Here is a 51,136-nt window from a genome sequence, read left to right as displayed (position 1 = left end):
GACCTTTCCTGCGGCTCTGGTTGAGGCTTTAAAAATTAATTACTCGCTCGCTTTCGTGGATTTTTCACATATTTTCACACAGTTTTTGTCGCATTTCCGAATATTAAGTATAGATCAAATAACTCAATGATTATTTTAATTTTGTTTCAGTAATCGAAAATAGTCACGAAAAATCTGGCGATCATCTCAACCCGTTACTTACTGCACCTTGTATCCTCCACGATTACAACCCGCTCTGACTGGGCTATGATCTTACTTATCACCGCTTGTAATTTAATCTTACCTGTATCAAAGTGACGGAAACTGAGATAGAGATATTTATTAAAATGAACTTGAGTTTCTCGTGCTATTCTATGGTGTTCGTGTTATTTTAGTATTAGATAGATAAACCTCGAAAATCTACGATAGTGTGAATCCTGAATGTTGATTTAAAATAGAGATTAAATAAATTGACAATAAAGGCATTTCTAGGCCTTTGTGCCCAATAAAAGGTCAGGCGCTAATTAAAACTAATTCCTACAAGTTTTAACGTTTTTTTTAAACAAAACAACACCCCAATACGTACTTAGTAATGCTCAATTTTGTTTACGGAATTTGCAAATTCAGCACTTCACTTAATGATTTTCATTATGTCATATTACTGCCCAAATGCTTCAAAATTTTACAATTGTAATCATTTGCGATGATAATAGGCGCAACAATTATTAAACATATTTTATTATTCGATTCGTTATTCGAATATTTTGCCGTAATATGTTGTTACGATGATTTGGTATTTTATATACGTGCTCAAGTTTTGTTGCTATTTTTACTTGCGTTTTTTTGTGTGCGGCTCTTCACAACTTTGAAATTTGGCTCTGGGACTGAAGAATGATGATCTAATTACTCTTAATGATTTTCATTATGTTGTGACGAATGTGCATTGTGTAACTATGGAATATAATGTATTTAACCCTTTCATTTTAATAGTGTGTTCCATCTCACAAAACAGGGCAATTTTATTGTTGCAACAATGATTACTTGTACTACCTTTCTGGTATCAACCAATTTGATGACGTATCGTTCCGGCTTGCCGAGAGAGCTGCATTATATCTTGTTTTGATTCACTCCTGATTTACTTTGTTTAATGTAACTTCTAATTTTACTGCGTTAAGTGTTACTGTGTTAAGAGTTAAGTGTGCTTTAATTTTATCTGATTTATTACTGATTACTTGTGCTGCCTTTCTCGTATCGACCAATTTGATGACGTATCGTTCCGGCTTGCCGAGCGAGCTGCATTATATCTTGTTTTGATTCACTCCTGATTTACTGTGTTTAATGTAACTTCTAATTTTACTGCGTTAAGTGTTACTGTGTTAAGAGTTAAGTGTGCTTTAATTTTATCTGTATTCGGAATTTTGAATGGTGCATCATTCAATAATATACAACAACGATTGGCATCAACACTGTGTGCTTATTATCGTCTGAAGGAGTCCAGATTGGAGTCACATTCCATAACGCGTGTCAAAACAATAACGCGGGAATCGAACTTAAATATATAGGGTTTATAGTCTTTATCCCTAAGACTCATCTCAGTCATCAGTCTCCCTATAATGCCACGCCTTAATTATTACTGCCCAAATGCTTCAAAATTTAACAATTGTAATCATTTGCAATGATAATTGGCGCAACAATTATTAAACTAGTCAGTGTGCATTGCTACAACGATATTCACGATTGAGCATTTCGCACCTTAACCCAAAGACAACGACATTTCAAATTTTTCGCTTTTTTTCTGGTAGCGAGCGCCGTGGGGAAATCTCGCACAATTCACGATTGAGACGTACGAGTTCTGTGTACAAGCGGCGCAGATCACGTGATACCGGATATTCGAATAGTTAAATGCCATTCAATATTTTATTATTCGATTCGTTATTCGAATATTTTGCCGTAATATGTTGTTACGATGATTTGGTATTTTATATCATGCTCAAGTTTTTTTTCTATTTATACTTTCGTTTTTTGTGTGCGGCTATTCACAACTTTGAAGTTTAGCTCTGCGACTAAAGAAGTTTGAGAACTACTGGTGTAGACTATGTAAATCATCTTTGACAGTAACTTAGTGGGACGTTATGGACATATGCTATATTTTGTATAGCTTTGCTTCTTCTTGAAATGAAATGTTTCATTAAAATTTGTATTGTTTTTACATATACAATAAAATGTAATAGAAAATATGATTAAACGTGGAGGTCGGGGCGCCAATTTTATAGTTTGCCCCGGGCGCAATATATCCTGGCTACGCCCCTGTCCGGGATATCCCCGATTTGAGCTGTATAATCCAGGGATTTTTCAGGATTAAGTAATAGATTAAAACAACTCGCATGACAATAAAATTACGTATTTATTTCATCTAATATCGACGCAGAAATATTAGAGCATCTAGGGCAGTGTTTCCCGACCAGTGTCCACGGTCTCAAATAAGTTCAGTTACTAACGCACCTTGAGTCGGTAAAGATTTTCGCAGATGAGAAAATAGTCCGCGATCAAAAAAGGGGGGAAATGCTGATCTAAGGTGCATCATTCATACCGTAAATATATACTACTACATTCATACGACTTCTTATTTTGTTTGCGAAAATCAAAGAGCAGAAAACGTTATTTCTGCCTCGACTGACGTGGGTTTAATTGTTTTTAGGGCAGCGTACAACTTCCAGACGTAAGTTCAGACTTCAGATCGTTCCGATTGTAATTTTAGACTTTTTAGATTTTCTTTTTTCATAATAAATATTACCTAAAATGATATAATCTATCATTTGTGAGAATATCTATATGTGGATAACATAGCCTTAAAATCCCGGGATTTTTATCCCCGGGATTATCCTCCCCATACAGTGAACAAACAAACTCCTCAGGTTTATTTATTAATGCCTCGTTAACCTCAAAAGATCTTCATAGTTGAGAAAAAAAACTCAATGAATTTCGAGTCCTCCAACATCAGCTTGATGGGCAATTTTAAATGCAGAAAAATGCCAAAGTATTTCAATAGGAATAGCCCATCTAAGCTGCTTGCAGCTGTTATGATTCTCATATACCTTAACGATTTTCTTCAAGACTTCTTCTTCGATCCATTTTATTCTTACTGAAACACTGATCAAACATCAAGTATAATGTAGCCTATATAGTAGTATAGGTCTGCTGAATAGTCAAGAATCGTCATTGAATTAATAATTATAAACTTTCCATACAAGCATGAAAATATCGTCGTCATATCTTTGTAGGTCTAGCCTTCCTTCTGTGCTAGGAGTTACCGTACCGTACCTATTTAACCACGTTTTATGAGCTAGTGCTCAACTAAAATTGCCATTGGTAAGGATATACAAGTGTTTAATATCTTACTTAAACTTTTTAACACCTTCTTAGAATAACATAACTAATAATAACTGAAAATACGACGGAAAGACCACTGAACTCAACGCAAAAGCGAGCAGTCCATCTGAGATTCATCCGACCACGGGAAACCACCTACAGCTGATCAAATTTTAATTGTTAAGTCACGCATAAGTCTGCGTTCATTGGCCACTGTTACCGGAAAAGCAGAGAATATAAGACAGATATTAACACATATTTCTTGTAGTAAAAACGTCTTTTTTGTAAAACGTGCAACTTTTGGAAATGGGAACAAAGTAATATTTGTTACTAAATTTCTAAGGACCATTTTCAAAACCATTTTCAGATAGTTCCCTTATGTACGCTACGAAACTGAAAGATAAACGGCCTCGTCTCGCGGCCCATTATTAAATATTTTCTTGCATAAGTAAGTTATGCGTTCGATACAATAAAATATTTTATACAAGTTACACATTAAACTCATAAATCAAAAATAATATAAGTATCAAGTCATACGAGTATGTATACATAATCCAAATACATGCAAAAAACACAAGTACATACACACTAAGTTGGGATCAATAAGAAATTCCAAAGTCTTAGAACACGCTTGACTATAATAACATATTCATAAAATATTTACATTATATATATGTAAACTAATTGTCATTCGACAGTTTGGAATTAGGGAGTCATGGGAATATGTTTCTTTCTCACGGCAGATGGTAGGTTTGGAAAACAAGGTATTCAAAAAATCTCCATTTGATAAGCAGGTGCGGGATTTTTTATGTACAAAAATTTATTAAAAATCTTTGGGAATTGTGTATAACGTAGGCAGCGATTCCTTTCCCAAGAAAATACCAACTGTCTTTTTAATAAACCCATATAGCAGTATTTAAATTCAACATGTACCAGTGCGTGGTTGAATTATATAAAATATTAAAGTTAAACTCCCGTGACGCAATGGAATTTTACTAGAAAACCTTTTGTAAAATTAAGTACATACTGGGCCTGGGAAAACAATATTGCTGATCAAAATCGAATAAATTTCATGTCAGACATTTTCGGAAATCGTTTGCGGTCCAATCACAACTCAACATGTTTTTTTTTTCGTGAGAACATTTTGATATTCAGCGTTACGTGAATAACATTTTCTGTTACTCCATTATATTGCAATTTCAAAATTAAATAACATTTAACCTTTACGCTTGGCAATAAAACTTGACATAAAATGCCAAAAAACATTTGGACTTTGTCCTCGGATTTTGTCTTTGTCATATTATTCTGTTCGTTATTCGAGCTAATAAATTTAGCTTCATGAAAAATTCAATTTAAGCATATACGGTACTTATACACTGATATGTTATTTGTATAATAAAAAATACGTTGTTACAGTTCTTTTAACAATAATAAACGTCTATGATGTACCCTGCCTTATCGTTCCTATACGAATAGGCCTACACAAAATAATTTCAAAACATAATTAAATAAACATAATAAAAATAAACAAAACAATCCGAACTCATCAAAATCATTTGAAATACATTCAGTCCGTGTGGTAAGTAAAGTATCCAACTGGCAGCAATTATTCTAACCGGTAATATTAATATGTAAAATATACAAGTAATATAAAACAAAAAACAATAAAATTGTAACACATCATCACCGATGCGTCCGTATGTATGTAGGAGGAATCATTGCCTCCCAATCTTTTTTAAACAAAATATGAGATGTGGTACCGAAATGTTCGTGAAATGCCAATTTGCTGCGTTGTGTAGATCTTCCTTTGCTGTTTCGTTCAAACCCGCCCCCATCGTTGATATTACCTGAGCATATTCTTTCAAATGCAATCAATCAATCAATCATCATTTATTCGTCAACACAATCAATATAAATATATCACGGAAATATGGCAAGATATACAATAAGTAAAAAAAAAAGAACTTCATATGTGTGACAGGAGTCGCGAGGGACCACGAAAGGTCTTCGAGCAGCGACACCTACGATGCTGATTCAGCTTAATAAATAAATTTAGTTAACGCCTATGCTTCTAATCATTATTATTTACACAAAACATAAAAAACATGACATCAAACAATTGAATAATATGTGTATATAACAAATTTGAAAAACATGAAAACCACCAAATAGCTATTACAAACTTCTTTATATATATATATGAAGGAGAAAAAATCCAAATTCAAAGAGAAACCAATCATAATAAAAGTAGATGAAACTCTAATAAATGTACAATTAGGTTTTTAGACCGTGTACATAACATTGAGGTGTATATAACACCTCAATGGTACATAACGGCATAATCCCCTTTTAATTCTTATTAGATAAGCCTATTCGTTTTCCTGTCGAATTCTTTAAAGCGTCAATTACTAGTGGATTTATGGCTAATTCTGAAAGTGACATGGCCTTAACTGTTTGTACCTCATGTAAAAAGGTCCAGCTTTATTAAGAGTAAAGCCGTCGTTTGCAGCCGATCATTTTGCCGTTGTTTTAATTCCTTTTCTTTCATCATTTGCAGAAACAAGTGACGCTGTCTGCTAAAAGGCGATTCTGTTTCAGAAACTCAATGCATTTCCAAATATCGGTGATAATTTCGTTACCAGCAAGAAACCGCGCATTCAACTGCAATCTCTTTTGAATAAAATTTTAAGACGTTCCTGATAAACCATTGTCCACATGCGACGCTTTTATCCGCGTGAGCCGGTTTCACTCGGTAACTTTATCTGTTAGTTGTCTGCGACTTTTCTCAGTAATTGGTGTGGCAGTATGAGATGTACATTACACAAAAATTTAATTTGAATATTCCAATTTACCTGAATACTCCAATTCCCTGGATTATATGGAATATTATATCTGATGGAATTATCTTGATATTACTGGTATATATGTTTGTTCACTTACGGTACACAATATATCTTTATTTATATTGCATTTATTTATTATTTACATATTGAATAATCCACATTGTGGATCCATTTAAAAAAAAAAAAAAAAAAAAAAAAAAAAAAAAAATATTCCAATTTACTGGTCAAATATTTGGCAATATAAACTCCCTAATAAGTATAAAATAAAAGTTGGAAAATTTTACATAATGGCCTGGCCTAATACCTACAGGTGACAAATTAAAAAAAACGTTCTGATGCTGAAAATGGACAGGCAGTGGTGTAATATAAGGGAAATCAATTGTGACATATTTATTACTAATAATATTCCTAGTGAAGCGAATCATTAATCATTCAATGTGAAAAATATACCATATGGGAATTCAAGAATTGTGTCAAATATGATGATATATTCCAAATGCAATGTAACTTGCTGACTTCAGGACTTGGGGGCTATTTTTAAATGTAAACTCTTGTGTGTAATTATATTAAGGACTAATTTTGAAAGGCAAAGAGTTCTACTTGATGAAATTGTTGATGATTTACTATACCTGTATACTACAAAAATTGATAATGAGTTGAAAATAAAGAAATTTAGATTTTTTTTATTTCAGGCGGTTTGTTTAAGTTATTGTTTGTACCGTATATGGTAGACAGAGAAAAAGAAAATCCTAGTAGCATGATAGGTTTTCGAATTTTCTGTCTAATTTTTTGAAATCTTCTCTTTTCAGGTTTTTCCATGCTAATAAATAATAAAAAAATTATCTACATTTTAATATTATCAGACTCTGCTTATGATGTAATGTGGACAATGTTCAATACAAACAAATGGATATATGACAAATACTGGATTATCAACATTGGATTTCATACTGTCATACAGTCATATGTATAATTAATTGTGTATACTATACAACTGTCTTATTTTTATTTTGTAAGTAATTGCCATCTGTGCGAGTTTTATGTGCAAGAGTTATGCCAGTATGCGGGCAGTTACGTCTGTCAGTCTGTAGGTATGCTTTTTGAGACCCCAACCTTGTATTGTACTTCTGTACTTGTAATTCTGGTAATGTTTTACTTTGTTTAGTCATGTTAGTATGTCACAGTTCTCTGATTCCAAGAATAATCTCCATATTTGAAAACCTCAATTATAATGGTGAATACAAACCCCCCTTTAGTATACAGTCTGATAGATAGTAGATAGTTTATTTTTGAAAACTCCACAATACACACTGATTAAAAATGGAGATTTCTGGAGGGAAAGCAAAACCTTTAAATTTTTAAAAACAAGATGAGTATAATGTACCCGCTCACCAACATGCATTCCCCAATTGCCACAAATTGGTACTGCAATATAAAGCTATAAATAATTGCGCAATCTAATATATGTCACCTTTGGATTCCTCCTAAAAAAGTGATCCGATTCACCAAAGGGATAAAAAAATTATTGTTTCATTCCAGATTTTACTAATGTTAATCTTTACAACATTAATTCCGAAATAATATCAAAGCCAGAAATTGTGTGGGTGGCGGTCATTGTAATTATGGTGTTCTTTATTTTAACAAACTTTTATTTCTCTGAATACTTTAACAGAGACTATTTACATATTTAGTTTAATAGATGGGAAAGTGCCTTATTTTTTATATTGTTCATTTGGAGTTACTTTTATACCATGTTTCGAGATCAACAAATGTGGAATGTCCTGATTTGACAAATGTAGATTATGATCAAACTTATATCTCTCATGTTGAGAGCTTTAGCAGCCATGAAGGACTGAATTCTATGGTCATGAATGGTGATCATGGCTCGGTGTATCTGGGGGCATTTAACTCAATACATCACCTTGCAAAGAATTTGTCACATATAAGGACTTACTATTATGACTTCTATAAAGATGCTGTCAATATTAGGTTTCTGCTCATAGATGATGTTAACAATGTTCTCATTGCTTGTGGGGATATGCACAACGGATTGTGCTTTCGTCATGCTTTGGAAAATATAAGGCACAATGTTACCTTATTGAAGGATTTTGAAGAGACTTCAGCTTCGTATATTATGAGCATAAATGGATCGACTGTTGGTCTAGTTTCAAGTTATCAGAATCAAACAAGATTTTACATTGCTCGAACACTCGATGCAGGTTTTGATTATCAATATCAACAATCAATCTCAACTAAAGTTTGGGATCAAGATCTCACTGGTTTTAGGTTACTTTATAACCAAACTGCTGAATCAGAATTTGCAATACGATCAGAGTTATCAGTATCTGAAAAGTTTGTAAACACTTATGTTATAGATTATATATATGCTTTTCTCTATGATGGATTTTCATATTTTGTAACCAAACAACCTAGGAAGATTAACTCGAAAACAAACGAAATTCGACTTGTTCGTGTTTGCCAAAATGATGTCGGTTACTTCAGTTATATGGAGCTGACACTGATTTGCAAATCCGATAGTAGGAAATTCCGCAACCCAATAGATGGTTACTTAGCAAATGTTTCGACTGATTACATAGCTCGAAATAAAATGAGCAATTCTGATTCAAACACTGTCCTTTTCCTGCTCTGTGGATTGGATGACGATGGAAAATCAAATAAATATGCCGTATGTAAATATTCCATGAGCGAATTAAATGCAGCTTTTGATAAAGCGTTTGCTAAATGCAAGTCTGAGCGTGGCAATCGTGGACTGGAATTTTTTTCCAACGGCGAAGAAAATTACTGCGGAATAGGAGGAAATGGTACTATGGGTGATGTTTGTCCCAAGGTTCCGTCGGGTACTGACCATATCCATTCCCAGGAAAAATTTGTGGGGAAAAATATTTTATTAAATAGTAAAGGAGAAGATCTGTCAACACTTGTATCGGCGCCTTCTTCTTTAGCTGTACTGGTCTATGGCAGCAGTACAATATTAGCAATGAGTTTTTCATCTGGCGATATTGGTGTTTATCACATTGGTGCCTACTACAAGCTAGGTGTCCCAAACATCGTTGTTAAAATTACTGATAAACCTTTCACCAAGCATATGGAAGTACAAAAATCCGAAATATATGCAATGACATTTTCTTCTGTTTATAAAATATCGTTAAAAGATTTTTGTACTGTCATACCTACATGTAGACAGTGTGTTATGACAGATTTCTTAGGTTGTGGATATTGCAATGGCCGAAATTGCACAACAAAAGATGCATGTAACGAATTGAGAGGCAATTGGAGCAACAAAACATGTCCCCCTATCGTTACGTCAGTTACACCACATTCAGGACCTGTAGAGGGAGGAACAGATATCACCATATGTGGGCAAGCATTAGGGCACACTACTCGGCATCCACAAATTGTGTCAGTACGCAGTGTCTCTATGGGTAGTTTGGCAAGTTGCCTGACAACGAACAAGGAAAATTATAATAAATTGATATGCAAAACTAAAACAAGGTTAAATTCTACTGGAGATATTGGGAATATCACCACACCTATGTCCATGCATATTTTTGCTGCACTTCCACCATTTGAATCTGATTTTGATCATTTTGAAATAAATAAAACTCTTTCACTTGGAGCTTTCACTTTTAAGATGATTGAATTGTTTGGATTTCACCCCATCAAAGGTCCTAAAAGAGGAGGTACAAAAGTTACGATTTTTGGTAATAATCTTGACATTGGAAGCAAGGCGGATATATTGATTGGAAGCTCACAGTGTGCTATCATGTCTCGTAATTCATCTCAAATTCAATGCAAGACATCTTCTTATCAAGACAACACAGCAAGATCACTTGTTGGGGCACCATCAGTAAAAAGCGAAAATAAAGTGAAAGTTGTGATAGATAATGCAGTAAAATTTGCAGATGATCAATTTTCATATATGCCGAATCCAAATGTATCTGTTCCTAAAGTCCCATTCCGAAGCATAGCCAGGTGATCTTGTTTTATTGTGAAATTAAAACCTTGCGCTATAAGATACCCTGAACAGAACTTCTGCTCATCAAGCAGCAACAACTAGTTTTTAACCTTTTCGGTGGAACTAGCTCCAATTATAATTCTAGATTCTCTTTTTTTATGGATTGTATAAAATATAAATATATAGGCCTATGAAAGCAAACCTAATACAGAAAAATAAATTGATTTTCAGAGTATTGCTTTAGTTTAATCTTAGTGGCAAACCTAATAGGTATTTGATTATATTTACAGTATTTTGTATCTATCGTATCACATACTTAAATAAACAATGTCATTATTGACTAGTTAATGCTATTTGGCCAGTATAATTTAATAACTATGAATATTGTTTTTTCAGTGGAGGCATTCAGATTCGTATACCTGGGTCTAATCTGAATTCAGTTGCAAGTCCTTATGTCACAATAACAATGAGAAGATTGTCTAAAAATGTTGACTGTAGCGTGGTGAAAGATCCAAACAAAGAAGTGGAATATTTGGCATTTTTCACACCACCATTTACTCTAGTGACGGAGAATTATAGAGAAGGTTTGTTAGGATATTATCATGTTTATTTCCATAATTTATTGTAATTTTTTTCTTCAAATTTTACTGTATCATGTATGAAATGGTCTAATTTGTATGCAGGGAGGGAGTACAAGAAATGTTTTCACTATTTTGACTGAAAACCAGTAACTCTGTCTGTGGCTTTGACCAACTTTATATAGTTTTTGTGAACCTGATTATTAATATGTTTTTCTTGGCTGAAATTTTCATTCAAATACTTTGGTTAATATTGCTTCTGACTTTCGTTAGATACCACCTTATAAAGCAACTATCTATTTGTAATATTTTCAAATAAAACTTTTTTAAAATTACAACATTCACCTTTTTGTCTTACTTGACTGGACATTGTTAAAGTGAAAAATCTTTGATATTTCATCAGGTATGTTAACAATCACACTTGATGAGCAAGTTCTGGAAACACCTGGTATTCATGTATATCCTGATCCAGTTTTTGATGAATTTGTATATTCAGAATCAAAAGAAGTGTTTACCATAGACATCAAGGGTAAGCTTGAATATCACCTTATTATTTTCGTTTCCTAACATCTTTTTAATTTTTTAGTATTTCACCTTGGTTATACTTCAGTAGAGGAGATGGCGTTCATCATGTAATTTTATTTATATGGATTGTTTTCATTGTACACAAAAATTTTAGTTATATACCCTGCTACTCCAATTTTAGCAAAATGAATATTGAGACCACGCTTGATTATTAAAGCCAGGCATCAAATTTCAAAACTTGTGGGATTGATAAAAAGGTCATGAATTCTGACCTACTACCTCAATGTCAATACCTACTGAATAAGTAAATCAGTTTTGCCTAGCAACAGGCAATACGGTACAATTCAAGTTAATACCATTAGGTATACTATACAGCTACGTGGCTGAATAAATAAGAAAATGCCACTGATCTAGAATATCGAAAAATCAGTCGACTGATTAAAATAGAGTAAAATTTAGTAATACAGAAAATATTAAAAAATATGATAAAATTGATAATACCTGATGTGATTGCATATTCTTGCACAAAAGATAGAATTCTGGCTAGTGATGCTGGGTCTCGCTTTCACAATTGATCGACATTTTGTTTCAACATAACTTTGACTGTGACCCCCACTAAGTTCTTTCGCGACCCACTGGTTGTTTGGGACCTGCAATTAATAAAAGAGCCCTGGAATGAAGTTCGTTTTATTATCTATCAAAATAAAATCTAGTTTCGTTAGCCATAATGCCAGTTTATGACCAGACACAATCATTAGTCTTTTTTGGTGTTTGGTCAAAGTCCTTCAATTTTGATATAAATGCAACACACCCTACGTGACAAGACAGAAGTCAAGTGCTTACAATATTGACATTGTCAAACAATCCCTAGAGACATTGTCAAAATGGGCATACAAACGTGGTGGCAGAATCAGTTGTACATTTTGACATTTTATTTGAGATCTTTGATCGGTAATCATGAATTTCTAAGCGAAAAAGAATTTTTCTACATCAGGAAGGTTTTACAAGATTCGATTATAGCTATTTTGAATTTTATGACCATGCATTGGAAATGGTTATCTGGTTAGCTATTACCACACCCTGGTTGGCTATTACCACAACCAACCTTTACTGGTGTCTGATCAAAAATGTACAGTCTTTAATATGATTATGCCATCTCATCAGCTTTCTCCTAAAGATATGTAAGAAAAATCATATCTGAAAAAAATCACTCTGTTTTGTGTACTGAACTACCTACTATAATATGGATACAAAATAGTTGTATTTTTCTCAGAATATGAAATTCATTTATTACATTGTTTTCCAGGGCAAGATCTTGACAATGGCTGTCAAACATATGTTGAAGATTCTAATTTGAAGTGCGATTACCAGATATATATCGGCGATTTAATCTGCCCAGATTTATCAGTCAATGATGAAGCACTGGTTTGTAAAGGTATTATGATCCTTCATAAAAATACCGTAGTATACGAAACAGTTTTACATATTTAATCACAGAAAGCAGTTACTTTTTTATGGTTAACGTTGAATACTGAATGATTCATTATGCAGTCTTCTTGTGGCACAAAAAATAAAATTGTTCCTGTGGATGCATGTTTCTTGCAATGAAATAAAATAACCCTTTTTTTAAAAAATAAAATTGAACTAGCATCTGAAGCTTTTTCATTTTCAACTTCAAAATATCCCCTACATTGAATGCTCTCACTGCTCTGCTGGTCAACTGTTATAACCCTTAGTAGGTATAGGCAAAATTTAATATTTTCACTGAATCGAATAGTTCGAATATTTTTATTGAATAGGCCTATCGAATATTGGAATAGTTTTGATCAACAGCCACAGGCAGCTGTGGTCAATGTCTCATGCTCATTTAGAAATTGAAAGGATATCATATGAATTGAAAATAAATAAAACAAAAACACCATAACATAAATATCATTACTCAAATTTTACGTCTTTGTGTGATTGTGAAACGGACTGTGTGCAGTATGCAGTAACATGCATTGTTATTTTTTTTTATTCATGCAGCTAAAAGATCATACATTGCGAATAACACAGACAATAAAGTTTTTCCTGTTACTGTTTATATGGGAAACCTGAAGAAACAGGTCGGATTAATTGATATATCTCGTTCGAATACTGGAACAATTGTCGGTGTTATCTGTGGAGTAAGTATTAAACAGCTCTATATTTTGAATAAACATTTTTTACTTTTGATATAGTTTGATTGGGAGTTGATTTGATAATTTTACCCAATAGAATTATCAATGATACTAATCTATCTATAATATTATTTTAACTTGGACTCAGCTTTTACAATTTTCTGCTTCTGTACAGAAGAATATTGACTAAAGCAAAGAGCCTGTTTTGAATATTTGTTGATTGCGTTCAATTATTTACTACGGTAATTGGATTTGTAGAATTATAAATTTATTCCCCTTCACCTATCTGGGCATGACAGCTCAATTTTGTTATTATTAGTGGAGCTATGCTTTTTCATATTAGGTTGTGAAACTTAGAAAAGCGGCATTTTGAATGTGCTTCTAAAATAAGCTGAAATATTCATAATAATTTCATTGCTTTCTAATTTGAAACAATCACGCATATTAGTTTCTTAATAAATTTCATTCATCAGAGCCCCTGCCTTGAATAAATTGTTTTCCCCATGAGACTTCTATTGACGTCATACCAATACCTGTCTATTTTTGTCCGATAATTTTATATATTACATTTATAGCACCAGCATAGTGAAGTCAGTCTAATCATGATCACTTATATGGTCATTTCGATCACCTACTATAGTAATAACCTTGACAATTTGACTTCCTTAAAATTTTCTACATCTATGATGATTTGATGAGTGATGACACATCCTACATAAAGGAAATATTGTTATATAAAATCAGAAAATGACAATTTTTTGTCTCTGTTTCTGAATCCACTTTCCAGCTTGCACCCTCGGCCATGGTAGCTAACCAAACTTTTTTCTAAATCCCGCAACCTGACAACCAGACATATTATGTTGTCATGCCTAGATAAGTAAGGAGAAATAATTTCATCAGTCTTCAGAAATAGTTAAGGAACTAATTGACTACAGAGGCATTAAACAGATTACAGAATTATAAAACCATTGATTTAGAAGGGCTAAATTTATATGTAGCTTCTCTCACATTTAAATAAAACGTCAACTTCTATTTGTTTTCTCATAACCATTAATATATTGTATTTGTAGATATTTGCATATCAATTTGCAGAGAAATCGAATTTTGATTAATAGCAACTGAAATTTGTGTTAGAATAGTGTCAGGCTTATCCTTAACCAGTCTCTATGCTTTAGTAATTGTATCTTCAAAGAGAGCAAAAATATTACTTGATTTTAAATTAATGACTTTTATACGTATGTATGCATAGATATATTTGAAAGGTCTATTCGTGTGTGCCCTGTCACTGATATAGCTAAACCTACATGACCTAGAATAAAATATATTTGGACATTTTTACTGACATTGAAACTATGTTTCAGGTGCTGCTGACACTGCTGGTTATTGGGTGTGTTTTTTTCATCTGCAGATGTATCAAGAAGAAAAAGAAATTGGTTTCATCACCTGGCAATAATGGGAATAATCTTGGAGTACATTATACACATCACAACGAGTATGAATCACTTTTATTTTACCTGTTTTTTTGTTTGTTTGTAAGATTGACCAGTGAAGCATCAACCTATCATATATTGTATGTGGCAGCTTGAAGGCTTAACTTTTGTGAAATATTTTGTTTTATTATGTTCACAATCGCCCCTACAGATATGAATATTGCTTTATCGATCGACACATGCTGGTATCCCCATCTATATTAGGACTTTTAATAGTGATATAAACCATATTTCAGGTTTTGTCACTCCTGTGTACATTGCTTATATCATGTATATATCACCCTTTTTGTTGACAGATGAGTCAAAGTAAACTCTGTCTATATCGCGGCACACCCATTTCTTATACTAAAGGTTAATTTCTGCATATGTAACGCTGAAATTCTCTTTTATTTTACTGATTTTTTACAGCTGTCTCCTGATTTGCGCAATATTCAGATTTGTTTTTGTAATATATCTTAAGTACATATCATGGCTTTGTTTCTTTACACTGTCCTCATTATGATTATTAACAAATTTGCCTACAGACATGAAAATGAGCAACATGGTAATGAAGACAGAGTTCCACTCCTTAGTATTAGTTCAATAAGACAGAGATTACCATCGGATTTATTGAATGAAATCACACCTTTGCTTATTGAGTCATCTCAGCTTGAATATGACAAGGATAATATTATTGGTAAATTAATATTTTGATACCACAGAAAAGTACGGCTTAACTAAAGAATTCTGTGAATAAAAATACAATATTTGTACTGATACTAATATGATACTAGAATTACCGGTATAACCATTGTTGTTTAATAGTTTTCAGAGATGTTAATAATGTGTTTTATGGCTTTTTTTTCGATCAATTTTCTCGGATCTTAATTTTGTTGCATAACGAAGCAAATTGGTATTTTGGGAGATTATATACCTGCCTCTCGTATTTTGATTGATTATTGTAAACACTATTAGCCATTGTATTGGTGGTAGCAGGTCCAATATAATAATTTAAGAATGTTTTCAACAAAGATAAATAGTGACTTCTAGTAATAATTCATTGTGGTTTGCATTTTACAACACAGCAATTTCTTGAATCTGTCATTTTTTAATCCTTTTTTCATTCCATGTTGTAGGCAAAGGGAATTTTGGCATGGTTTTTCATGGAACTTATTATCCTGCTGATGGTGTCACTGATCGAGTGAGAGTTGCAATTAAAACAATGTCAAGAATTGAGGATTATCATTCTATTGAACTCTTTCTCAAGGAAGGTGAATAAAAATATTACCTTTACTGGTATATTGTTGGAAGTTTGATTTTTTAATTATTAATTTTTTCACGATACACCAAATTTTGTGATATTCAGTGCGGCATTAAATTTTTTTTGTTTTGTTATTTTTAAATATTGAATTATTATTATTCAGTCATTTTTTCTGTGATTAGAAAAACCTATTGTTTGATGAGTCTCGTGTAGAATTCATGAGCACTTAGTTTACAACATAGGTCGACTTTTTGGCGGGCCACAAATTATTTCCACTTGAAAAAACTTTTTGTTTTGTGTTGATAGAACGCTGTAACTTGCCATATCGTCCATATCGTATTTCTAATAGTAAATGTAATCAAGTTGATATAACAAAATGAGATTGTATAGAAATATATGTTTTTCATTACATCAAAGTTTTTATTTTTTCAGCCCTTTTGATGAAAGATTTTGAAGATGAACATGTTTTAACGTTGATTGGTGTTTTGCTGGAAGATTATTCCTCTCCATTCGTTGTCCTGCCATTCATGAAGCATGGGGATTTACTGATGTTTATTCGAAATCCTAGTAACAGGTTTGATTTATTGGGCTTAAGTTTCTTGATCTATATTTGTATTTTGTGAAATCGAAAATTTCCAATTCTACTCAATATTTTTGCTCTATTGTTCTTAATGAGCTTGTTAGCCGAAAAGTGGTTGAAGTTATAGACTTAACTATGATAGCTATAGCTGCCCTTCTCCTCACCCATGTTGTTATAAATTATGGTAGGCAATGCCAAACCGGAAAGATTTTAGTCATCCCGAAATAAAGTAGCTTAGCACCAGATGGTTGTAAATAGCCTTGATTGGAGCAATAGGCATATAAAGATCTGAAGAAATTTTTTTGAGAATATCTTTGCTTGATGAAATCGAAATTTTTGAAAAATCTATTCCGAATGATGAATTAGAAGCGGTAGAAGTTAATTAAATTTGACTTTAAATGAATTCCAGCAAATTTTTTTTCAACTTCATACTAATTATATAGATCGAGGGTGTGCAACCTGTAGCCCATGGGCCAAATGCGGCACATGCTGAAGTGCCAATTTTGAATGGTGCGCGGCCGGCGTAACGAGTTTCTAATTTAGTTTAATCTTTCATGTGCGAGTAATTCCAATCCCTTTTTGTTGCAAAGCCGCTGCCCTCCAATTTATTATCTATGCCTATGACAGTACAATGCCCCAACAGCTAGCTTGTGCGAAGTGAACTACGCATGTCATAAGATCAATAACTAAAACTTTTATGTCTGTAAAAATGTATGTTAAAAAAAGGTACAACCCGCGGTTTTACTCAATATTTTGCCCTTCTGTAACAATAGTTGCACACCCCTAATATAGACCATGACTGACCAAGGAAATATAAAACATCTCAGTTTTACTTTATTACTATGGGTAGTTGGGCTGCAAAGCTCAGTCATCCCAAGAAAGTTTTATCATTTTTTTTACTTCAGACCTACAATCAAAGATCTCATAGGATTTGGTTTGCAAGCATGTAAAGGAATGAAGTATTTAGCATTTAAACGATTTGTTCATCGTGATCTTGCTGCAAGGAACTGTATGCTGGATGAAGACTTTACTGTAAAGGTAATTCAGTTAATTTTTTTCTCAGTCTGTAAAAGTAGTTTTACTGTGAGTGGCGGTGACTTTGTGGTTGAAGCGCCAGACTTATCGTAACTATGATGACATCACGAGTTGATAATTACAGTTTCAAATCCCATGCTCACCACCTTACTCAGGGTGTAATAAATTGGGTATGAGATGCCAGACTGGAAATATACCGGATGAAACTGATCTTTCCAAACTAATAGCTCTTTACCTAACACCAATATGTTAATTAAACAGATAAGTTGGTCTTAATTTGTAACATTTTGACGTTGTACTTCTTTGTCTTTTCAATAGTAAGTAGTTACATAGAATTCTGAGGTACATTTTGGAACATATTTCCAGCTCTGTATCTCTTAAATAAAATTTTTTGAAGTTCTTTTTATAATTTCAAGTTTAAAAAAAAATGTATATTATCTCCTGCCCAAATATGAGGATACTATATAGTTTCCACTTTAATTGAAGTTATTTTTGCATGATTTTCAATTTTTGAAATCATGAGACCAACGAAGTAAAATCCTATTGATTGCTTTTCTCCTTTCACTTAATTATAGGATTACCTCGATTAAGTAAATCATATTGAGTATTAGGTCATTACATCATACAAAGCAAATAATGTAGGTGTTTATCATCAATGTTAATGACATGAATAAAAGAAATACCTCAGCTTGAACATGGCAAAAACACCATGCTGGAAGGCAAATTTGATCACACAAAATAAATCACTCATCAATTTCCACGTATAATATATGGAAAAAATATTTTCCATCTTTTTTTGCTCATTTGATTGGAGTTTGAAGAATTAATAGTAATTGCGACTGTTTTATAATATAATACTAGATGTGCTCGATGACTACTTCTCAAACTTTTGGTGTTATTGAGCCTGTGATGAGGTTGTCTATTATTTACGGAGCCTCAGAATAAATTTATAAAAATAAAAACAAGAAAATACATTGTTACTTAACGATTAATGTTTGTGAGTAAATTAAAATTTCTTTATTTAATGACTCGGATGTATTTGCTGCTTTATACTTAAAAATATCCAAATTGTAGCAACAAGGCGATGGTAATTGAACTATGGCATTATCTATCGGAACTCGTATGTAATGTCATAGTCAAATTGCCAACTTGCTGTTTCTGCGCTATCGTTGACAAATTTTATTAATGCCGTTATTGCCTCCTTGGACAGCATTAGTCAACTCAGTATTTTATTAGGTAAAGAATATATCGCAGAGCCCCTGGGCTTTTTTCACAGAGCCATGGGGCCTCATTTAGAGCACTTTGAGAACCTATGTACTAGGCCACTACTTCTGCGTGAAGTCATTTAACATTGTATATTGTTAACTCTTATTCAATATGCAGCATTATGACAAAATGGTGATCTTATTGAAAGGAGCCGCCTTCCATAATAGTGTGTCAACTAGGCACAAATCATAAAATTCAACTTCAGAGTTGAATACAGAGTCTTAGATTAAGTAAATAATTTTGAAATGTTTTTGCTTCTTTCCACTCTTTAAAAATATCTGACCCAATAACTGAATTTCTCTTTTTATGGTTCAATGTGCTGTTTTAGGTTGCAGACTTTGGTCTGGCACGAGACATCTATGAAAAAGAATATTACAAACCTCATGATAGAATTGGAAGAATGCCTGTGAAATGGATGGCACTAGAGAGCTTACAGCAACAGAAATTTAATACAAAAACTGATGTGTGGTCGTTTGGAATTCTGATGTGGGAATTGCTTACACGAGGTGTTACTCCTTACCCAGATGTCGATGCATTTGATGTGTGCGAGTAAGAAAATCTTTTTTATGTATTCCTAGTAAAATCAAATAAAATCACAGCATATCTATTTTACAGCCTATAAGTTTTATAAGTTACAGCCTATATAAGCTCATTGATTTTTCGTCTTAATTATCTTAAGCTATCTACTTGATGGTCGTCGATTAAAACAACCTGAATATTGTCCTCATGAACTATACAAAATCATGTTGCGATGTTGGGCTCCCAGTGCCAATGACAGACCAACATTTGAAGAACTTGTTGACTTGATAACTGTAATTCACATGAATGTCCATGGTGTGCACTATCCAGGTTAGAACTAATTTTATATTTTGTCTTAAACTTTCCATGAAAATTTTTTACCAGTAGAGTGAAATAGTTCACTAATTTGCCAGATTTAACATAATGAGTCTTGAACGTCTTGATGTCATTCCCCTTGAACTGCAGTCCAAAATTGAACTATAATCTCCAATAAGTTCTACTAAGATTGCCAACCAATTACTGACATACAAATGTAGAAATTTGAAAACATGTGTTGGGAAATGGGTAAAGGTGCCCAGAACATTTGAGACAGGGATGTTCATCTTTTGTCAGTGGGCCATATAACCAACTTCAGACATCTAGCTGGGCCACATGAAAAGAATCGCTCAGCCTTTCAGTAATAAAAGCACCAAGCAAAACGGTGAAAGAATTAACGCAGCAAGAAGAGCAAAAAACATTTTTTATTTTTCACCCATATGGGCGACTTTTTAAACGTAAACTATCGGATTAGGATTTTATGTTTGATGGGGCAAAAATCTGAGTGTTGACAACTTGACAATGACCACCTGTTAATAGACACAAAATAAAACTTCATACATAGCAATGACCATGGACTATGTGGACTATGGACTATGACATAGGACTATGTTACCTATATTCGATAATAATATGACTATATTTCCATAATATATTACAGGACTGGATATAACCTATGTTAATCTGGATCATCATCCATACCCATCCATGCTGAGAACCTCGGAAAGTGCAAGCACAGGAGACTCTGTATTTTCTCCAGGTTGTAATATATTTACTGAAGTTAAGTTATTCTTTTTCTAGTTTATATTTGCAATAACCGTCTTTTAATTGTTATTCCAGATTCTGGACTTCACAAGCCAATTTCAGCCATTACTGAAAAGGTAATAATATGTTTATATTGTGTTTGTATTTTTGTTAATAGCTCTAAGATTTGATAGAATTGGTAAATTGTATATGTGACTAGTAACTTGCATTCTTGTTTCTCTGTCAAATTCGCTCAAAAGGTCTTCAAAATGGGCATATTAAGCAGTGTGAGATTAAGGATCAATTAACTACTAGAACGGCTCATAATGACAGTCATGCCTGGCCATGCTGATGCCTTTCTGGACTTTGGGGTTATTTATAAAACTTGTATGTATGTATGTATGTTTATTCGTCTCGTAATAGTGATACATAAATAAATGAACAATTATTATTATTTAAGACGGGATGCATGTGCAAGACCGTGCTGGCCTAAAACACAAATGTGCGGCATGCTCCTCTTAACTTAACTTGGAACTTAATGAATACAAATATTGCAATTACGGTAGTATGCAATATAGTCAATATGCGAATGGTCCAATGTGTGTTGGTGTCTCAGTCTCTCTGTTAGTCAATAATTTGAATTTGTACTAATGCTGTAAAAATATATCAAATTACTCAACACGTGTGATGTGTTTTAATTTTTTCACTGACTACAGGATGAAGAAGGTTACCTTGTGCCATCAACATCTGAAACTCCAAGTTTCCTCACTGGTGGTACAACATCATCACATCTGAATGAATCCAAGGAACAAGCAATATCTGGCGTGTCTCAGAGTAGTCCTGGTGTTCTCAATAAATCACCCATGCACCATCAAGACAAACCTGCAGAAAATACTTACGTTGATCAATCGAAGGGAGCTTCAGCTAATCCTTCCGTTAGTGCTTTAAAGCAGTCTTCTTTCGTTGTCCCTGATTCCCCGGTAACCTCAAGGCCTCGTTTGAAAGAAAGTATGCCTCAAGAACCCATGTATGTCAACGAAACTGATAGTGAGTATTCAACAGTTTTTGGCTTAGTTTCAGATTAGATATCTGAATATTAGGATTCTCTCAAAGGAAACATGTTGAACTCATAGCTCTATAACAATTAACAATACTAGAACGAAACATGGGATTACATGACAAGAATAACTCGATGGTCATATTTAGTAGTGTATGTCACTACGTAAGCTACATTAACATGACATGCTCCACACAAATCTAATACATAATTTTCTTGAAACGCCAAAAATAACGCTAGTTGCAGTCGTCTAACGCCTGAAACATGAAAAAAGAGTAAGAGCTCATTCCTAAAATGGAATCAGTTGTTGGTAATAGGGGTGACTATGTTTCCTATCACTGGAACTCGAATATACGGTTTTCATAGCTTTCATGTGCTATAAGCAATATATGTAATGTTCAACCTTATTTACAACTCGTTTTTATAAAATTGGCGTTTACTGAATAATGAATTAGGGATTTCTCTAAGGCATTTGATGGGGAAAGCATTCTGGACAACATATTGATTTTTTTTGGGGTGAAATCGATGAGAATTATTGAGTTATTTTATGCTATCTAAAACGGAATCAAAGCATGAAAAATAACAATCATCACAAGGGGATCCAAAGCTAAACAATAACAGATTAAACATTCGGTTTTAATATACTCCAGGAAACATGCAAATTTTTTCCTTCTGTCATTTGTGGTCGGCTCTTTGTAGATGTGAAAAGGCTATAAATGAACGTTTCTTATAATGTTCATAGCTTTCTGAGATATCAGCATTTCTCCATCCTATAGTGTGATATAAAACAAATCAGCATAAGTTCCTTCCAGTTACAGATAGTCCATTCATTGGCCAGATAAAGATAGTCTTATTTACATTCGAAATGCTGACATACTATTTCGGTATACTCTTTACAATTTTTTTTCAATCTTAATAATGCTGAACATCGAAGGAGGACAGGCATAGTACCATACCGTTCGTGTATTCACAGTGAATGTATTGATGTAATACAAAGATTGTTTTACTTGCTCAATTTATTCCCTTCATTTACTATTTCCAGGTACTGAAGATATCTCAAAAAATCTGCCTTCAAATAGTTACTACAATGTCAATGATATGGAAGATGGTTTAATATCAAATCCTACATATGCAGAAGGTGGTGATCAGCTTTTCAAACCAAAAAATCGTAACAACGGAAATAATCGCGAATGAAATCTATGCTCAGACTTCTTATAAGTGAAATAGTTCATAGACAATGTGTCTTTGATGTATTTGTATACTATATCAATCATCTTAAGGGGCTCTGTACCGTCATCGAGGTAGTAATATAAGTTCATTTTATAAAGCAATATATATATATATCTATAATTTATCATGTAAATTCATCATTATGTATATGTTTACTAAAATGACACAAATTATTTGCACATGCCTCAAGTGCCTTGGCAATTTCACTACGTCCACATCCGAATCCAGCAGTAAAATGAAATTTTTCAACTTTTTTCTACTATGCCGGTACATGAAGATCATTTTCTAATTTCAGTATTCAACTTTTCGTAAAATATTACTGAAGTTATTTGATATATACAACTAATTTTTTTGTAGTTAAATAATTTATAAGTGTCCAAATAATGGTGCTTTTTTGTAGGTGTTTCATTTAATTTTTAAATGTCGAAGTGACTCTGCCATAGCAAAATAACTTTTCACTTTTAGCACACATTGGTGCAAAAATACACCTATGCATTTTTCGAGAGATTGCGAAAGGGCATTTTTTAATATGACAAAAACATCAATACATGGTAAATATAAACTCGGCAAATTGTTTTGTGATAATTTCGATATGTGGCTGCTGGTGAATCAGCAGTCAAGAGACCGAGTTAGACATGCTGCTGCAGTATAATGTAGGCCAGAACAATTTTCATACCTTGATGGTAGAAACCAAGCACAAAGGTATATTATTTCTCGTGATTGAGTATGCAGATGAGTATATGCTTTGTTTACAGTCTGGGAATAAATTTCTTGCTTTAATACATCCACACTTCAAAGTAAGTGCTGGTATATGCTGAGTGGTGCAGATTGGACTAGGTTATTGTGATCAGTTGGATATTGAAATCTCTTTAGCAAAAACACATCCACCAAAAATAGCAACAGTAATGTGGAAAAATAAACAATGCAGTTTTCTCATGAAACTATAACTAATCGTTGTTTCAATCCTGTAGAACGCAGCTAATTAATTGCTTATAAATAAAATAAGAATGTGTACGTTTTAGGCTATATTTTGTAACCTTGTCGCCAAAACAGTTGATGTTTGTACACAGCTTTACATAAATATAAACCTATATGAGACGGTCGATATTTATGGGATTACCTTACTGGTCCATATTGACTGAAAACTATTGTATGACACGATGCTAAATTATATCCACAATAGCACCACTTGGGCTGGGAATGGTTGTTCGGTTAACCGATTTTATATGGTTAACGGTTACGATTTTTTCGAACATTAACTGACATCTCTGGTACAAATCACCTTTATGATGTACAATTTTTTGCAAAAATGATTAGTTAATTGCAAATTAATCTCCCACGGAGTTTTATTCTAAATAATTTCACCAACTGTACACACCAAAAAAATGTAAAATATATTGCTAGTATATATTGCTGATTATGAAAATTTGGCAAGAAGTTTAGAATCAGTTTCCGGTCAGAATATATCGTTCGCGATTATATTGCAAGAGCGTCTATTCAATTTTGTCGTGTCGAATACACTATCTGATGGTACATTCCTATTGTATCGTACGGAACTGATAAAGCTAGTAGGTAACTCCTGATCGAAGTTGATGCTGTTTTTCTTTAAGCTATCTGAAAGTGAAAGTTGCACATTCATCACTAAAAGTTCTGTATAATAAATGACATTTAACTACGGAATCGGTTTTACTGTAATACTGCCATGGGTCCGAAGAATGCTGCTATTACAGTAGAGATGCGATGAGACTATCACGATCCGTGAACAATTTCGAGCGATACCAGGATAAGATCACGCGAAATTGCCTGGATTCTCAAGTGCATCACCGTAAGGAAATTCCACTCTATTTGAAATGGTGAGAAGGCATATCAGGTGCGAATTCTTTGGGAACAAACTATACTCTATCTTAAGACGATAAGAGATTGTTTATTGGACACGAAATGAACAAATAAAGGCCTACAGTGATACCTCGGTAGTCGAACATAATTCGTTCAGAATGGGTATTCGAGTACCGTGACTTTTTCCCCATAAGAAACAGAGCAATTACTTCAATCCGTTTCTATTTATTCCAAAATTGTGCACCTTGTGCCGTCTCGCTTTCGTGCTAGTCGTGAAGATTGCCTTTCCGGTTGTCTACTGTGACAGATTGCATACCCGTACCCTACTAGCTTTCGTGTTCCTATATTTGAGCACCGCTTTTTTGTTGAAGAAAAAATAGCGTACAGCCAAGGGAGCTGAAGTATCATATATGGACCAGACATAAGCAAAGTACGACACGCGGGACAAATCCGGCCCGTTGAGTAATTCATTCTGGCCTTCCTGATGCTGCCACAACCAAACTGAAATCAACTTTTGATGTTTCAGCTCAAGGAATTTGTTAAGATTGCGGTTAAATTTAGTTTTCGCACGAAGCATAGTGTTTTCCACCTTTTCTTTGTGACACTGTAAATATTGTTCATAGAATGTAACTATTTATCTCACACTTACATGGCCCGTCAGTCTAGATGGGCAAAATTTTGGCTCCTTGTTCAAAAACCTTGGTCACCCCTGCTATAAACCTAACATCCAAAAGATAGAAGTCCATTGTGTTGTTTTTATGAAAGCAACAAAGTGAACCGATAAGCTGATTTTGGACGTGACCTTTATAGTTTTTTATCTATTCCACTACTTTATATAGACTGATGGAGTCTGCACATGCATCGATGCAAGCAATTTACTTAACAGTACATCCAGCGGTGGGATTCAAAATTTTTGTCAGCCGGTTCCTTCACAAAAGTTATATTTTTTAGCCGGTTCTATTACAAACAGAACATTGACAGTAACCGGTAATGCTAATCGGTTCGCTGATCTCATTAAATTTCGTGAGACTGAGTACATCACAGGTCTGAATTGGTATTCAGAATTTTCCGAGGAGAATAACTAAACGACATAACTTCAATGATAATAGTCACTGGATAGTGACGCAGTATTACGCAGCCTCACGAACTGTTAACCATTTTAATCTGTTGGATATTGTACCACACAATGTCCATTGTTGATTTACTGCTCTAATGTCATCGGACGAGCTTGGTAATAATGTCTTGAAAACGAGTTGGTTTGCTGCTGATGACTCACTTCATTCTATCCAGCCCACAGTATCCGGCCTACTTCAACAATAGTTGGCTCGTGATGAGTATTACGTCCTTGTGAGCAAAGATTGCCAAGTAAAAGGTGTGAATAAGTATTAAGGTTTATAGGTATTAGGTAGCTTAATTTAATAGATTTCTCGCCATTTAAGCATTCGATTTGAATACTATGACGAGTGTTTCATATTGTAGTACGGTTTCCATTAGTTTCGTGAAGTATCTGAATCATGCATTTTGAAGCTGACGTATACTATTGCTGATGAGGTTGTTATTACGGTAGTTTGAGTGCAAGTGGGTATTCCGTGAAGTTATTGAAAATTCGGTTATCTTGAAGTATGCGCACAAAGATGTCGCACAACCTGAACCCTAACCCCGTACACAACCTGAGTTCAGGTTGTGCGCCATCTTGGTGCGCATACTTCAGGAGGTCCGAAAATTCTTTTCAAAGTACCCGGGCACTAAATAACAATTCTGATTGGACTCCTGTTCATAATATAGTTGCGTTGATTCCATATTTAAACTAGTAGTAAAGAAATTAGTTGGGCACTGCGCGAGAGACTTGTAAGTTTGCATGTGCCAAATGAGTTTTCTTTACAGTGTCATAATGGTATAAAAACTTCCCTAGAATACGTGAAAATAGACATTTAGGGATGCCAAAAATGTGTGCTGGATTACTATTCTAGTGCCGGCCATATTTGAGAAGCAATATATATATAAAAGATGTCGGAAATATTCAGAAAATAGGCGACGCAGTTGTAGTTCTAGAAGGCTCGGACCGAGTCATTATGAAGTAACATGCACTTCATATAGTTTGTTTATTAGCTCTAGGTTAAGTAGGAAATGGATTTATGAGACAAATATCGTGGCAGACTGCGTAGGCAGAAGCCGGTATTACTGGTGAAATATTACACACACACACAATTCAAAATAAATAAACAATTGCCGGCTACGTGAGCAGTCAGCGCAGTATTTATATATCTAATCATGTAAAGCCGTTCCTTTGGCCTCGGACCATATGGATATCGACTGAACGGTAAACGTATAGTATTGTATTTTGCTAATTGACTCATGCCATCCCTAAGTTCTTATATAGTGATTAAGACAGGATGACTAAAATCTTTAATGATCTACCTGCATCACATCATTTTGAGTCCAATACTTGTTGTTAGAAGGTTTTATATTGTTCTTGCCTCGAAACGACCTGATGTCTGAATAAGGTACTTTCGCTCAGGAAGGTATATTTTGGTGTATGATTTTACATAACTTCCTTTTATTCAATTTCAGGCCTTGTGTATTACTAATATTTAGTATCTTCGGATAACTTAGTGCTAATGAAATAAAACAGGTTCACTATAACAGAATAGCACTATTTTGCTTGTTAAAATTTAAGAAATTGTTAAATGCTATATAGGAAAATAAGGGAATTTTGGATATGACTGAGCAACGACACAAAGAATCTATACAAAAACTGGTTGAACATCCCGAAAATAACGCTTGTGCAGAATGTTTTAGGCCGAATCCAAGTTACGCTTCGACATCTCTGGGATTGTTTCTATGTCCGATTTGCGCTAAATTGCACCAAAAGTGCATTCCGGATCTCAGCGATGTAGTCTCTATTTTGAGTCACAGGCAAGTTTAAATATAACATTGACCACAAACATGAGAAATTAATCACGATTAACTGCTTAGTCTTACAATATACTACAAGCGATTCCGGCATTTGTTTTCCTAGATCGACAAATTGCAAAATTTCAGTATATTAAACATGGCCGATTAATTCATATTCTAATCTACTATATCAACGTATTCGATTATATATATATATAGTTGAATTAATACTTCAGCATTATTTTTCTATATATATACTACCTATAACTGGCTATAATATAAGCAATACAATATCATTTGCTCCAATCCATGGTTTGTAAGCATCTTAGGGTTAGACTATTTCACTCAGCGAAAGAATTTACTTCAAGATGATATTACTAAATTATCCGTCTGAAATTTACTACCAGATGCCACGTACTGAAAATCATAGTGGCATTTATTTTCGAAAAATTAGAAAAAATTAATATTTTTCAACCGAAATATATACATCTGACCACGTGAATGGTTAATTTAGGTTTCCAATAGTTGTCTTATTAAAGATATATATAGTTCAAATTATATTGAAACTTAACTTTCAACTCGTTCAGACGAAATACTTGTTTACGTTGTTTCCGAAACCTCCAACACGTTAGCATTGCCTTGATAATTCATGTATGATTGTATGGCATTGATTTGGGATCTCCTGAAGTATGCGCACCAAGATGGCGCACAACCTGAATTCAGGTTGTGTACCAGGTTAGGGTTCAAGTTATGCGACATCTTGGTGCGCATACTTCAGGAGTACCTTGATTTGGAATATATTAAAACGCAGCAACACTAACAATATTTTATATTATTATCATTCGTTATATAAATATTATGTTTTTTATTAACCAGGTGGACAAAAGAAGAAGTAGATTTCTTATACACGGAAGGAAACAAATCTGCCAATTCTAAGTATGAAAAATTGCTGCCAATATATTATCACAGACCTCGTCCGGATGATCCAGAGATTTTATTCGGTTTGTTGATTTGTTTCACTTGGGTCAGAAAATAAAATATTAAATAGTCTGTACTCATGATATTACATTTATTTTATACATTTTAATCTAGAGCAATGGATCATGGCGAAGTATGTGCGAGAGGAGTTTAAAGATTTCTCACAGCAAAGTGCGTACAACCAAGGAACAAAAACAGGAGCGCTTTTCAAACGACTGAAAGACCAGGAAAAGTGAGTCATTTTGTGTCAATAGTGAAATTGGGACAGTTAAAGATAAAGTCGACCTGAAAAGATGTTTAGCTCCTAAAAATTTATTAATCACTCTGACTTATTTAATATTAATGTTTACAGAAAAAAATTTTGATCCCAAAATTCTATACCTCTAAAATGTAATTTTCCTGAGAAAACTGGAGCAACATCAAATATTGAAATATAATCAGCTTGAAATCACGCGAACTGCTATTCCTATCAACATACCAACCGAATTAAATGATATCTGCTGTAAAAAGAGAATTATTTTGATCGAACTGGTAGTACTTACAATTTATCATTCAAATTTTCTATTTTGGAATTCTGATATGCGTATATTTTTCACAAGTATGTAACTATAAAGCAAAGTTATTTTGAGCAAAACCTTATCAGCCACTCTAGCAAATTAATTTATTTCATCACTGTATTTTAAATGAACAAATATTTATATAAGCTACAGGTAATTAATATAAATATTAACTCGTAAAATCGATTTCAGATTTCAACGGAGGAAGTTTATTCTCATTGAGCCAGAAGGAAAGCTTCAATATTTCATCAAATACAGCGATAAAAATCCTAAGGACAATATTCATATGAAAGTATGTTCAATATTTACAGCTATCCTATTCCTTACCATGACTTCCATTCTTTTCGGCAATAATGTTCACATTTTCAGTTTTGGGGTTTCATTCAATACAACTACCAGTAAATTCCCCGAAAACCTAATTAAAAACAGTGTCTGTGTTTTCTTTTTTATTTCAAGAATATGGTCAATGTTTATCTCGTTCCCGAAAAAGTTGGAAATGAGGGTGGAATGCAAATAACATATGAAAAAGATGGTGTTCGACGAAACATATACGTATTTGGAGAAGATATGAAAACCACAATGGGTATACGAATATACGCCAGTACCTACTTGGCGTTTTTTTAAAACTTCACCAGTTTTAGGTTTTAATTCATATAAGCTGTCGTATTGCTGCGAGTGAAAGTCGCGGTATAAGTAACGGTAAATAATAATACACGCTCAACGATTTCCCAGTTCATAAAATATCTATTTTTTTTTATTTGTACCACAACTAGATTATTTTTGTTTATATTACTAGACTGGTATCATGCAATTCGCGCATCAATGGCTCGACACAAGTATAAAGATTTTCCGGATAGTGACGTCAGACGTTATCTCAACACCACTATCATCATGGTGAGCTGATGTGATATAGACTGTTTATCCAACCATGACACGGAAGTCGTTTTACAGATAACAAAAATTCAAAGTCAAATTTTCAATGCTATTTTGCTACAGTATCAGGTCTCTGCTAGCTTCATTTCGCGTCTTAGATGTTTGGTATGTCACGCTTGTAGTGGATCTTGTTACACAAAATTAATATGAATACTGTCCATAAATTGTGTGATTATTTTCACAAGTAAACAAACATCTCGTATGTGAATATAAAATAATGTTGTTGATCGAAGCAAATTTAAAAATATAATACCATATTTGAATATTAGCATCCTATATTACATTCTTATCAAATTTTAAACATAGGAAGGGTGGATGAGCAAAACAGGACCAAAGAAGCACGAGAAGTTTAGAAGACGATGGTTCAGTTTAATTGGAACTGCTATTTGGTATTATGCTCAACCGCTTGATGCCCACCCACTTGGTTATATTGCTCTTGGATCGAAAACATTTGGATATTCAATCATGCGTGGGTTTCCCAAAGGCATAAGGGAAGAAGGTTCGATATTTCACAAGTATTTGTTCAGGCCCACATGGTATATGATACAACAAGGTGTTTCAAAATTGTTGTAATCTAAGCTAGCCAATATGTCTTATCATGTTTAATCACCAGTTACATGCTTCGAAATCTATCATGGTATTATTGAAACCTGTTCGTCAACGCTTTGAATATGTCTGTGTGTCCCGATACAACACTTCGAAACAATTTTCATTTTGTTATATGTCTCTTTAAAAAACCTTAATCAAGCTCATCCTTCACTTCGAACCTTGTACAGGATATGGATTAACTATTCACACTCCCGATCGTGTATATGTTTTAAACTGTGTCAATATGGATAGCAGAGAACAATGGATGAGTCATGTTGAAAAGGTAAGTTATACTATCGTGAACTACTGTACAATATAGTTACCTTCTGCGGTTTCTAGTCACTTGTCCTTGGATGACTATTTGTCACTTCTCGTCGAATATTTAAAACCGTGCTTTGCGCAAGCCACATTTTATCAAAGTTTCTGATGGGAACTAGAGAGCAGTGATCAAATATATGGACATAATCTTTTACAGTACAGGTATCATGGTCTTTCCGACATCGACTGACCCCCGTATTTTAAAGATCGCAAACGTGGAACCACCACAAAACGCAATTTTTAATTTTGATAAAATCATCTCACACAAAAAATGAATCCAATAGAGCCCACAGAAATTTTGGAAATAAATAAACGTAATAGCCTTCCGACAACAATCATCTTTAGCCATCGACAATTTCGAAGTAATTGGTCCAGAATTAAGCGATTTTTTCAAAACAGCAAAAACAAAAAAAGAATTCTATCAACAACAACAACATGATACCAAAACGATATATAAACCTCCTTCGTGCCCAAAAAACGATAATTATGTTGCCCAGTTTAGATGACACCATCATCTCAAAGAACTAAAAAAAATTGTATTATTAGGTTCTGTTGTCTTGTACTAATGTCTGGACAAAACCGAGTATTGCAAAAGTTGGAAACATCGCCGAGAAGAGTTCCAGTATCGACAAATCGGATGATGATTCGTCAACCAAACAAAATAGAAGTGAATTTAAGGAAATATCGAGCGGAAAACAAGATTCCGTTATTAATTTGGACGAAATTGACGACCTTGACACACCATCAGCTACAACAGTATTTACTGGAATGCACAATAGATGTATGTTGTTTTGCTTATGCTAATATTTGTTTAAAGAGGAAATTATGATTCAATGTCATGCGTTCATACACGTAGACGGCGCCGCAAATCGATTCTTTGAAATATGCGTAATTCGATCATGCTACGCTAGATCTGGTCGTAAAAGGATTTTACAAAAATGCACTGGTGCTAAGTCATTCTGCCCATATGGTTGTTGCTAAATTTATTATATATACTGTAAAACTTTACTGGTATTAAATCGGCACCACATGAAAAAAAATAGTATATTTACTTAAAATTTGCAGCTAAGTTTGCTGTAACTTTCTAGTAATTTCATTTTCTAATTTCACCAAATCTCCTATCAAATTTTTGACGATGAAATTGTAATTTTGCAGGAATGCCCACGGTGAAAATATTTCGTCACGGCGCATCGATGAACGTTCCGTATTTTTTTTAACAATAATTACCTTATCACATAAATGCCTTTACCTTGCTCAATTTTTCTTGCTTAGTTGTAGCGGAGAATGCTTCTATTCAACTTCCAGACATTCAAGAAAAAACTGAACCAAGAAAACCATTATTTCAGAAGGTAAATTGTGGGGATACTCTACATCAGTGATTCTCAAACTAGGCTTTGAGAGCCGCATGCGAATATTTTCCGCTCTTTCTCGTTTTTTTGCAAATATAATGGGTCGCTGGATATCGAAGTTTTATATTTCCAGTATACCCGTGCGTTCACATCAGCGACAGCTGTTAAAGACATTGGGGTCTGATATCTAAATTAAATTAATTTTATTCTGAGTTTTATCCTCTTCATTGGCTTTGATCTTACTTATCACCGCCTGTAAATTAGCCGTGCCTGTTTAAAAGTGAACAGTAACCGAGATGCAGATATTCATTAAAACGATACTTGAGTTTCTCGTGCTTTTCTATGGTATCCGTCTTATTTTAGTATTAGATAGATAAACCTTGCAAATCTGCGATTGTGGGAATCCTGAATGTTGATTTAAAATAGCGATTAAATAAATTGGTAATAAAGGTATTTCTAGGTCTTTGTGCCTAATAGAGGGTCAAATGCTAATTATAACTAATTCCTTTTTCTTTTTTCAACAAAACAACACCCCGACGGTTATTATAGCTGAAATACTTACTGAGTAATGCTCAATTTTATTTACGAAATTTGCAAATTCAGCACTTCACTTAATGATTTTGACTATGTCATGCCCTAATTATTACTTCCCAAATGCTTCAAAATTTAACAATTGTAATCATTTGCGATGATAATAGGCGCAACAAATATTAAACGAGTCAGCGTGCATTGTTACAACGAAATTCACGATTGATATTACGTTCTACTCTTCGCTCTACGGCCATGCATGGTCGACTAAAATGCTTACATATTCGAAACATTCCTTGGCCAAGGATGGAAGGGGTCACTAAAGAGCTAATATAAAGTGCTTTAAAAGGAGTAGGACATGACATTTCTTATCTGGTTACAACATAATGAGTGTTTTTCATACAAGTAACTCATACCAGCTTTTGGAAAAACGTTGACTGGTCATTTTTAAATCCATGCTATTATAAGTGCAAAGATAAGCATATAACACCATAACGCAAAGACAACGACTTTTCAAATGTGTCGCTTTTTCTGGTAGCTACCGCCGCGAGGAAATCTCGCACAATTCACGATTGAGTTGGAGACGCGCGAGTTCGGTGTCCAAGCAAAGCGGCGTAGGTCACATGGTACCGAATAATCGAATAGTAAAATGCCATTCGAATTATTATTATTCGATTCGTTATTCGAATATTTTGCCCAGCCCTAGTTGTTACGCGTGTTGTTGTTACGATGACTTGGTATTTTAAATGCGTGCTCAAATTTTGTTGCTATTTTAACTTGCGTTTTTGGTGTGCGGCTCTTCACAACTTTGAGGTTTGAAATTAACTCTGTGACTAAAAAAGTTTGAGAACCACTGTTCTACATGATGCGAAATATTTGTATATTTGTATAACAATAATATTTAACGTTTTCGCAGCATTTTGGCTTAGTTGTTTTTGTTCCCATGTTGCCAAAGCACAACATTGCGCAAAACTCTCTGGTTTTCGACAGATTTCCCGTTACAAATTATCCAGTAATATATACTTTTATAACAATTGTGTGAACAGAATACATCCGGTCACAAAGATGGAAAAATTGTAACGAAAATGAATAAAGACACAAAACAAAGAAAGGGAACAGTCAAGGCAAATCCGTCAGGTGTGTAAAGGTCAAATTTGTATTCATGAAATTTTCTAAACAAATATGCCAGAAAGGGCACAAATGAGTAAAGGCAACAATCGAACTTCGGGAGCTGAGCGTTGAAAACTGTAGGTTAAGTGAAAATGTTTGAAGCCACGAGCTGAAATGGACAACGTGAATCGTCTGATCAAGATACGCGGTTGTATTGAGTTTTTATAAGAGTGTGGGGTGTTAAAGGTACGGTTAGATTGATTTATTTGGACGGACACGAAATGGACTCGTGGATCGTTTTGCTATTTTGTTGTTATTGTCATTAACTAGGGCAGTGGTTCCCAAACTTTTTAGAGTTGGGACCCACTATTTATTACCACAGCTTATGGCGACCCACTTAACTTTAATTTAATTTTATTTTGTTTTTTTTATGACATAACACAGAACATCGTACACAGAACTACATCGCAAAAAACGTTTTCCTCGAAATAAGACCTGGCCTGAAAATAAGATAATAATTTGAATTTTCGAAATGATTTCAATCAAACCTTACCCTTAAAATAAATTTAAACTGTGTGGGAGAGGAAAGGTTCATTGGCCTGAGGTAAGGTGAAGATCACACCACTATTCAAGATTGTGTGATATTACAATTATGATATTTTTCACTTGATTTTTGTATAGGAAATACAAATAAAAACAATGGATGACGGTTTTTATATAATGTCTAGTAAAATTAAAGTAAATTTTCTACAATGTAATTTTGTTTTTGATAAATGAACACAAAAGACCTCTTCCAAAAAAAAAGTGTTATTCTTGAAAAGAAAATAAATTTTAATCCTGTCTAAATTTCGGGGAAACACGGTAAGAAGGGCTGTACAGTGTACAAAACTGCCTTGCGTAAAAATGCCACATGGTCATTCTTTGTGTAGCAAATTTTTGTTCCTTTGAGAAGATCGTAAAAGTGAAACTTTCACAGATTAGAATTTAAATTCAATTTTATTTATTTTTTTTTTTTTTGAAGATTTACGTATTCGAGTCGCCATCGATCCCAATAACCAGTATAATTAACCAAACCTTTCTACATCTTTTCACGACCCACTAAGATTCCTTTTGCGACCCACCAGTGGGTCGCGACCCATAGTTTGGGAACCGCTGAACTAGGGGATTAAAAATATTCTAATTCAATGAAATCAGCCTCTTCCATTTTTTTAATTTTTTGTTATTTTAGTGTCCTCTGTTGCACCAACTCCAAGACCAAGATCAAGCACAGGGGAAATGAGAAAACCATCTAAAAAATATAGCGATGATTCGGAAAGTACAGGATCTGACAGCGACGAAGATATAGTAGCATCATCCGTTGTGTCTCCTTTACCAAAACAAACACAGCGTCTCATTGTTGACGGAAATGATAGAAGAAGATTCTTGTCATCTGCTACAGATGAAGATTCAGAAGAAGAAATAATTATACTACGCAACAAAGATAAAAGTAATTGTTTTGTGATTTATTTTTTTTCCATCTACCAATATATTTATCCTTGCTATGAATATAAATTTTTCTAGTTTTCGAGATATGTTAACAATTGTATAGTTCAACATAATTATTTCTGTTTCGTGAGAGCATCATGATTCTGTAAGCTCAGTACGAAAAGATTGTATACTATAAAATATTTAAATACAGGATTTTTGCGACGCTTCCTCGCCTTTTTTGTAACAATCACTAATATGGATAAGACCAAATTGCCCATATTTAACTTTGTATCATTGGGATTTTCTGTATTATGCTTTGTGATTCAACTGCATATCCTATATTTTTCGACTTTTATACTCTCTCTGTATAAAGATTATACTTTGCCATCAATTATATTATCTAAATTTTTCAGATTTAGACGGATCAATTTCTCGGCATAAAGCATCCGTAGAAGATACCAACAATCGATTTAGTTTTCCGATGGCGAGTCAAGGAAAAGCGTCAACAAGACTTCGTTCTCCAGGAAAGAGGCCTCAGTCGCCTTTAACCAGACCTCGATCCACTCTAGCAGACGGTATGAAATATGAGTCTAACTTTATAATTTTTGAATTATTTCATTGTATGAAATGTTTAAATAATCAGCACGAGCTAAAATGCAATTGTACATTGTATATTGTATATAGCAGGGGTGGCCAACCTGATTTCGACCACGATCGACTAAAATTTTCAAAATAGCTCGCCATCGACTGATCGGTCATAAGGTCATACACAAAAACGAATGAGTACCGTATACTGAATATGCAGATAACTACACATACAAAAATTCCACCGCTGTCAATAGGCTCGACTCCGTGGGCGCATTTTTAATGAAATCGCCACAAAAATTTGTATTTTTTATGTTCCATTTGATTTGATAATGTAGTTGTACCCGGAGAAAATGTTTCATCATTTATTTAAGTTTTATTCGAATAATACAATTCAGATCTACGCTCTGCCTAATTTTAAGTTGTTGAAAATTTATTATAAAACATTGCCAACTGCCAAGTATTGGGGTAATATCTAAACAGCGAAAATTCACTATTTCCAAACCATATATGTCACATGACTAAACAAACTTCGGTATTTAATTTACAGTTTTCTTTGTTCGCTTGAAATTAGGCATTCTAGTGCCACTGCTACCATTGCGAATAAAATGTATCACACTACTCTTACAGTGCGCCAATAACTCTCACATACTGCTGAAGTTATTGTAGAATCCTTTGTCAGTCAAGAGACACGATATTCGTCAAGTTTATCCCGAAACTTTGACATCGGCGAAACTTGCATTTGTACGTAATAATATGCTCTATCCAGTCTATCGGACCTCCCCAGACTCACATACTTTATGTATGTGTATATATATCGTATTTTGCGCATGAACAGTACTGTATTTCTCCTGTTTGTTCTGCAATTTTTGGGGGATGTTAATAAATTCACTCAACATCAGACGCAATCGACTACTCGAGACCTGGCGATCCATGAGTCGATCGCGATCGACGTGTTAACCACCCCTGGCATATGGCAACATTTATATTCGTGTGCTTTCCAAACATGGAAATTTATTCGTAGATAGACTATTATCATAACAGTTGTAACTTTACAGTTTACACCCTCTGTTATTTCGCTAATGACTTGAATTAATGTTATTTTGTGATGGACAGATATTGAATATGTGTCCACTGGCATGACGCCGAAGAAACCCCCTCGGCAAAAAATTGCCCAGCTAGATTCAGACAGTATTTCGTCGACATCAAGCGAAGATGTTAAATCGGTGAATATAGTGCCAATCAAGTAAGTTATTTTTCGTTATTGGACACGAAATGGACCTTTAACCACGTATGGCATTATGTTGTCGTTGTTGATCTTGTTGGTATTTTCTTCTTGTTGTTATCGAAAAATAGCCTTACTAATGGACCAACTGCTTTGATAAGGCTATTATTGTTTTCATTTATTCTTAAATTTTCTATGAATTTTATGAGATCTGATATTCCATCCAAGATCCCGCTATAACGGTATTTAATCCACCGGTATTTAAGCGTGACGGCTGTTTCACACTTGACGCGACCCTACGCGAAACTCAGAGATTACCGTGCAAAAAGTACTTTGTTTTGGACCTCGCGCCCCTATATTTGAGAATCACTCTTTTGTTTTCAATGTTAACATAAATAGCCATAAACAATAGTCAGTATATCTCGGTGTTGGGTAAAACAACTTAAACCACGGGTCAAGTTGGGTCGCGGATAATCCGAATCTCGAGTCATTGGCTGGAGCACCCATGACTCACTGGTTCACTCATCACTGCTTCATTCGAATATTTGCCTAATCGGCCCTTCCGAAGTATGTGCACCAAGATGGCGCACAACCTGAACCGTAACCTGGTACACTTACTATGTTCAGGTTGTGCGCCATCTTGGTGCATTCCTAATTTATCTCACAAAGGTATTTATTCGAAAACAGATTGTAAAACAGCAGCTACAGTATGGTGTCGCGTATATTTCAAAATTCGAATTTATCTCTTGTTGCTGACAATAAACCAGTTACCATAATATTTGACAAATATCAGTTTGAATTTTATTGATCCCAAGGCTGTACTAATAGCCTGATTCTTATATCCTATGTGTGATTTAAATATTCTATTACAGTAAGAAGCAATTTCACTTTTCCCAAGAAACTCTCAACTCAACATTATCAGCAGCGATGCCAGGATTAGGAATTATCGATTCTTCTAGTTCAGCGTTTATCGATGACGAAGGTAGCACGGGTATATGATATGTTTCAATTGTTAAGCATAGTTCCTACAGGAAAAAAATATAAAAACAAAATAAAAAATATTTTTGCATAAATTTTAATGGAGATAACATAACAAATTTCACAAAGTATATATATATATGAGAAATTAGCTCGTTTTAAATGAGAATAAGTCAGCCCTTTGATGACGTCTATCTTTGGTATTGGTATACATTTACTGAAAATCAAGAAATAAAATGGACAATACAGCTGAAGCCTAATATGTAGCTGGAGCTATAGATAAATATAATAGTAACCTACCTGAACTGCTGAACCAATTCTTTAGGAAAGGAGAAAAAAAAATTGGCCGAATCTTTTTAGCCCAGTGACATTTGACATTTCAGTAGATATCTAGAAGCATTTTATTTCTGTTATATTAAAGAAGGCTTCTTTTATTTGTTTCAGGAAATGCAAATTTATCATCCGAATTTCTTCTGATTCCTGAAAATCAAAAATGGAGATCCGATACCTTTACGTCATTGCGCCGAGTGCAAGGAAAAGAGGTAAGAGGCAATCCGGTAATAGTTATCCTTATATACGATACAGTAGTGAATTCATTTTTATTACTATCTTTAAAATTCAATTCGATTTTCACGAGTTTACCACCAGTGGTCAAGTAATAGTTTATTTTAAAAAGTGGACAATGTTGTAACAAAAACATCCCTCGTGATATGAGTGATCATCTGTTGTTGGTTATTATTACATCATAATTTTGCACCGTTGACTCTTGCTAAACGTACCGCGAACGTCTGAATCTTCTTGTATTGTCGCGCGCACAAAACAGGTAGAGGCATCCGCTGAAAAAGGCTTGGATTACAGCTATTTATCACACATACTTTGCATGTGTGATAAGTTAGTTGTCATACTACGATCATTAAACACCGTTATTATTATTAAACCGGTAATTCGACAACTTTTGCGGGTATTTCAGTCATTCACGGTCGTAACAAGAGCTTATGTATTTTTTACGAAAGAGGTAATAGGCTTTTGGTAATTCGAGTTTAGGAAACCACTGCTATAAACGAAAGAACTCAACCCCATACTTACAAAATGCAAAGTATTTAGTGGTAACACATCCGCGATGCTTTCCTAATTGAAAAAAGGGCAACTAACTCGGGACATCAAACACACGGCCATAATTGCATATAAATGGATAGAATGTCACTTCTCGTGAAGCTGTATATGTATATTGAGTAAGCTGGACATGTATGTGCCATTGGGTGCGCATGTATATGTGATTGGTTGTATATGTATGTGTTTTGACGGTATATGCACATTTTGGCTGCATATGTACTTCACGTTACCAACACCACGGCCAAGTAATATTACATGTTGAATAATGGAGATTCTGTAATAACTTATGTTTCTAATGAAAAAAAATTATCTTTTCACTATTTTAGAGGAAAACGTTGAAAAAGCCTAGCGCTAACTCAAGCAGATTGGGAAGTGTAAGCAGCGTCGATTCTCAAAGTGGAATATCGCAGGATATCAAAGAAAGACCGGTTTCCCTTACTATAGTCAATAGTAAGTAATTTTCTCATTGAATATATAAACTAATTTTTTAAATAGGAATAACATAATTATTTCCACGAAATAGGGGTATTCACGTTGGATTTTCTTTGGGGTATATACCCTCATGATATATACCCTTAAAGTCTGCCCATGCATGGACAATGCCATTAAATCCATGGATAATGACAATTATCAATACATTTTCCAGATTTAGAGTCGGCTATTTGGTTTTTGGTGTTCCAATGTGAGGAGGAAATCAGCGACGAAAATAGCTACATTACTCCATGGATAGGCGCTGAAATTGCGGAGGTAAGTACCAGGAAATAGAGCGCGCATTGCCCATAAAAATGCAAAGCAATTACTGCATGAGAATTATAGTAAACATTTGAAAAACATGAAATCTTTTCCAAGTTTAATAAAGTCCAAGTAAAATGTCGTGACAAGCTATGGGAATACTCGTTACAAAACTTTAGTTTGGCGGCATAAAAAAGGTGAAATTTGAGTTTATACCAACATACAGAAGCTGAGCTGAATTCTTCTTCTGATAAAACTCACGTCAAATTCACAATAATATTTATTGAGAAATGCTGGTTTATTATTATGACACTTTTACTACAAAAATCTGTTGTATGTTACTTCACTTCCACGTGCTATTAATTTTTTTCCAATATGTCAATATTGTAAAACGGATAGATTCCGTTATTAATAACGAAATATTTTTATAATGTCAGCACACCCATGGTTACAAAAATCGCTCAAGTTGGAAAGTGCTTGCATTCCGAATGTCTGTTAAAATGATATATCATGGCAGTTTTTATATATAAGATATTCAACAAGTATTTTGTGAGTTTAATTTATAGCATTTCATTAAGATGCCAGCGTCAGTCGGACCCATTCAATTACCATGCGAGTTTGAAATTGCAGTTATCGATACTGCGCCGGGCGGTTATGGATTACGGAGAACAACTGGCCCATTTTATACTGAATATGGTGACATTTGGGAAGTAGATATGCCAGTGGATGACGGATCAGCGCCCGATATGTTCTTTCGTGAGTTACATTCTTTCCTTATCAACAAGGCAATACATGTTATGTGAAGAATGATTCAATATCCCGCAAAAACTTTAAAATTACTATGTAACAAACTATATTTTGCATTATTTTTTCAACTTTTTATTTTTCATGGTCTATTTCGATAGATGAGGGTATGGAGACGGACGATGGTAGTGTTATGGTTTATAGTAACGTTGAAAATTCGAAGCAATTTGAAATAGCTATGTTCAAAAGCGGAAGAAAATTATTCAGCAGAAAAAATATAAAGCCGGGAGATGCTGTTTCCTTCAAAGTGGAACCCGTTATTTATGTGATGCCGGTATGTCTTTATTGAGTATTTAAGTATTTAAAGTATTTAATTGAGTTAACTGTGTGCTTTTTTGGCGTTTTTTTTCGTGGTTTGAACTGCATCACCCATGATTTTGTTCTTTTAATAGTCTCATTTACAAAATATTCCACGAACCTCATTAAGACGCTTGTCACATTGAGTTTTTCCTTTGTTATTCATTTACGTTTGTTACTCACGTACTTCAAATAAATATTTGAAAATAGATTTTTGCACGTAATCATCTCTATGTCCGCATTTTTTAACTATTTTCCAACATTTCATACATGAAGGTTCAATTTTTTTTTTAATATGTGATTTTAAAAATTCCGAAAATTTCAATTTCACAGGTTGATCAGGAATCATATTATGAAATGGAAGGTGAAGACATCAGACTGAATGAAATCATTTCACGAGCTTCAAAAATTGATTTAGATTATAGGAAGTCGAAACTAAAAATTTCGGCTAAAAAACGAGGAGATGATATTTACTTTTCAAGATAACAGATTTTATTAAACAATTGAGTTATTGTATTAATGTTCTACAATCTACTAGATTACAATATCCCTGTTTTATTTTGATTACGATGCAATCTGAGAATTAGAGTATTTAAAATGAATATTTATGATAGGTTATTTAAATTTGAGCTACACAAACGCATGTCCTGCGACTAACAATATTGTAAAAGATAAACACGTTTAACACCAACATCCTATTTGAATCATTCAAATTTAGAATATTTTTCAATATTTCAATCCATTACATTACAGTATGTAAGCAATTTGAGTATATAATGTTAACATATGTATTACATGTTTTTGAGCATTGGGCACGACTTTTATTATAAATTGCTTATTTCACTTTCCGTACATTGATTGTGAATGATTTAACTACTCGCATGCAGTAATCGTATTATGATGAACGACAAGAGTATGTAAAATTAATTTTAATATTTTACATCATTTATGTACTGATATTTTGGTTTTGATGTACATTCGTATTGTCTCTAATTTGTCTCTAGTGAGGTGGTGTGGTAAGCTTGAAAACATGAACTAGTGTCCAAAACGATATTCATAATTTGCGATTCCAAGGTTGTTAGGCCAACACGTTTACTACTGGCACACCGCATCTAAAAACGTTAATATTTTTGGTGGAAATGTTTGGGAACGATTTTATTTACTAGACGCCACGTACCAGATGAGTTTTTCATATTATTTGGGTCTACTTGATTTCTACTTGAATTACGTTTGCAATAGTGGTCCACCACTTTACATCGGTTTAGCCCGAGATTGCTAGCGACATTTACTCTGGAATAAACTTATTACCGACAGAAGCTAAAATCGATGCAATAAAAATAGTATGCAAAAAATTAGATGCAATCAATTGGTAACAATGCCTGTCACTGTTGATTTATTTCTTATATTATATTAACGATAATCATCACCATCCAACGAGATAGTGGTAAACTTTCCTATATATTGAAAGTAGGATTCTAAAAAATGGTTGGTCACGAAAACAACAATATTTCGGATCACACAAAAGCACGTTAGTAGCAGCTAATAAGGAATAATTAATTTAATAACTTTTAATCTACTCTGGGCTCCCTTGTCTTAGTCTTTAAAGATTTGATCATGAAGGCACGCTGCTACTGTAAATATGGTCGATTTGCGACCGGAAACCTTCAAAGAAACCTCACGTGTTAGACTGCTTGATATACCAATTAGAAGAGAAAATTCTCGAACATATTGAGACAAAATCCATCAAACGTGTTCATATATACAAGTGTAAACTCGAATTACAATATTACAGTGAAATATAGGGCCTTCTAACGACTTCCTCCACATTCAGGCACTGAAAACGTGGAATAATTTGGTCAATCAGTAGCGGAGAAATGCGATTTTACACATAAGCACCACCAACAACGTTCTTTATACTATATAGCAGGGCTACTCAACTGGCGGACCGCGGTCCGAATTCGGACATTTCGAGTATTGGATTTGGACCGCACCTAATTATTTATTTTGGATCATTAACCCCACTTTTTGAATTTCCTATCATAAAATGACTTTCATAATTTTGAATATATACGAAAAGAAATATAACACCATAATAAACAATTTTAATTTTCTACTAATCATTAGTCGGTCGAGGAAGTGCTCGTTTAAGGATGCCGAAATATCAGTTCTGGAAAGACCGGACGCAAATAATTTTGAAGTTTTGTTTGCGGACCTTCGATAAAAATAGTTGAGTAGCTCTGCTATATAGGACCATTTCGTGCCCAATAATAATTTGGCAACTGACTAAAATTGGATTATGGTTTCTTACGACTGTGAGTCGGTGAGAATTGAACTTTGTACTTTGATTCAGGGGTGAAAACCAGGGAAAATAACATATATGTTATTGTGTCAAATCCCTTACATGCAATATCGTATCATGATAAATGCATGTGTGATTTAGGTATGGCCTTCATGAAAAATCATATCTGATTCGATGCGGCTAATTAGCGCTACTGTTCATAAGTTTTCCGCCAATATATAAATATAAATATATATATACATTTATTACAAAATAATAAAAGCAAAAATACAAAGCAAATAAATGTTTCTGTGTTATATTTTTCATAAAACATGATTTGTGAACACGAACATTACTTTAAGACATCAAAAACATAACATAGACAAAACAAAGCACTTCACTCAAAAATTTTAAATTATCTAATTCACTGCACATCAGAAATACGTTGACAAAACAACATTGGTATCTTCATCTATATTTTGCGAAACTCCCAAACAATATTTTCCTCCAAGCTCTGAAAGAACCCACGATTGTGATGATGTTGACTGTGGTATCAAGGTCATGTAAGATACCGATAACATAATATGGAGTATTCTTGGGCACAAGCAAACCTGAAATTATCATGACTGTCATGTCAGACAATATTGAAATACTGGCCAAGTACAACGTGCGGCGTATAAGACGGTAAACAGTGGATTCTCGTCTCCTGTTTACTTGTATTCTTGAATGCTTGTCTACCTCTAAATTGTCCGAAGTAACTACTCGTTTCTCGTCCGTACTTATGCGTTTGTCATCCAAAGGAGGCAATGCAAAGTTTTCCATGTTGTCAGTTTCTAAATGTTTCCACTTAAAATCACCATCTGAACAAGTACTAGAAGCAGCTGTTCCTGTAAGTTCACCCATCGAATTATACATTTCTTTTACTTTATGAGCAGCATTGTTGTCTAGGTCAGCAGAAGAAGACTCTGCATGATCATGACTGCTGATGTCCACTTTGTTCGTCCTTTCATCAGTCTTGTTTTGTGATTTCGAATGGAGATAGAGCGGATAAATGAAGAGGCCGAGCGAAATTGCTTGGCCAAACGCTAGAACTCCACCATAAACAAAAAATCGAAAGTTTATATCAGACTGATCACTTCTAAATGAACAGCCATGAGGTCCAGATTTGTACTGGTTAATTGACATTTCAATCACCAGTGATACGACTGTTGGTATGACAATAAATGCCAAGCTTATTTTGCTGAAAGTGGCAACAGATCGAACGAAGAGATTTCCAAGAGATGGATGGTTGTAAAACGATCTTTGGCGTATATATAGAAAAACGTACAACGCTAAAATAGGAACAACAAAAAATATATTGCTAATGTAAATTCCGGCGGCACAGGCTTTATGATTTTCGGGGTCGAACCCAATGAAAAAAATCATTGTCGTTGCAGCAAACCTCAGCAATGGTAATGTAACGGCAGCAAGAGCGGCTTTGAAAATAAGCCCACCGTCCAGATCAGTTTTAGATTTCTTCTTCATGATGTTAGATGATTTTGCATACAAGAAAAATGCCACGACCACCCACAAATTTGCAAGCATCATAAGGCTTGAAATAGTAACAAACACGTTTGACATTGTTTTGAATAGAGTAGAATCTATACTGTGGTTACTCGAATAATCTGCAGCATCGGTGGAATTATATGTAATATCCATATTTTTGTATTCTATGACAAACTGAAAAATGTACTTTTCTCATTAATTACTCTGTAAAAACATTCAAAGTGAATTATTAAAAACGTGGCATGCTATTTAGGTAAAACTTGCTGAAAAATTTGTAAGCGGGCTAGCATCATCTATTTCTTTCCTTCAAAAGCAGAATTTGTTGTAATATCTATCAAAACAAACGCGTCATACTTACAAAAGATGTGCTGGTAAACTCGTATTCGAATACATTATTTTAGTACTATCTGGCACTAGCAGATGCGTTTTCTCCCACCACTAACTTCTATATAAATTAACACTGCTTTCTGGAAATGACATTATGTTCAGGTGTTAAGGACAACAAATGCCTGACAAAGCTAATTTGCAACCACGAACAAAAATTTCCTGAACTGTTTGCTGACACTTCGACGTACAAGTCTTTGCATCAACGTAAAGTCGACATTAAATACACTGCGCATCTTCTGAAACAGAATTTCATTCTGCCGATGTAGATCATAAAATTTTATTTCAAACATACCCACCTGGTGTAAGCAAATAAACCTTGACAGCGGTCATCTTTGAAATTCTCCATTTACACTCGGTCAGAATATTCTAACAACAATACGCGAATGGAAATTTTCCGGAGAGGCAGGCTGTTAGCGAACAGTTGTGATACTTTGTTTGCCACCCGTAATATGCGGTATTATCGCAGCCAGTTAGAACTTGGAATTAGGGGAATCTTTGCGTAAGATAATAACCCTAACATGATATGCATACTACGATCAGGTTGTGCGCTATCTTGGTGCACGTACTTCTGGAAGTCCAATTTCACTAACGAGAGGAAAATTCTAGTGCACGAGATCCAGCAATATAAAAAGAATGTTTATACATTTCATACACATGCATTTTTTCATAACTTTTATTCACGTTAACTAACGAATTAATGATTTCATTGATGAACAGAGAATAGATATAGCTTTTATTATTATTTTTTTATCGAAAACCCTGTTATTTTGAGCATTTGCACATGGCGGAGTCAGCTGATATTTCTCATCGAAATAAACTATAAATGCTCTCTGGATATAAATAAGAATAAAAAAAATAACACGTTCCAGTGAAAAAATATTCATAATATATATATATATGCATTGTATTTTCGAGCGAGCTATCATTGCAATTCGAATGTATAGTTTTTGTGCAAATATTCGTGAAAAGGGAAAATCAAACTGCTACAAATTATGTTTCAAAAATAATTTTTACTATTTTTTTATAGCCTACAATCTCCCTCATTTACGTTTTCAAACATATGATCGGTGTCTAAAAGCTGTTTCCTCATTCACACTGGAGTGCTGCAATACATGGAATAATTTTATGGCCACAATTACACAACATACAGTCCACGCCGCTTTGATGACATCTTCCTCGCTCACACCAGAGTGTTCCAACATGTAAGATATCGGATTGGGGTGCCGATATCACGAGATTTCGACTCATTTTAATAGGAACTAGGAATTTACCAGGATGGAATTTTCTACTTTTGCTTGTCATATAAGACTAAGTTTCCAGTATTAACATTGTGCCACTCCATGCTGTGCCTGGATAAACGTTAGTTTAATCAGATAAGCGCCAGGCAATTGTTGATCGCGCTAATCAGAAGCTTTTTCAAAATTCATCAAAAATCGAATCAGTTTTGCGGTTAACATGCATGCGCAACCGTAGTGATAAGCCACGCTCATTAGAAAAACTTTCAACTCCTGTTTTGCATTGTTCTGTGAGTTGTGACAATTAACCGCTTGAACCCGGCAAGCCGGTTTACCGGCTTGTTTGAGTACGCTCTGTGCCCCGGCAAGCCGGTTTACCGGCTTGTTTTTCGTGTCGGAAGGAATCAACTTTATGATCTCGTATCTCAAGAACCACAATGAGTATTTAAATAAATTTTAGATTGCATGAAAGCTTGTTATTGGGACTAATTATATTGTAAATCTCGGTGCTCTAATATACGATGTTTCAGTAAAATTGGCAATTTGAAAGTGCGTATGAAATTATTGTATGATAACAAATATTTATTACAAAGAATTTCGACTTCTTGCCTGAATAGCCACATATTCAATCGGCAATATATGTGGAGAATTTGAATAGCTTTTTATATACGTATCCAAAACGATTTTACGATGAGCCATTCAAATTTTATGGCCAAATATATTAGATTATCTGTAGATTTGACAGCGACGCTGCGTCAAAATGATGTTCTCATTGAAGAGAGGCTACGTCTCGTCACGCACAACTTTACGTATATTACGCAAATGCAACTAAACGTGACGATATCCGCAATGACGTTACGTCGAGATGTTATTATTTAAATGTCCGCAGGAAGTAATTAATTAACCCGATGCTACGCATTCAAAATTCGCACTACGCTTTGACTTTGACTGCCCGCTCAAGCCCCATTAAGTTGTGGTTACGTATACGCAATATGAACAAGATTGTGATTTTATTAGCAAATAACGGAACAATAAAGACCATGAAAAATGTATGTACATAAAAGACTGCTTGCTAAAAAATTTAAATTGAATATTGCACTTTGTTGTGCCCGGAACAATGAAGAACATGAAAATATTATGCAGATAAAAGACACATTCTAAATCCAATATTGCACTTTGTTGTGCCAGGTATACCCATGGTTGTTGGTTTCGTTACCTATACATAGGTACTCATTACAGTATTTGTACTTATATACTGTCTCGCATCGTTTCAGCAACGCTTTGTCTTTAGCAGCTGGATTGGTTTTTTGGCAATAATGTGAATTTTGCTGCATACGACGCATCTATTATTAGAACTGGCGTTTTGCGATAGGGTATCTAGTTCTGGCGACGCATATGATCTTGTTGGAATAAGAGTTGCTCTTTCTGCGTTATTAGTTCTCTCAGATATTGATCCATCCACTTGCTTCGCCTAGCATTCGTACAATCAGATATTTTGATCTGCAGAGCAGGCAAGTACTTATTTTGGTTGATATTTGAACAAATACTGATGGGCGAATAAAACATTTTCCACGTGAAATTTTATATGACGATATTATTTTCCCTTCACTTCGCTATTACTGCACGCATTACTCGACGTCGGTACTTCAATCCATACAGGGTTAATATCATATCGAAACTCGGCGACCGATGTCCCGCTGAGAACGTCGTCATGAAAGTTATCTTGCGCATTTTGCCACGCAATACGTTTCGAACGTACTTATCAACATCTTCATGACGGTAGTCACGTGATCGGCTTTTGCGTAGCTGCGTAATCAGTGCGTCATGGCCGCTTATCGAAGTTGTTCACCCGACACAATGATACACAATTAAATATTTAAATATAAAATTGGTTATATGGCAACCACAATAGTAATTCGAATATCAACAAAACGCTTATAAAAAACTCTTTATGAACATCAAATATTGGCAGTATATTTTGTACCAAAGTAACAAAATTTCAAGCCAAAACTCACATACATGCAGAAAAATCACTGTTAGATTAGGGTCAATTTTATTAATTTTGACAAAATGTATTTCGAAATGGAAAATACATTCTGAATGCACGATAGAATTTCCTTTCGATTGAAATGTCACACAACGTGCTACCTATAATTGGTAAAAAATTATAAGCGTGCCAAATAGCCCGTATTTAGACTTATTTTATTGTTCTACCAATACGGCGCCGCGAACCTTCAGGGTGAGCGAGTAACTTCGCTCTGAGCCGTCAGAGTTCAAAGAGTTAATCTTTCCCACGCGAGACAAAATGTCTCTCGTCATTTTAATTGTTCGAATATCGCTGTGAATTTCATAGGGTTGGGATTTCAAGACTGCATTTGAAGAATTCCCAGAGTTTTTCTTTCAACAAGCCAGCGATTTGTCATTTTTATGTACCTTATGCAAAGTGCAGCTGACGGGAAACTGACCTACATCGACAGTTTCGCCTAGGCAGCGGAGTTTCCCGTTTTCAACGCCCAGCTGCAAACTCACAGTAAAGAATTTGGGTATGGAATTGGATGATCCTCTGCGAAATTCCTCCCATAATAGATCAAAATTACGTAAACTGCAGACGCCATATGCTAATCCATGAAGAGAATGCCTAAGTTGTTAAATATGATATTGCGGTGTATTTTGAAAGATAAAGAAAAACGAACAAGCCTAAGGAAGCTTTTAAAAACGCCATACAAACAAGTAACACGAACAAATAGAGACAGAGAGAGAGAGATTTATTTTTCGTCAACCAGAAAAAAATACTGAAACAATAGCAATTAGCAACAATAAAAATATATATATACAATAACATGTAGAGTTTTTCGATATAGACTGGGAGGAGCGATACTCAGAGTCATCAGAGTCAGCTCCCCCCATAAAAATGGAAATGTTTAGTTATTTTCGAAGTGGATGTAGGCCCTACCGGAGTTAAAGTGCACTTGGAATCATTACAAATTCCCACTTTACCTTTTCGACGTGTGCGAGTTTGAATTAGATGCTAAAGACTGTGTACCACAGATTTTCACACGCTGAATCATGATAGTCCTTGGGTAACCACAAATTGAACGAACTTGTAATCTTTATAAAATACAAAATAGTAGATATACAAATAATCAAAATATTCATTAAATCAGTGGTTCTTCTAACCAATTTTTGTAAAATCGCCAGTCGACAGCCGCGCTACAAATTACGTTTGAAGCCAAAAAATTAATAAGAATGGCTTTGCCGATTGCAACGACATTACGTTCAGCTTGTGCGAATCCCACCATAATAATGATTTTATTGTTACTAACGGACCAATGCGTCAGCGTTCCAAAGAATATTCCGAAGTATGGTATGCAGTACCACACCAACAATTTTTTCAGGAGATTTGCTAAATCCAAACAATGAATAAATGTGTGTGTGTATGTACCTAGCCAATCTCATTCTATGTACCTGTAAAGAAGTATTTAAAAACTGAAATATTGGAGGCACAATCCTCCGATTAAAAAATATCGTAAGCCCTATATTTTAAACCTGATTCCGTATCAAGTGCATGACCTTCTGAAAATGCACGCGAGCGAAATCCATTTTGCACGCCCGAAAATTCGTGATTTTCCACGATAATATAGGAGTTTCATATTTATCCCGGAGAGCGGAAGGCAGATAAGACAACTCATTTAGATGGCAAACAAGGGCCTCTCGTCCTGTTCAGATTCATGGACGACCAGTGGTAACGTGACCACCATACGACGACTGGAAGCCCAGCAACTTTCATGTGGCTCCCTTGAAACGTGAGGTTTTTTCAAGCCTGGATTCCGAAACTTGTATATATATATGCCGACGTCGAATCTGCGGCTGCCGTAATGTCATTGATATTAGCAAATAATAAACTTTTTATGGGAAGCATAGTAACACCACAGAGAATGATAACCTTCTACTGTAGCAGGCGGTGGCGGCTCATCGTGCTAAGCGTTAGGAATACTCTCGCCAACGCACCTACGATTACTCTGCGTGGGTTCGCAGGTTCGAATTCAATGCGGGAATAGGTATGTGCGAGAGGATTGCTTGAATCCTCGCTGTCGTAGAGTGGCTCACGTAACCGCTGGTCGGTTAAGGCTTCCTCCACCATCATGTCCATGTTCCCGAAAAAAGAAAAACTAACTAATCCCATACCCGACATGGAATGGTAACCGGACGAGAGGCCGTGGTTCGCCATATGGTCAAGCCCATTAGTGGGATTCAAATTTTTTGTCAGCCGGTTCACGAAAGTCATATTTTTCAGCCGAACATTACATTGACGGTAACCAGTAATGCTAACCGGTTCGCTGATTTCATAAAATTCCGTGAGACGGTTCTATAGAACCGGGGCGAACCGGCTGAATCCCACCACTGGTTAAGCCGTATTTTTCTCCCCCGGGATGAATATGTAAATCCTGACCTAACCATTCACACAACGATACTATACAACATATACAAAACTG

The 51,136-nt window shown here is 34.5% G+C and overlaps 2 protein-coding genes across 3 annotated transcripts; both read left to right on the top strand.

Moving 5' to 3' along the window:
* The first annotated feature begins 7,844 nt into the window (after nt 1–7,844).
* Nucleotides 7,845–23,455, top strand: LOC120342223 (hepatocyte growth factor receptor-like). Of its 2 annotated transcripts, none has more exons than XM_078109790.1 (16): nt 7,845–10,184; nt 10,564–10,751; nt 11,149–11,274; nt 12,577–12,705; nt 13,296–13,435; nt 14,791–14,921; nt 15,444–15,595; nt 16,035–16,169; nt 16,592–16,733; nt 17,645–17,777; nt 19,369–19,589; nt 19,720–19,889; nt 20,536–20,634; nt 20,715–20,755; nt 21,335–21,645; nt 22,718–22,858. In XM_078109790.1, exons 1-16 carry the CDS (start codon nt 7,891–7,893, stop codon nt 22,722–22,724), a joined length of 4,419 nt encoding a protein of 1,472 aa, XP_077965916.1. In that variant the 5' UTR covers nt 7,845–7,890; the 3' UTR covers nt 22,725–22,858. The 2 variants fall into 2 exon arrangements, with proteins under 2 accessions (XP_077965916.1, XP_039266906.2); XM_039410972.2 differs by having other exon boundaries at nt 7,846–10,184; nt 21,335–21,665; nt 22,718–23,455.
* A 3,858-nt stretch (nt 23,456–27,313) lies between these two features.
* Nucleotides 27,314–42,155, top strand: LOC120340811 (uncharacterized). The gene is made up of 21 exons (XM_078109770.1): nt 27,314–27,657; nt 28,513–28,637; nt 28,729–28,846; nt 29,364–29,463; nt 29,628–29,754; nt 29,968–30,065; nt 30,411–30,603; nt 30,881–30,975; nt 31,557–31,791; nt 32,283–32,359; nt 33,934–34,024; nt 35,226–35,483; nt 35,878–36,039; nt 37,166–37,295; nt 38,147–38,256; nt 38,697–38,794; nt 39,692–39,815; nt 40,012–40,112; nt 40,676–40,853; nt 41,003–41,175; nt 41,532–42,155. Exons 1-21 carry the CDS (start codon nt 27,461–27,463, stop codon nt 41,682–41,684), a joined length of 2,943 nt encoding a protein of 980 aa, XP_077965896.1. The 5' UTR covers nt 27,314–27,460; the 3' UTR covers nt 41,685–42,155.
* Nucleotides 42,156–51,136: the final 8,981 nt, after the last annotated feature.

This window comes from Styela clava, chromosome 1 (assembly GCF_964204865.1).
Source record: "Styela clava chromosome 1, kaStyClav1.hap1.2, whole genome shotgun sequence".
In the NCBI taxonomy this organism is placed as follows: domain Eukaryota; kingdom Metazoa; phylum Chordata; class Ascidiacea; order Stolidobranchia; family Styelidae; genus Styela; species Styela clava.
The sequence above is the reverse complement of the archived record's forward strand: the minus strand, read 5'-3'. Positions and strand labels throughout refer to the sequence as shown.

Coding starts and splice junctions, on each gene's coding strand:
- LOC120342223 (XM_039410972.2), top strand. CDS start 7,891: ATGGGAAAGTGCCTTATTTTTTATATTGTTCATTTGGAGTTACTTTTA. Junction 12,706..13,295: donor TGAAGCACTGGTTTGTAAAG/GTATTATGATCC, acceptor TTATTCATGCAG/CTAAAAGATCATACATTGCG. Junction 19,890..20,535: donor CCATGGTGTGCACTATCCAG/GTTAGAACTAAT, acceptor AATATATTACAG/GACTGGATATAACCTATGTT.
- LOC120340811 (XM_078109770.1), top strand. CDS start 27,461: ATGACTGAGCAACGACACAAAGAATCTATACAAAAACTGGTTGAACAT. Junction 31,792..32,282: donor TACTGGAATGCACAATAGAT/GTATGTTGTTTT, acceptor TTTCTTGCTTAG/TTGTAGCGGAGAATGCTTCT. Junction 38,795..39,691: donor GCCGAGTGCAAGGAAAAGAG/GTAAGAGGCAAT, acceptor TCACTATTTTAG/AGGAAAACGTTGAAAAAGCC.